This window comes from Chenopodium album, chromosome 25, assembly GCF_948465745.1.
Source record: "Chenopodium album chromosome 25, dcCheAlbu1.1, whole genome shotgun sequence".
Taxonomy (NCBI): Eukaryota; Viridiplantae; Streptophyta; class Magnoliopsida; order Caryophyllales; family Amaranthaceae; genus Chenopodium; species Chenopodium album.
Genome location: NC_137858.1, coordinates 30,525,958 through 30,598,046, shown reverse-complemented (window position 1 = coordinate 30,598,046; position 72,089 = coordinate 30,525,958). Strand labels below are relative to the sequence as shown.

Sequence of the window (72,089 nt, the reverse complement as noted above, 5' to 3'; positions counted from 1 at the left end):
TGGTGGGCTTATGGAGGTTTAGGGGGAAGGGCGACCGCGGGGGAGGGGTAGGGGAGTGGGTCTTAGCGCGGTGGGGCCGTGGGGGTGACAGGTCGCCTGGGCTGGGTTGTGGGTAAGGGCCGGGGAGGTGACTGCTAGCACTAGACGTCGGTGGTGCCGGATTTTTTAAACATTTTTTTTAATTTAATTTTTTTTAAGAAGGTAGTTAAAATATTAGTTAAGATTTAATTAGCAACTAAATTAAAATTTAAACTTATTTTGACCAATCATGTAGTGACACATGTGCATTAAATTTTATGTTAACAAAAATTACTAGTTGATCAGGTTAAAGGTCATTTGAGACCGTTAGAAGCAAATTAATATTGAAGTTCGGATTATCAAAAAACAATCAAAAGTTGGGATTATTTTGAGCGAATGAGGCATAATCTAATATATATAAATAAAGTAGACATTTTTGGAGAGCATTTGGAGCGCCACATAAGCAAAGGTAGATTTTCGACCAATTAAAAATTATATTTGTATTTTATTTTAGAATTAAAAAATTCACTCGCCACATAAGCAAAAGTGGCGAATGAGATTTAAAATTTTTGCCACGTAGGTAAAAATGATGAATAGTGGTTTATTAAGATTTAAATTATTTTGAAACTAAACATTATCTTTTTTTTAAAACGATGATATTTTGATATTAGGATTTAAAGTTTTTTTTTTTAAAAAAATATCAATTATAGACAATTTTTTTTTTAAAAAACAAACATATTAAAAGAAAAATAAAATTATTAATGATTAACCAATATTCTTCAAAAAAAAAAAAGCCGTTCAATTTTTTGTAAGACAATAGTAACGTTAAAAAAATTGAATAATAACGTTCAGTTTATATCAACCCATATCATGATTAGATAAAAATAATTTATAAGAGATTTTATTTGCTATTAAAGATTTGTATACATCCTCTCAAAAATATAATTTTTTTTTTCTATTGTAAATAGACACCAAATGTCTATATATATACTATATATACTACATACAACCAATCCACCACATTATATATTGGAGCTTTAATTCATTAAAACTATATAATACAAAAACACCATCATGTGAATAATATTTATCTACTCTTTTTTCATGGTGTGATTTTTTTTTCCAGGTCTAATTTGTTGATTAACAAAGATATTGAACAAAAATGTAAGTATATCAATACTTTCTTATGGTAGACAAAAAACATTGAATATTATTCATTATTTTATAAGAGGCATGTTTTGTTTTATGTTACCTGATCTAATTGTTTTACTTATCGTATTAAATTTTGTTAACCAACAACTTTATTATAATTTAATATTATATTTATTTTATATTTGAAGGGATTATGTCCCTGCGCCAATTGAAGGAAATTTTGTCAAGCAATTACAAATTCAAAAGAGGAATGTGTGGATTGGAAAAGTAATTCTGCAACTATAATGTTACAATAAAAGGCAAAAAAATAAAAAATAAAAGATAGTAAGAGATGTCTCTAATTATTTTGATTTGTGTATTATAGTTTCTGGAGAATATAGGTATTATTATTTTAATAATCATTGTAATAGTGTATACCTCTATTATTCAAGACTTATGATAATGAAATTTCATTATAAGGATTTACTTTTATTCAAGTAGAATAATTTCGTTAATGCAACACTATTTTTTTACCCCTATAGTTTGGATTTATTTTATTAATTTTTCATTGTGTAAAGTTGATACGGAGTAAAAAAATAATGGTGGTCTAAGTCATTGTTTGTGAAAGAAAATAGTGATTCTATAATTATATATGTATATAGGAATAAAGCGTTTTTGTTATACAAAAGAGTTATGATTTAAAATAATTAAAAAAACAAAATTATATTTTTTCACATTTAAAATTCAACACTAATATCCGATGACTGAGATACTTTAAAATATAATTTCAAGTGTCATACAAAAACTACGAATAGTTATTTAGAGTTAAAATTTTATTATAAAAATATCTTTTAACATTATATTAAATATTTTTATTCTAATATCTATCATACTTATAATTTTTTTTATAATAGGTTCAATCTTCAAGATTATCTAAATTAACAAACAAAAAGAAAATCTTAAAATAAATAAAAATAAAGAGATAAAGATTACTACTACAAACAAATACCACGTATTAAACAAATCAAAAAGTTTTATTTTTTAATCGTATATGATATTGATAATCATTTTTTTTACGGGCCGGGGGTCATATGGTTTATATTGTGATGATTGGATGTTGTTAAATCTTAACCCAAATTAAAACACTCAATATAGTTGATTAAATATGGAGGGGTTACTTTAACAAATTTTTCATATCCTTCACTCCTATTCAGTTATTCTCCCAGATGTGTATACATTAGACTTAGAATTTGTATAGTTTAATAATTACAGTTAATTGTAAACAGCTTAGTTTGAAAATTAAATTATAATAAATTTAGATTAGGTGAATTAAAACAAAACATACATCTTACAAAATAAAGAATAACAATCACTTTTTTTTTTTTTTTATTTTATTTTTTTTTTTTTTTTGGGTATACCATAAGAAAGCTCTAACATACTTAAATTTTAAATTTAATTTTTTATCCTAATATAGAGTAATCTATTGTAAATATTAAAATAGGGATGTTTTAAGGTACCGGATAAATTATGAGTTTCAAGATTATTATATGAATAACTTCTACAAATGATTCCTTATATTGATATGGTTTTAACCATATGCTTTGAATATAATGATATAAACAATAATATCTTTCAAAAAAAAAAAAATTATAACAACAATAATTTATAACATAACAAATTTTAAGTGATCTATCAGCATTAATTTATAAAGATATATTTTGAGTGATACATTAACATTATCTTATTGTAAGATAGTTATTCTTGAAAAAAAAAGGTAAAAGATCATACATAGAGTATTATGATAATTAACTATTACAAATAATAATTATAAAATATTTAATGTTAATTTGATTGTTAATAAGACCCGTGCATCGCACGGGCTTCTACCTAGTTGGAATTATTATCGTCAATTTTTCCAATTTTAAATCAGATCATATAATTCCAAGACCACGTTATAAGCAGAAAATCTTGCATGGACCTGGTTCACAATAATATTATTGTGAACCTGAGGTTTATCCACACGTAACTGGCATTATATTGAAGATAGTGACCCTTAATTTTAATATAGTAACCTTATTTTTAACATAGTGACCTTTTTTAAAACTTGTGTGACCATTAATATTATTATGAACTTAAAGTACGAAATTATGTTGAATAGTGACCTAATTTTAATATAGTGATCTTTATTATATATATTGACCATTATATTTAAAATATCATTAAAAAAATAACCTCTTATAGCTTTTAATGTCCCACTAACTTTTATTTCAACATAATAACCTTTATTTTAATATAGTGACTTTTTTTTTTATTAATAAAATAATCATATTGTCTCTAATGTTAGTGGTCCACAATAAATTATTGTGAACCAGGTTCATTTAAGAATTTGTACGTTATAAGTGAATTGGCTATACAGATAGAGAAATTGGGATAAAGTTACATCTTATAGAGGCTTACAAATGGTATAATGATGTTAAGATAATCTTACGCAAATTTTAATTTCTCATGCATTACTCTTAACAAAATTGGACAGTTTTCACCATTAAATATATTGTCACAGGCGCGGGTCTTGATTGCTGACTCAAGTCTCAAACTATACCAAGGCAAAAAGGATAGACTATTAAACTTTAACAAACTCACTACAATTTCAATTTTTCATTACACTAATAGGAATAACTAAAATGAATATATACTCAGATCATGGATCCCTCTTCTTATAATCTTTACATTAGTTTTATTAGGCTAGGGCGATGTCCGAAGTTACTGCATTAATTCCATAATTAAAATCCCTATTTATATTTAATTTTAATAGAATGACATATATATAATATATGTCAATAGCTTAGTGGCTAACACTGTTCTTTTTAAAACCTAATTTTATGATACAAATAATTAAAGACGGAGGGAGTACAAAAAAAGCAAAGAGGAGCGTGATAAAAAAAAAAATTTGTGATACAAAGACGAGGGGAGTAGAAATCTTTATAATTTTTTAACTAATATATTTAATGCCAAACTAAGGTATTGAGCCACTAACATATATGTCAAGTTTATTATACTTTTTTTGTTTTTTTTTAAGTATACTATTTTTATTATCACGCATGTATTTAACGATTAATATTTCTAATTAACAACATTGTCAAGTTATAAAAATTGGATATTAATAAAATATACATTGAGATGATTTAAACAAAATCCTACATAACTATATTTTATCGTACCTATAAATTATAAAAGCAAGTCAGAATATAGTGTATGAATAATGTACAAATCAAACGGTGTCAACTAAAAAAACCGGAGGAAATCAGACATATAAAGTACAGTGTATTATTTTAGAGCACGTGTGAACACACCCGCCACTACCCTTTGTTTTTTCTCTCCTCTTCAAAAATCAGTTGTTGTCACACTTTGCTTCTCATTTCTACTTACTCTACACACCCCTTCCTAACAAACTCTCCAATTTTTTCCCACCGTCCACACCACCCCCACCTCCAATGATGCCACCACAACCACCCTTCACCCCTCTCCTCTTCCTCCTCCTTCTCCTCCTCTGTTTTTCCAACTCCGCCTCGTCGGACGAGCTCGATTCCCTCCTCACCCTCAAATCCTCCCTCCAATCCTCCAACCCCAAACTCTTCTCCACTTGGATCCCCTCCAACCCAACTTGCACTTTCACTGGTGTTTCCTGCAACACTGCTCGCAACGTAACGGAAATCGATCTCTCCAAACAGAGATTATCCGGTACTCTCCCTTTCAATGCCATCTGCTCCCTTCCTTCCCTTCAAAAACTCGCTTTTGGGTTCAATTCGCTTTTCGGCACTATCTCGTCTGATATCAGAAACTGTACTCAGCTTCGATACTTAGACTTGGGTAACAACCAGTTTTCTGGTTCTTTCCCAAACATTTCACCTTTACACCAATTAGAGTACTTATACTTGAATTTAAGTGGGTTTTCAGGGAAATTCCCCTGGAATTCTCTCTCGAATATGACCGGCCTTATTCATCTCAGCCTCGGCGACAACCCGTTCGATGTATCTACGTTTCCTAAAGAAGTTACAGAGTTGAAGAACTTGAACTTGCTCTATCTGACAAATTCCAGTATTTCAGGATCAATTCCACCTGAAATTGGAAACTTGTCTGAGTTGAGTAATCTTGAATTATCTGATAATCTTTTAAACGGGTCAATACCAACTGAGATATCCCAGCTTAAAAAATTATGGCAGCTCGAGATGTACAACAATTGCCTGACCGGAGTTATCCCTGTCGGTTTTCGAAACCTTACGAATTTGAAGAGGTTTGATGCTTCTAACAATAGCATAGGAGGGGATTTATCTGAACTCAAGTACTTGAATCAGCTTGTTTGGATTCAATTGTACCAGAATGAATTTTCCGGCGAGGTGCCGGCGGAGTTTGGAGACTTTAAGAATTTGGTTAACTTGTCTCTGTATAGTAACAGACTCACCGGAGGACTTCCACAGAAGCTCGGGTCGTGGACGGAGTTCGATTTCATTGATGTATCGACGAATTCGCTTTCAGGTCCGATCCCCCCTGATATGTGTAAAAAGGGACTATGACAAAGCTACTGATTTTGGAAAATAAATTTTCCGGCGAAATTCCGGCGAGTTATGCCAACTGTACGACGTTGACTCGGTTCCGAGTCAGCGACAACTTGCTCACTGGAGATGTTCCCGCCGGAATTTGGGGTCTGCCTAATGTAAATATAATAGATATCGCCGATAACAAGCTCCGAGGTTCAATCACCTCGGATATTGCTAAGGCAGAAAATCTGGTGCAAATTTATGCTGCCAACAATGAATTATCAGGGGATATTCCGGCAGAAATCGCAGGCGCTTCGTCGTTGTTGTTGCTCGACTTAAGTAACAATAAGCTCAAAGGAGAGGTGCCTGAAAGTATTGGTAAGCTTAAGATGTTAAATAATCTTTACTTGCAGAAAAATCAGTTTTGTGGTAATATCCCTGCTTCTTTAGGAGAATGCCTTCATCTTACTGATGTAAATTTAGCACAAAATTCATTTTCTGGTAGAATTCCTGTGAATTTAGGTTCTTTGCCTACTTTGAATTCGTTGAATTTGTCTCAAAATGAGTTATCTGGTCTAATTCCGACTACCCTGTCATCTCTTAAGCTTAGTAGTCTTGATTTGTCTTACAATAAGTTATCTGGTCCAATACCGAAATCTCTGTCGATTGGGGCGTTTAGAGAGAGCTTTAAGGGTAATAACTACCTTTGTAGTTCGGATTTTGAGAGCTTTAGGCAATGTTCAACGAGGTCTCGAGATTATCGTACTTTTGTTATATGCCTAGTTCTTGGATTAGCCATCTTGGTTGCTTTAAGTGGTTGTTACTTGTACACAAAGTTAAGTGGTGTCGGGAAGGATAAGGAGCGTTCGTTCTCATTAAAGGACGATTACTCGTGGAACATGAAGTCGTACCACTTGCTTACCTTCACTGAAGAGGAGATACTTGATTCGATCAAGCCCGATAATTTGATAGGGAAAGGAGGGTGTGGGAGTGTTTACAAGGTTGGACTTAAAGATGGGAAGGAGTTGGCTGTTAAGCACATATGGAATTTCGATTTCTCCGAGGATGGGAAGAAGGTCCGTCCAAGCACTCCAATGCTAGACAAGAAATATGGTAGTAGTAGAAAGATCAAGGAGTTTGATATGGAAGTCAAAACATTAAGTTCAATAAGGCATATCAATGTGGTGAAGTTATATTGTAGTATTACAAGTGAAGACTCGAGCTTGTTGGTATACGAGTACATGCCTAATGGGAGCTTGTGGGATAGGCTGCATAGTAATAAGAAGCTAGCCTTAGATTGGCAAAGTCGGTATGAAATTGCTTTGGGTGCTGCGAAAGGGCTTGAATACCTTCACCATGGATATGACAAACCAGTGATTCACCGCGATGTCAAGTCTAGCAATATATTGCTGGATGAGTTTTTGAAGCCTAGGATTGCTGATTTCGGGCTTGCGAAGATTCCTCAAGTGAACACAAATTGTGATTCAACTCATGTGATTGCAGGAACTCACGGTTATATTGCACCAGGTATATTTTATACACTCATTTCAAAATTATTAAGGCATTTTATTTAGCTTTATGCATATAGACATATAGTTGACTTGGTTAGGTGTACATTAGTCATGTAAGTAACATATACTATATTATTGATAGTAAAAATTATCTTAAATCTTACTTTGAAGTAATAATAATGTCCCCTTTAATGTTGCTTATTGTTAAACCTTAAAATTGGATATGATGTCTTATATTTGATAAGTTGTAAGGAAAGTCTTAGCATGTAAATGAGTGTTAAGTCAAATTTTTTCTCAATTGTTGAAAAAAGTATTGTAAATGTTGACGTCTTAAAGTTTAATTCATGTGCAGAGTATGGATACACATACAAAGTGAACGAGAAGAGTGATGTTTACAGCTTCGGAGTGGTTCTGATGGAATTAGTAACGGGGAAAAGGCCGATTGAGCCAGAATTTGGAGACAGCAAAGACATTGTTAGTTGGGTGTCTAGCAAGTTGAAGAACAGAGATAGTGTATTGAGCATAATAGACTCAAGCATCATAGCACCCTTGAAGGAAGACGCGATTAAGATTTTGAAGATCGCGATCCTTTGTACAGCTGGGCTCCCTGAGCTCAGGCCAACAATGAGGAGTGTGGTCCAAATGCTTGAAGATGCTGAACCATGTCAATTGGTAAGCATCATTATTGGCAAAGATGGGGCTAAGAAAATAGAGGAAAGCAAAGAGCAGTTCTAAGCAGAAGAGTGTAATATACAATAATACAAAAGTAGTATATTGTATATTGAAGAATTCAGGGGTTTTAGTACTCTTGTGACATTTGTAGCCATAAAATGTAGAGTATATAATTCTTGTACTATAATAGGCTTGATGTAAAATATTAATTAGCCAACCCAAGTCAATTTTTCTCTTCTTTCTCCTTTTTTTCCTTTTTTTTTTTTTTTTTTCTTCTTCTTCCTGCCTGAGGTTGCTAAGGTGTTCAATAGAAGGCCATCTCAAGGAAATGCAATTTAGGGCCTGTTCTCATTAACTGAACTGAATTGAGCTGAACTGAACTGAAATGAATATTTTATAAGAGAAGGAAATTAGGAGTTGAGCTGAACTAAACTGAACTGAATTGAATTTCAACGTAAGAGAACAAGACCTTAGTGAGGCTTTTGTAGGCTTTACAAACTACTGGTGTTTAACGAAAGGATTTCCATGTCAACTGTTAGATGACTTACTATCCAATAATTTACACGTGTTTACCTTTGCACAAATTACAGAGATGTAATAGAGGATATTCAGGATATACGTCATACTTACATACTTGTACACAACATACATAAGATCTAAACACCCCGTTAATTAGATAGGGTAAGCCATACCATCATCCACACAAAAATTATCTCATTTCTTATATTTTCTACAAAGTGCATATCAAATAATATTATTAAGATAAATAGGAGTATATGGGAGTAATTGATGTAAAGGTGAAAAAGCACCAAAACCATTGACTGTCCACACCAAATAACTTTTTAGCTCCTAAGTAAAATATATTCCGTGTTTTTCTTTTTCCGACTTAATATTTTTATAAAGCTTTTAGTCAATAGTAAAATATATTCTGTGTTTTGCCTGATTGGAATCAACAGATTGTTTTTTAGTATGCATAGAATGCATACTAAAAAACAATCTGTTTTTAAGTACAAATTTCACCAATTGATTTTTAATTTTCGATTTAAATCCTTAATGAACTCCAAGATAAATTATTTTTAGCAAATAATTCCTGAAATGCCCCTCAAAAGGCCAAAATATTCTACAGCTAAATAGCTAATAATACAGTATATTTGAAGAATTTTCAAAACATAATAATGTATGGTATTAAACCACGTCACGTGCATAAAGGTGGCAATCGACTTAGAAGCATCAAAGAAGCAAAACTTATTTGTTTCGTGTAGAATGTTAGTTCTTTGATGTAATAAATTCACAACTAATTTAAGCAAAAACATATAAAGTACTGATGTACTATACAATTGGTTACCAGTGAATCGTGATAGAGTAACACTCAATAAAGTACCTTATTTTCTTCTAGAAACTTAAGGGCCGTTTGGTTGGGGTTAATAATTAAAGAGAATGGCTCATTTCCTATGTTGTTGTTTGTTTGTCATTTTTTTCATTCTCTTTAGGAAATTATGACAATTACCACCTTCTGTTATGTCCATTTTAGCAATTACCACCTTCTATTTTATTTTTTGAAAATTACTACCTTCTATTTTCAAAAATATCAAAAGTTACCACCTTCTTGCCTCCCAACTACCACATGACGTCATTTTGGGCTCATTCTTTTCTTTTCCTCCCTATTTTCTTCACATTTCTCATTCTTAACTCGATTCTCATCCCCCCTCTCACTTTTTTTCCCCCAAACAATCAAAAACACTTCAATTCACTCCTCCAAATCAAAATTGACGAACAATTATTGGTGGTTTGGGGGAAAACATGAAAGGGGAGATGAGAATCCAAATAGGAATGAGAAATGTGAGGGAAATAGGGAGAAAAATGAAAGAAGGGGCCCAAAATGACGTCACGTGGTAGTTGGGGGGCAAGAAGGTGGTAACTTTTAATGTTTTTAAAAATAGAAGGTGGTTATTTTCAAAAAAAAAAAAATAGAAGGTGGTAATTGCTAAAATGAACATAACAGAAGGTGGTAATTGTCAAAATTTCCTTCTCTTTATCCATTTTTATTTTTGAGTTTACCCAAAATCTTTCTACATTGATTCCCCCCCTCCCCCCCCCCCCCCTTAGATTTTTGCATTCCCTTTCCCAGCCACCACTACACCACCATATCCACACCAGCCACTACCTTACCAGTCACCCCCACCGCCCAGCCAGCTCGTCGAAACTCGCCACACCTCCCTCCTCTCCTCGCCGAAACCCGTTGCGCCTCCCCCTCCTCTCCCTGAAAAACCTTCCCCCGCCCACGCAAACCCTAGAAAATCGTCCTCCTACCCAAGCCACGACACAAGCCAATCCACAACACAAGCCAGCCCACGCAAACCTAGCCTCTTTTCTGCCCAAGATTCCGACACAAGCCATGAGGAGCAGCAAGTTCGTAATTTTTTGTGAGGTGGCGAATACGGGCGATTTCTAGATTCGCAATTTTCAGTGCAAATACGGGTGGCGAGGGTGAGGGATGTGCGAATACAAGCGACAAGGGGGTCGGAGAGGTGCGAAATCGGGCGGGGAGTTTCAGTGAGGTGGTGGCTGGGCGGTGGAGTTGCTGGAAAAGTGGGGAAGAGGGGTTGTGTGGTGGTGGTGTTGATTCCTTTGTTTTGTAAAACAAACAACAAACTGTATAGAAAGAGTTTCATTCAATTCTTTTTTATTTCCTTTGTTCATTCCATTCCGATAACCCCGTGAAAACCAGACGGCCCCTTAATGTTTTCAATATTCCAAAATTACAAATGCAAAAGTACAATGAAATTAAGAGAAAGAATGAAAATCCGTTTAAAGGATGGAAGGGTTTAACAACTGCCGATGGATTACAATAAGAAAATGGGATAACAATAGTTTTTTATTGTCGGTAAGTAAGGAGGAGGGTCTTATTGTACCGAAGAGATCAACCTGGCCTGAATTAGCAGGCATTCAAGTATTCAACCAAGACTCTTGTAGGGGTGTTCATAAATTGGTTCGGATCGAAAAAATGGACCAGACCGAACCCGAACAGGCTTGGACCGAATTAATCGGTCCGGTCTTCGGGTCTTGAAATTTATTTTTCCGGTCCAAAACCCTATAAAAACCGATTTTGGACCGAACCGATTTTTTATTAAAAATATGTGTGAAACCTTAAATAATGGTTAAAATTATCCTTAATAAGCTTGATGGTTAAAACTTTAATTTTATAAGTTTTTTTGCACTAAATATACAAAAAAGACGTAAAATGACGTTACAATATAATTTTCCCAATTTTTTTTTTTTTTTTTTTTGTGTTTTCCTTAACTTTATTAAAAATTTAGTATTCTTTTTTTTAAAAATTCTTAAATCGATCCAAAGCGGTCCGGTCCGGGCTTTGGACCGATTCTTTCGGTTCGATCCGGATTCGGTCCTAACTTAATCAGTCCGGTCTTCGGTTCTTAAAATTCTAATTTTCAGGCTTCGGTCCAATCCGGGTCGATCCGGTCCGGTATTGGACCGATGAACCGCCCTAGGCCAAGACTCTTTAAAGGGGAGGGGATAGGCAAGGGTTTTATTGCATTAGGAATATGGTAGACTATAATTAGTGATCAAAAGTTTTATCCCATATAAAAGTCATTGACAAAATACATTAAGTTTGACAAATTTAAACAACTTGTAACACAATGGTTACTTGAGCTTAGAAAGACAATCAAAATAATACTAATACAAATTATGTTATCTTGACAAAAAGAAATAAGGGAAAGATTTTGCCACTTCATTGATAAATGTAAAAATAAGTCAGTGATCATAAGAGAAAACACTCAAACCTTGAGGTGAATTATATTGAACTAAACAGAATGGAAAATGCTTCCATGAGCTAAAAGTAAACATATTAGGCATTAACTAAATATCAATTATCATCAATTAATTCATAGTTTTGTTTTCCATTCTTAAGTTTATTTGGGATTAGAAAATTCCTATATCAAAACCAATAATAAAGAGGTTAGATCAATATTTAAAAAATGGATAGAATATTATTGTGCTTCAAATAGTAATGAAAAAGACATCTAGTTTTCTAGGTGCCAGAAAACGATTTGTGTTGTGTAAACAATGCAACCTTTAGACATATTCAAAATGCTTTTGTCTTCCTTGTAGTTAATATGACACATATATAGCAATATAGTCAGCATATCTGTTCCATGTGAACTTCTCAACTTTATTTGGTAGTTGTTACAAATATAGTGGGGTTCTTTACCCCGAAAAAAAAAAAAAAAAAAAAAAAAGGGTTCTTATCCTTTATCTCTACTTGAATACTTGCATGAAGTAAGTGCCTACACTGCCTAGTGCACTCATATTAACCACCAAAGAGATTAGTGTTTTTAAGAATTTGGGGGCACCTCCACTTTTCTTTGGGCTTTAGTGAGTTTAGTCCCACTCTTTATTTCCAAAAAGGAGTGGTGCTTCAATATGGGTCCATCTAAATGAAGATGAGAAGAAAGAAAATTTTGATTTCTCTTTGAGATTATAGAGTTAATAAATAAAAATTTGATAATTATCGCCTATTATAAATTACGTTTTAATAATTAGCACTAATTATATATATACTACCTCCGTTAAATATTTTCTGCAACTTTGGGAGGGTTTACGGTTCACGATTCAAAATTTGATAATGATGATTAATGTATTTTAGGGGTATATAATTAAGGTGGAGAGAGAATATTTGGATATTTAATCAACCACTCACTACCACCCCAAGACCAGCCACCACCACCCACTGCCACCACCAAGACCAGCCAACAGTCCAACACCCCCTTCACCAACACCACCACCGTGGAACCGCCTTCACCAACACCACCGCCGCCTTCAACACCGGCTTCACTACCACTACTACCACCCCACGATACCACCACGAAACCCCCACCATTTTAGATCTGACGAATTACACCACCACCACCATCACCATTCTCACGAAACCCCATAAACCACCACCAGCCCCACGAAACCACCACAAAACCACCACCAGCCCCACGAAACCACCATGAAACCCCCACGAAACCACTACCAACCCATAGATCCGACGAAAACCACCACCACCATTCTCACGAAACCCCCTACGAAAACCCTCACGAAACCACAAAAACCCCACGAAACCCCCACAACCCCCCCCCCAAAAAAAAAACCACCATCAGCCCCACGAAACCACCACCACCACCAATCTTATGAAAGCCCCCATAGATCCGACGGAAACCCACTACGAAATCATCACCAACAATTCAACAAACCCATCACTAATTCAATTTCTTGAAAGTTGAAGAGAGGAAAAAGAAAAAGAGAGATAATGATATGGAAAGAGGAGAGAGAAAATATGGGGGAAGACGAAGATGAAGATGAAGATGAGGTGGTTTTGGGGTTCTTGAGTTGAAGATGAAGAGTTGATAAATTAGATTGGGTTAGTTGGGGTAAAAATTGGGTGAGAAATTAGTGATTAATTAAATCTGATTATAGTTAGTAAATTGTGTTTTAAGTTTTTTAAATGAGGGTAAAATTGACATTTGACTAGTATCTATACTATATATTAAAAGGCGTTCCTTTTAAAGGAATGGTGCCACGTGCCTTTCTTCAAAGTATGTGTACCTATGTCACAATGCCATGTCATCATCCAACATATATGCGCAACGTAAGCTAGCCACTTCATTTAACAAAATAAAATATGCTTACAACAAGATTCGAACCCATAACCTCCAATATACATAGGTAATACTTTTACCATCTCAACAAATTATTATTAATGTTTCAAGTTTCACATAATATTATAATATTTCTTTCATTTATTAAGTAAATTAGAGGTAATATAATTCATTTATTATTCACAAGATTAAAATATAAATACATATGAACTAAAAAAAAAAGTGACATCCAAGGAAATGCCCGAACCACTACACACACTAACTACACAAATAGTCCAACATAATTGTTAAATTAAAGTAAGAAGTACACAAATTAGCAACCCGGGGCATCGCTCGGGATACACACTAGTTTTTTTACTAAAAGAGGAAAGAAATTTTTTTGTTGCACATAATGTTTAGCGGACTAAAATAGTAAAAGTTGCAGAAAACATTAAACGGAGATAGTATATATATTTTTAAATTCTACAACCAACAATTATCAAAACCTTAAATACTACTAGCAGTTTGCCCAACACCTTAATTGTGACTAGGGGTGTCAAAAACTTACCCGACCCGAAAGGTTTACTTGAAACCGAACTGTTTTCGAACTGGTAGGACCCGGATATTTTTTATCTGAATCCGATCTAGAGTCGACTCGACGTTGTCTCGAAACCGACTCCACCTGATAATTTATGATCCAAACCCAATTTGGAATCGACTCGTATTTAAACTGAAACCAATAAGACCCGATAATATAAGGTTTGAATTCGATCTAGCCCGAAATGAAATCTACCTGAAACCATTTAGACCCGAATAAATACCACTTTTTACCCGACCTTTAATTATCCGATTTGAAACTTTCCATGACCCAATTAAAACCGACCCGAAATCACTCATAATTCAATTAAACCCAACTTGTTTTTTTTTTGAGGAAAAATTAAACCCAACTTGTTTCTAAACATAACTTTTTGTTCTATCTTGAAATCAAATTCTTTACCACTGGTACATTCGTGGTAGAGAATGTCTGATGGCTCAACCTTGGAATCATATCCTTACATTTGAGTTACGTTGTTTGATGAAGTTTTTCTATAGTCAACATTCAAGTTGTGAATTGTAGAATTTGTAGAGAGAACAAAGAAGGGAGTCATAGAAAGGAATGATAATTGATACTCCGTATGAATGAGATACCACAAAAGTAAAGCAAAGCAATAAGAATATGTTTAAATCAAGTCAAAATTATAGGAATGGTACATTGATCGATATAATAGTGAATTAATCCATGATTTTTGTACTCTAAATTCAAAAAATCCCATATTATCATTATATACCTAAATAATGTAGCTAATTAGATAAGTGGATACAACAATATCAATTATTCGAGTACCACAATTCACATGGAAGCAATCCACTTGCAAAGTTGACTCGTATATGATCCGGGGTGATTATTGTATACAATATGCTCAATCTTAACATGTCATATTATGAAGTAATTCAACAAAGAGTGTTGTACTACCTTCATTTCATATTATTTGCAACAATTTAATATAAAGTAATAAGTTAACCCATTATTTTTGTATCAAAGCAATCACATTCAAATTTTAACCGGAACTGAATTGATTTGAACCAAGATCTAATCGAATTGGAAATGACCCGATCCAAAGTCAAATAAATTAACTTTGACCCAAATAAACCCAATAAAATCTGAATCCGACTTCATCTTAACACGATATGACTCGATTTGAATTTGACTCGACCCAATTCGATTTGTATCCGACCATACTTGAACTCAACTTTAACCCGAATCTGATGAAGCTCAACCCGATTTGATTTGGTTTGTATGATTAAAATGACCCATCATTACCCGACCCAAACATCCCGACCCGTCGTGGGTCAACCCAAACTCCATCTGGGTACCCGATTTGACACCTCTAATTGTGACGTTATGGTGGGCCCCACTAACTACAACCGTCTTCAAATTATCTCATTTTCCCTCTTTTCACTATATGAATAAGAAAGTAAGGGGTGTATCCCAAGAGACTAAGAATTATTTAATTAAGTTGTCTCAAGCTAATATAAGCAAGTAACCAAATCAATATTGAGAATTCTATACTAAACAACACAATTAATATAATTAAACAAGAATAATTTGATAATTTATAACATTCAAGCTAAGATCAAGCAACGCTACATTACAATACAATTAATGCAATAGTAGCTCTATTCCCAATACATACAATTCAATCAACAACAGAAGTAATATCTAAATAATACCAAAGGTCTCTTTCGAATTATCAATAGCTTCCCAAATTTACTATCAAGCCTATCTACTTCTATGGAATCAAGCAAATAAGGTATATTAAACTTAGTACTTAGATTTATATTCATTCAAGCTTCCTTGAAAAACTTCAACCCTTAGTTGAAATAAACAAATCCCATGAATATGCGTGAGTATTTTTTTTAATCCTATTAAAATCCAAGAGAAACAAAAGGATGATAAAAACGTTTAATTATTCCTAATCTAGTAAAGGCCTTAATGTAATAAATTAAGCAAGTCAATTGAATTATTAAATTGTAGGAGAATTTAAAGATTTAAATCATGCATCAATCATATTTGGATTCTGCTAAATCCTAGATTAAGAAAACTACTCACGCATATATATTAACAAAAGAAAGAACGATAAAAATAATGAAAATGATATTGACTATTAAATAAATTAAAGAGAAAAGAAAAATATCGAAGATTAAATCAACAAGAACGCACATTGATAGAAAGCATAAATTTTCAAAGCAAATAATATAAAATACTAGAGAATAAACTAGGTTTCTAATTACATCAAATAAAATACGAAACAACCTCTCCTCATCCAAGCACGGACGTAGGGAATGATCGTGCCACTTCCAAATAGTGAATCGATAGCTTTAAAATCAAATTTTGTTGGACTTAATGGTTTTGATGATGACACAACCTCACTTACTTACAGACTAATAAGAGCTTGATTGTTTAAGTGTGTGATTAGTGCAAAGACTAGGAGAATTAAGTGTCGTACAAAGATACCATGAGGAACAGGAAAGCCAGAAACAAAGCTATCCAAAAAGAAGAGTTCCCTCACAAGAACTGGTGCTTTAGAAATGAAGACTTGAGAAGAGAAGGTTCCCTCAAGGAATAGAAGCTTCAGAGAAGAAGCCTCACCAGAGAAGAGAAGTTCCTTCTAAGGAACAGATGCCTCGGAATAGAAGCTTCATCAGAGAACATGAAGAATAAATATATTTTTATATTTTAGAATTTATGTAAGTATAAGATATTTAGTTACACTCGAAAAATCTGTGTGGAATTGGTCTTAGAAGAAAATATTGTGCATGCTAGTTTTTAGGAAAGTGGTTAAGTTGTTAAACGTTTATCTTTTTCTTAACCAAAAAGATTTTATTTCTTTTCTAATTTTCGAAAATATCTTTTGCAAAATAAAATCTCCATGTTTTCTAAAACTTGCGGCCTACTCCCCCATGTTCTTCTTCTAGACATGGTCTTGCACATTGAGGAGTTCATGCTTCCTTAATTTAAGGGACATGATTTTCTTAATGGGTTGGAGTAGTGGCGTAATGGAATTGCTGCACAAAGAGGATTTTCCAAAGCGTTTGTTGATCAATAAATAGCTATTGATTTCTGTTGGAAAATCTCACCCTTGCTCACATAAGTTTTCAAGATTTTAAATCGAGTTAAGAGTCCAATTCCACATAAGTTGATTATAGTGTTGTTAATGTTCTTATACTAGAGTTTATTCTTTCTTTCGAGTTGTAATTTGGGGAATGGGGAAGTTTGAGTGAACTTCTGTATTGTGAGAAAGAGAAGAGAGGAAGAGAAGAGAAAGAGAAGAGAGAAGTGAGAAGAGAGAAAGAGAAGAGAAGGAGTAACAAGTTGGGTGACTTGTTCCTCGGGGCTTCAAGTTCGTTGAGGAACTTGATGTAAGAGTCTTTAGTTTGTAATAGGATTTATTGCCCTATTCTAGTGAAGATTCTTTTCCTAAAATCCCAAGTGGTCGTGGTTTTTCTCCTTGATTAGGGTCAAGGAGTTTTCCACGTAAAAATCTCTCTTGCACTTTAGTTCCTTTAGTTTATCTTTCTGTTCCTTTAGCTTACTTAGTTTAAATTCCGCAAAAAGTTTGGTTAAATTCTCATACTACAATTCAACCCCCCCTTCTTGTAGTATTCATTGAAACAACAAATTCCCTTAGCGATCGAGACACAGTTATGTCTTCTAAACTATCATTCCCTAGGCAGTAGCTCAGTTTCTCTTGTTTTTCAATTAGGCACGGGCGTACCAAATTCCAGCAAGGGTGTGCTTCCTCTAGTGCGCACCTAGCTTGTCCAAGCATGGACATGCTAGCAAGCAACATTATGAGCGTGCTCGACAAGCGCAAAATTTGGTAGGAAAGCCACTCGATTTGGCATGGACCTGTTGAAACTAGGCATGTAAGTAGTTTATAAATTGAGTTCCCGCTTCACCCCAAACACAATTGCACATAATGTCATGTAATGCCAAGGTACGTAACTACAAACTACCCATTACGGCATCAAATGATCACAACTTAACCGAAGCCAAACCATATTAAGCCAAAGGTTACCGAACTAGACTCAAAAACCAACTAAAAAAACCCCCAAAACACATACAAAATATTTTTTTTCCGTTCCTAAATAATTGACACGTATGTTGACTTGTTTTTCACTATTTATATAATAGTTTTGACCAATATATTTTAGTACACAAACATTGGGTTAGGTAAGCATGACCAAATAGTTCGTGCGGCGGAAGAGATGACGATGATGATAAAGACAACGATGACAACAATGGTAGGTCTCCTTCTCCTCCTGTAGGTGACGATGACGATGACAACATCAATGGCGCAGGAGAGAAGCGGGTCATTCATGGTGGAAGAGAGAGAAAGTTTACGGATTTTTCAAAAAAAATGCCCAAAAAGTCGAATTGGGGCTTTCTAATATGATGTATAATTGTTGAAATTGATTTTCCCATATGATTGTATGTTGAATTGTGAGCATTTTTTTTAACATCTGCATGTATTTTGGTTGAGAAATGAGCAAGTTATGTTATACCCATGATCCTAGTATGAGATCTTCAATGGAGGTTCCACCATTGTTATACATATTATCTAACAAATTATTCATATCCTCAAACAAGTTATACATATCCTTTATTAGATGGATGATATCCTCTATTGGCTATATGATAACATGGTTAGATGATATCCTCTATTTGCTATATGATATCATTTATAATTGTGTCTATGATATCTTTTATTGTTTGGATGATATCCTCTATTGGTTATATGATATCATGGCTAATAGAAGATATCATCTAGCTAGTAGAAATATTATTCAGCCAATAAATGATATCATATAGTCAATAGAGGATATCATCCAGCCAATAGAGGATATCATCAGTTAATAAAGGATATCATATAGCCAATAAAGGATATCATCCAACTAATAGAGAATATCATCCAGCTAGTAGAAATAGCATCCAACCAATAAAGGATATCATATATCCAATAAAGGATATCATCCAATTAGTAGAGGATATCATCTAGCCAATAGAGGATATCATCCCGTCAATAGAGGATATCATCCCGGCAATTGAGGATATCAAAAATCCGCATTTTGTCAAACCGGACTGACAAAATGTTTCGTCAGTACGGACTGACACAATACCTTCTCTCTTTAGTAGCGCATAAAATATAATTCTATCATGAAATGTATTGTTAAATAGGTATTTATATAAAGTTTCATGATATCAATTTTTGTAATTTTTCTTAAACTAATATTTAATCATATTTATTTGCGTCAAACTAGTATGTATATTGACACATGTGTGCTAAGTTTAATTGTGTCAATTGTTTAGGAATGAAAGGAGTAACACTTATTATATATTTGCATTAATTAATAAAATTCTAATGTATAATCAAACATACCAAATTATTATATTTTTAAGTGAAACAAACAATTGATTTGGCAATTGTCATACACTCATACACAAATCATATCAATACACACATGAATGAAATACAATGTACTAGGGATTATTCTATACAAGTGGCCAATTTAAGTGGAATATGGTCAATCAATATGTCTAGTGTGTGGAAAAGTGATGCATTATTACTAAATAGAAACGAATGAAGACGAACTTTCAAATCTTTGTTCAAGATTGGTGGCTAGTGGCTACCGACGCTAGCTAGAGCCAATAAATACAGAAAGTATCAAGTCGATCTGTATATCAGTGGATGGGTTATGTTTTTCAACATTTTCAAGATAGGAACATACACTACTATAAATTAATATTAGATTTTTATTTTATATATATATATATATATATATATATATATATATATATATATATATATATATATATATATATATATATATATATATATATATATATATATATATATATATGTATAGGGGAAGACTCTTGTGAGAATTTTTCTTATGTGAGAATTTTTCATATGTGAGAACACTCTTTATGTTCTAAAATTTTACTCGTATGTTCTAAATTTTAAATCTAATATTCTAAACTTTTCCTTAGGTGTTCTAAATTAAATCAAATGTTCTAATTTAGTACTCACATGTTCTAAACCATAAATTAGTTAAGTTTGATGTCATAAATTTTAGGAAAAATTGTCAGTAATAATCCGACCTTTTGCCCGTCCGCTGAAAATAATCCCACCTTTTGATTATTTTTAAATAATCCGACGTTTGATGTCAATTTGCTGAAAATGGTTCTAGCCGGTCATGTAACTTGTTATAACAAGTTATGTGACACGTGGCGGCCTGTGATTGGTCAAAAAAATAAAAATAAAAAAAATAATTTTTTCTGAAAAAGTTAAATTTTTATAAAGAAAAATAAAAAAATATTTTATAATTTTTTTTTTAAAAAAATGCCCCTACCTTGCTTCTTTCTCTCTCTTCCTGATCCTTTCTCTCTCCTCTCCCTTTCATGGCTTCCTCCATTACGCCCACCACAAACCACAACCTCCACGAAGTACTTCCACCCACCAGAATCTATCAACACCACTGCATAAACCTCAACGCCACCCACTCACCATGAACTACCACCATCACGAACCCCAAACCACCCCCCAAAAAAACCCATAAAGCAAAACATCACCACCACTATTTCTGAGTGAGGCTGATTTCGGGGCGGTGGGTGAAACGGAGGTGCGAGCTGGTCAGGGGAGGAGCTGGAGAAACGGGAGAAGATGGAGTGGTGTTGTTGTGGTTGTTGTTGGCGGCTGTAACTGCGGTGGTGCAGGGAGCAGGGACTGTCGCCGACCCGCACGGTGGTTTTTGGGTGGCGGTGGTTTCGAGTCTGGGTGGGGTGGTGGTGGGGATGGTGGTGGTTTTTTTGTATTTGATTTTACTTTTCTTTTTTTTTTGTAAATTTTTTTTTAATTTTGGACAAATCAAATTGTGACACATGTAAATTAAATTTAATAAAAAAAATTTACCACTTCAACCGGTTATCGGTCACCCGGGACCATTCTGAGCGGATTGAGTATAAAAGTCGGATTATTTAAAAATAAACCAAAGGTGGGATTATTTTTAGCGGATGCCCCAAAGGTGGGATTATTCCGGGCAATTTTTCCTAAATTTTAAATAACTTGTTCCAAAATTTTAACTTATATGTTCTAAATTTTAAAACGTGTGTTCTAAGATTTTTAATTATATGTTCCAGATTTTAAAGCGTATGTTCTATTTTTTTACACGTATGTTCTAAATTCTTTACTCACACTTCTATATTCTATATCAGTTTGTTCTAAATTTTTATTCACATGTTCATAATCTTAAGTCAGATGTTCTAAATTTTATTCATATGTTTAAAATTTCATAAAGCAAATTTTTTAAATTTTTAATCACTTGTTCTAATTCTAAAATCAGTTCTAAACATATTACTCACATAAATGTTCAAATTTATTACTCATATGTTCAGAATTTTAATTTGAGTCACGTGTTCTAAATTTTAACTCGCATGTTCTAAATTTTTACTCACATGTTCTAAAATTTTACTCACATGTTCTAAATTTTAAATCAGTTCTCATATAAGTATGAATTCTCACATATGGACCTATTCTCACCGGATCTCTCCCCTATATGTGTATATATATATATATATATATATATATATATATATATATATATATATATATATATATATATATATATATATATATATATATATATATATATTTTGCTGGGGTAGACAACAATCATTCGGATCAAGTTTTGTTGGGTCAAGTTCCATTATGATTATGCATTTAGGTATTGACTGATGAATTATATGTTTGCTTCAGATAGATCAAATTAATTGAGATTTATATTAGCCGTATTTGGGTCACGTTCTTGATGAATTATTCGGTGTTGTCTAATAAATTTTCATCTATGGCTAAAACGAGTTTTGCAATTTTAGAGGTACACTTAGATTTGAATAAAATGATTCGGATCAAGTAATCGAATACAAATTAATTTTGATATGTTAATAAATTGCGATCTTTGTGAAAGGAAATACCCCATATTTTTTCCAATTGATATGATCAAATTCATGTCATATAGCCCAGTAGGGGCATTATACAACTTATAATATTATATTCCTCAGTCAAAGGTGTAATAATTATGAATGTCTCAAACATTATTATTATCAATCAATGCACTATATCCACTTGACTACGACATATAAAAATCATTGAGCTTATACATATATTTCAAATTCATATAAAATAATTCAAAGCATTGATACCAAAACTCTAGAAACAGCATTTAAGAGCTGTAACAGTTGCAAGAGACATTGATATCTTAAGGAACCATTAAAAGAGAGGTAAAAAAAGAAAGTGAAAGAAAAAGCAAATTGATTAGACTAAAAGAGTTTGGTATCAAATCACTGCTTGTGCTATAGAGCATTACTGTTAAAATGGATGGCTTTCCTATTAGAAGAGTCACATGGATTGTTAGAGCTATAAATATTCAAGAATTTCACATCTTTCACACATAAAGTAGTACTAGATGCTTACATATGCTTGATCTAGCTAGGAGGATATAGTGTCACATCAATATCATCAAGTACATGAAACAATGACTTTACTTATATCCATTTAAGTGAGAACAAGTACAATGATAAAATTTATTAAGCAGTCGTCTTAATTCTTGTTATCCTTGATGAATAATTTTCTTTTTTGGTTCGAATAAGTCACAAGGCTATTATTTTACTTATGGATCCAAACGAGTCATAATTTACACATGATACAAACTTACGGCCTATTCTACATAGGCTCGATCTCAATCTTTGCTACAACGCCCTATCCTAAGTACTTCTTCATTGATACAATGTATGTATTTATAGTTAAAAGAATTTATCTATGATCGTCAATTCTTAATAGCAGAACATTGTTTTCTGAATTCTTAGTATCCTATATTAGTTGGATGATATCCTCTATTGGCTAAATAATATCCTCTATTAACTAGACGATATCTTTTATTGGCAATATTATATCATTTATTGGCTGGATGATAATTCTACTGGCTGGTTGATATCCTCTATTGGATATATGATATGAATATCATCCGGCCATGATATCATATAGCCAATAGAGGATATCATCCAGCCAATAAATGATATCATAGACACAACCATAAATGATATCATATAGTCAATAGAGGATATCATTCAGCCAATAGTGGATATCATTCAGCCAACAGAGGATATGTATAGATTATTGAAGGATATGAATTATTTGATGGATGATATGTATAACTTATTTGAGGATATGTATAATTTGTTTGATGATATGTATAACAATGGCAGAACCTCCATTGAAGATCTCGTAATAAGGTCATCAGTATAACATAAATTGCTCAATTCTCAACCAAAATACATGCATCTGTTATCAAAATGCTCACAATTCAACATATAATCATATGAGACAAACAATTTCAACAATTATACATCACATAAGAAATCCCAATTCAATGTTTTTGGGCATTTTTTGAAAAACTTCCTCTCTCTTGCCATGAATGACCTCATTTCTCTCCTCGTCATTGATGTCATCATCGTCATCGTCACCTATAGGGGGAGAAGTAGATCCACCATTGTCGTCATCGTCGTCTTTATCGTCATTGTCATCTCCTCCGCCGCACAAACTATTTGGTCAGGCTTGACTGACCCAATAGTTAAAGAAATTGTGTTAATTAACGTAGTATGTTTATCTTAAGACACCTTCTTGTTGATTGCGTATGCATGGATGGATCGTTCAGCTGTAAGTATATACATAGTAGCTAGATTCTCATCATATAATAGTAGCTATCAGGCCCGTCTAAGGCCTGTGCAAACAGCCCTGCATAGGGCCCTGCAACTAAGAGGGTCTGAAATTGCAAAGTAGTAGTATGCCAGTATAAAATTCTGATATGTCAAATTGGTTTAAGCGGCAAGATTAGATCAACTATCTAATGATAACTAAGGTCAGGCCTTTGTAACTGCAGTTTTTATATATATATATATATATATATATATATATATATATATATATATATATATAAAAGGTGAACTAAACAAGCACTAAGTTGGGCCGTTGTATTGTCAATAGTTTCTTTTACAGTTCTAGAATTAGCTAGTCCTTTTTAAGTTGCCATACTTACAAATGTATGATGCCCCATACTTAGTTTGCTTTTTATAGCCCAATTGGATTATCAGGTACATTCAAAGTTTAGCACGTTTGAATTATTAGGTACATTCAAAGTTGGTCCATCTACTTTCCATCATTGCAGACACTATACAGCCAATACAGGCCTGTTTAACAAGTATATGGGCCTATAAGCCCAATTATATGAATTGTGTTCATCTTGGATGCAAGCTGCCTCTATTAGTTCTAATTAGTGCGTTTTTGGTATCAAAGAGCTTAGCAGAAAACAAACACAGCTACTAGCTAACTACTAGATCAAAATCATTCTTCTAAAACCATTATCGACATCCAACTCTTGCTAGATTAATGAATTATGATGCTTCACACATAGTTGATGCTCGAAAAATCGAAAGTTGAAACTACTTGTGCTTGTAAAGTATTGCAGATACAAACCTTTACTACCTCAATTGACTACAATGTTGTTGAATTAAAACATTCCTGTACTGTGATTCAACCCTCAATATTTAATGATTTCGATCCAATTTCTACTGTTACACATATATCACTAACAATGGTACAACGTACAAGCAATTAATCTTTTAAGACTGTATATCATTAACATGAATGCATAATTAACATTCATCTACTGAAAGCACTTGGAAGACTGTATTAATCCAATTTATCTTATACAGTTTAAGGCTTAGAGCTCCTTGAATTATACAACTCTTCTATACTTGTACATTCTTTTGTTAGCTACGAATTCTTTTGTTGACAAGCTTTCCATTGAATGCCATTATTCGCAGATTTCCTTCAACCTTAAACCATATCCCCTTTCCTCGTGCTGAAATTACAGCATTCAGTAAATCGAAGGTCCAACAAGAATCGATGAACTTGTATTGCTGCAATTTTCCCTATCATTTTTATTCATACAAAATCCAATATAACCAATTATAAGTACATAGTACTTGTTGAGAGTTATTGTTTAAAGTTTTAGCTATATGATTGAAATAATTGTATGAAGAACGAAATTGGACTAGATCAGAGTAGTATGTTGTATGTAATTAAAAACAATTTTGATCAATTATAGCTTCCTAGTCATTTGTAAATTAACTTCATTATAAGATATATTCGTACGATTTATGATATTGAAAAACAAAAACGGAAGTGTAACCTATGTAGTAGACATTAGTCCACTTAGCAACATGAGCTGGTTAGTGAATAATAAGTAATATATACGAATAAATGGAGCGAAATAGAAAGACACCATTAACAAAAAACTACAAAACTTTTACCTTGAAGGTGATCAAATTGTGCTCCGGAACTTGTTCAGTTTGAAAAGCTTCCAACATAGACTAATACGAAGTATAAAACAGAAATAGTGAACAAACACATAACATAGAATTCAAATTTTTGGGCTTGAACGCGTACCTTATCAAAATGATTAACAACTTTAAGCGCAAACTCCTTGGTAATGGAATTTCCATGAACTAGTTCTTCTAGAGCAGCCAACAAGCAACAACCAATCGTGGAGTTACGATACAGCTTCATCTTCTCCATTATGTTGCTAAAGAACTATCTTTAAGGTAACTAAACTACGCTTTCCTAATATCGTTAGCTATATGATATAAACTAATGTATGGATCATGAATGAGAGAATATTGAGTTGATTGTTGTAAAAATGGACATTAATTATTAGAATTGGAAGAAACTTCAAGATGAATGTGGGATATGGAGAAGCATGGAGAGTTATTAAGTGTTGAGTTATAAAATAAGACATGCAATGTGGCCTGTGTACTTTTGTACGAATTGATAATTTAATTTTATGTGTAACCCAACTATCCAAGTAATAACAAAATGCTGTCAATTGGAGTAGTGTGAGAATCATGCTATCAAAGGTGTTATGTAAAAGCGGAAACTAGTAGTGTCTTGATATGATTTTTTTGGAGTTTCTCAATTTCATGTTGGTGAATAGACCACTTACGAGCCATAGCCAAAATCAATACCGTCCAAATAGTGGCCGGTTCAGAATGAGCTTGTTTGTGATTTTTGGAAATCGGTGAGCAAGGTATAAATAGACCATACTTCAGGTTTGAATTAAAATCTCGTGTTATGATTGTGTTTGCATGGGTTGAGAGGGGGGTGGAGGTCAGGTTTGTGAAATAGATGTCTGTCCACGAAGAGGGGGCGATGTATATGAAGATTGGTGTTGGGGTTGTTCCCTTCTACTTGGAGGATGAAACCCATTTTAATGGGCTAATATAGTGATATAACCATATGTGTTATTTAGTATTGGACCCATATGAAGAAATAAGAGTAAGTCACTTTGGGGGTTGAAATAGTGTATGACCAGCTGGAAATGAGGTGTGGGCAGAAAGCCACACAAATCTCAGGCACAAAATAGAGGAAGTTCCAAACTTGTTTAATGTTGTAGAACCTTTGCTTTAGCATTGTTTAGGGTAGGTTAATATCATGTACCATTAATTATTAGTGGAAGGGCTTGGTATCGGATTACGGTGTCCGTAGTTTTCTCGGGTTTGCGTTTTCACGTACATCTTGAAGTGCTTTATTTTTATTGCATTTGGTCTATATTAAGTTTTGCTTGTTATTGTTAGATCGTTGTGCTTCCGCTTGTGATTGTTTATTGTATGTGCTTCTTTTCGACAACTTGGTGGGCCCTGGTCACCCACCTTGCCAGGTCGCACGCACACTCCACTCCTCATGCTCATGATATTGTCCGCTTTGGGCCTAGCCCGCACGGATTTGTTTTTGGGCACCTTTCCAAAAAATCTCATACTAATAGAGTGTGCACTTACTTGGAGCTCTTCACCTCCTTATTCTTTCCATGTGAGACTTGGGATGAACAACCCCAACAATTGGTAAGACCAACAAAAAGGAATGAAGAGAGCATTAGACTCGGCTTTAATAGCTCTTAATTACATACCATTAAACCAACAAAAGCCTTCCTCTTTCAATGACAAAAACAAAGGCAAAAAATGCTTACCCCTTTTCTTTTGCTTTCTATTGTTTTCAACTGGTCCATTGATTACACTAAAAAGCAACCTAGCTCCAAAATATAAAAACAATAATCCTCCAAAGTGGGAGATAATGTCGCATATAAAGTTTGATTAACCAATCAACAATCACTTTTTTTTTCTACAAGTTTTAGTGGGCAAAGCATAAACCTTTTTTATGCTATCTGTGGTGTAATGAGCAGCCTATGAATAGCAAGGAATATCACCTGTACTTTGTATCAGGTAGAGCATGTCTCTTCACATGCAATTACGCAAACACAGTAAAATTAAACACAGTCCTCTATAATCTCACCATGGCCTTTCAATCTAAGTTCTGCTTGTCGTCTTTCGTATTATTACTATCACTTATCAGTTGTCCCGGCGCCACAACTAATAAGCAATCAGAGTATTTCAGTCTCATGAAAAGCGCTCTCTCAGGCAGTACCTTGTCTGAATGGACTGCCAAGGGAGAGAGCTCATACTGCAATTACACTGGATTAGTCTGCAATAGTCAAGACCAAGTTGTAGAGATGAACCTTGCAAGGAAATCACTAAAAGGATCGCTTCCTCCGGATGTATGCTCTTACCTACCAGAGCTGCAAGTTCTTAATATAAGCGGAAATGACATCACTGGCAGGTTTCCACACGGAATCACCAATTGCTCCGTTCTGAAAGTTCTAGCCATGAGTGATTTATTGCTTAGTGGGAGGCTTCCGGATTTTTCCAGCATGAAATCACTCCGGGTGCTGGACTTGTCTATGAATAAATTTAGTGGAGACTTCCCACTGTCGATTACAAACCTCACTGATCTTGAGGTGGTAAACTTCAACATGAATGATAATTTCAATCCTTGGGAACTTCCAGAGAATATTACTCGGTTGACAAGGCTACAAACATTAGTCCTGTCAACAACAATACTTCAGGGAAGCATTCTCCCATCCATAGGCAACATGACGTCTCTTGTTGATCTCGAGCTCAGTGGGAACTTTCTGAAGGGTCAGATTCCTCCAGAGCTAGGAATGCTGAAGAACCTTAAGTTTCTCATGCTTTACTACAATCAGCTCAGTGGAAAAATACCCGAAGAGATAGGAAATCTAACAGAGCTTACAGGGTTGGATATGTCAGTAAATTTACTGACAGGAAGAATTCCGGAATCAATATGCCGCCTTCCCAAACTTAAAATCTTGCAGCTTTATAATAACAGCCTCACAGGAGAAATTCCAACAGCTCTTGGGAACTCAACAGCATTGACCACATTATCTGTCTACCAGAACTTTCTGACAGGCAAAGTTCCCCAAAATCTGGGGAATTCATCAGCCATGAATGCCATAGACTTGTCAGAGAATCAATTCTCCAGCAAACTGCCACCAAATGTCTGCAGAGGAGGTAAACTGCTGTTCTTCCTTGCTCTTTCCAATGTGTTCACAGGTGAGATACCTCAAAGCTATGCAGACTGCACATCACTTGTACGTTTTCGTGTTAGCAACAACCGATTGGCTGGCCAGGTGCCTGAAGGAATATTCAGTCTTCCTAATGCAAATATTATTGATATTGCTGACAATCAAGTGACTGGAACTATACCTAGAGAAATCGCAAATGCAAAGAATATGTCGGAATTCTTCATTCAAAACAACAAAATATCAGAATCTCTTCCATCTGAGATCTCTGGAGCTGTCAATTTAGTTAAGATTGATCTAAGCAACAATTCAATATCTGGCCCTATACCCTCTGAACTTAGCACCCTCAAAAAGTTGGAACTCTTGTTGTTACAACATAACAATTTCACATTCTCTATCCCTGAATCATTGTCCCAGCTGAAATCACTAAGCATTCTCGATTTATCTAATAACCAGTTGACAGGAAACATCCCTGAGAACCTATCAAAACTACTTCCCAGCACTATCAATTTATCATATAATCATCTTTCTGGTCCTATTCCTATCCCGCTAATGACAGGAAGCTTGGGAGAAAGCTTCTCAGGTAATACAAGGCTTTGTGTTGAATCACATACAGATCCATCTTATGAAAACTTTCCAATCTGTCAAACTCACGAGCAGAAGCGATCAATTTGGTTATGGATCACAGTGGCCTCAGCTATAGTTCTTTCACTAGTTGCAGTTGCATTGTTTTTAAAACGATGCTCAAGAAAAAAAGAAACAGCTAGTAAGGCATAGTTAGGTTTGAATTCATCTTGCAACTCAAGTGATGTATAAAGCTCTATATGTTTTTTTCCCCCCTTTTATTTTTTAGTGGAAACTTCCATATAATAAACAACCACTAGCAATGACAAATAACTTGCTAGAATAAAGTTTTACAATCAGCCCCAAAGGGTGTCGGTAATATTGAATTATTTTTGGAGAGCATGAGATTATTCTAGAAAGATGATCTAAGGGACACTGGGTCATATACACCCAATGTTAAGTCTTTAACAGCATCATAATTGAGAATTTTTGTATGTATGTTGAATTGAATCCTACAAACAGGAGAACCATGTGTGTGGTACTCAATCTCCACAACAAATTCGCTCCATTGCCAAAATGAATATGATAGACATATACATTTGTGATGAATAAGCTGAAATAACCATAGGAGCAATTTAATTTCTAATGCAATGCAAAATTATTAGAAGGCATGAGCATCAATGAACGGTTTATAATAACAACACCTACTTAGAGGATCCTGGCTTCCATGATTTGTTTAAATTTCAAATCAGTGAAATCCATGAGTAATATGAATTGATTGTTAAAGATGCTTAAAAAATAGGAAAATTTAATAATTACCACCAACTATTGTTGCCAAAATTGAAAATACCACCTCAAGTTTTTTTTTTTTTTTTTTTTTTTTTTTTTTTTTTTTTTTTTTTTTTTTTTTTACCACCTAGTTTTTTCCAAAAGTTTTCAAATTCCCACCTTTTTGCCACATGACGTCATCATGGGACCCACACTTTCATTTTCCCTCTTTCTTCCCTCGATTTCCCCTGTTCTTCTACTCCCTTCTTTCAATTTCATCTCTCAAATTTGATTTCAAATACAAAAATTTCGCAAATTAGGTTATAATTTCTACAATCTAACGTACAACGAACTGAATAGAGTAGTTTAATTAGGGTTTGGGTAATTAATTTGGGGGTTTTGCTAAATTCGAAAAATTAGGGTTTAGGAATTCATTAATTGGATGAATAACTTGACAATTAAACATGTAATTAGGGTAAAAACATGTAATTTAAATGGGCAATTAAACATGTTATTGTTTTCGCCCCAATTACATGTAAAATTAGGGTTTATGAATTCATTAATCACCACTACAATGTTAGTGTTTTCGCCCCAATTACAAGTTTAAATTATGTTTTTCCCCCAATTACATGTTTAACTGTCCAATTAATCAATTCATAAACCCTAATTTTTTGAATTGAGCAAAACCCCCAAATTGATTACCCAAACCCTAATTAAACTACTTAATTCAGTTCGTTGTAGGTTAGATTGTAGCAGTTATAACCTAATTTTTGAAATTTTTGTATTTGAAATCAAATTTAAAGATGAAATTGGAAGGAAATCGTGGGAACAAAGAGGGAAATCGGCATGATGACGTCATGTCGCACAAAAGGTGGGGATTTGAAAACTTTTGGAAAAAACTAGGTGGTAAAATTTTAAAAAAAAAATCTTGAGGTGGTTTTTTCAATTTTGGCAACAATAGTTGGTGGTAATTATCAAATTTTCCTAAAAAATAAGTAATAACTTTAGGTCAAATTGTTAGTGGAAAACAGCAATTTGTAAGCCAACTTAACTGCTACAGGCATTAACAACTACTACAATGATTTAGTTAGTGGGATACAAGGTTCCTTTATTTATGGCACTAATGTTAAGATCACTACAACTAAAAATGGAAAACAATTATAGGCCTCACAATTTTTTAGGATACGTGAATGAATGTGTTAAAGCTTAAGAGTTTTGATGATGATGAGTAAAAGCAAACTTCAACTAATGCGAGTTCTCTAAGTGTTATAATTAACAGGTGAACTTGACTTTGGAAGTGGAAGAGTAACCTGCCTTTGAAGACACAAGGAGAATCCTAAGAAAGTTAAAGAAAGTAGAAGAAGAGTTCCCTAACAGGCGCTTGAAGAGAAGTTCCCTAAAAGGAGCTTGACAACAAGTTGAGTAGTTTGACTTGGTCTACGTGGAAGACATCATGTTCAACTTGGCCTGCAAAGTTCCAGCAAGAAGCTGGAGAGTGAAGGACAACTTAAACTCAATCCTAGTCTGCGTGAAGCCCAAGTATCCTAAACAATAAAGCGTATGATGAGATAATCCAGCTAGCGAATATAAATCTTTTGTTAAAATTATTTGTCTAAGGATTATTGTAAATATGTTAGGTTAGTTTATGCATGGAGTTTTTCAAAAGCGTGACAAAGCTTGGCAAGCTTTATAATTGGAAAGTTTATAAAAGATAAGTTTTAATATATGAAAAGATTTTCTAAAGATTTAATTTTAAAAAAATCCGGTTTTACAAGATATTATTCTTTTCTTAAATTTTATCTTTGATAAGTTTTCTAATAAGATTTTCTTTACAATTGATTTACTTAAAAACGTGTTTTGTGAAAATGGTAGTTTTATAATTTCTATCTTTTTTAAATCCTTACTTTACATTCGAGTACTTCATGTATTTAAAGTAAAATTCATAATTAACACAACTTGTGAGTTTATGCATAAAGAACCTGCAGAGAGCTCTAAAGTGTAAGTTTTCCAAGTCTAAACTTTGTCATATTAGTTTTGGATTCCATGCGTAGCTTTCCTGTCACATATTAGAGTCAAAGAGTTTGTATTGTTTTGGTTTGGGTGATTATTAAGATAATTGCATACAGATTGTAGGCTTCAAAATTAGAGGCTGAGAGTGTGAGCATTCAGGGAGTGCTGAGTGAACTGAATCTAAGTGAGTGAACTGAGATTGGGTAGAATAGAGTTCTATTGTGTAGCAAGTTCAATCTGTAACTTGTGAGTAAAGGTATGTTATAATAGGTTGTACCTAGGAGAGTGCCCTATTATAGTGATTTGGTTTGGTTTGAAATCCCTTGGAAGGTCGAGGTTTTACTTCCGATTGCCCTAGAAGGTTTCCTCATAAAATCTTGTGTGCATTGCTAAGTTCCTTTTATATTATATTTTATTTTGCAAAAAGTAGTCACTAGGAACTCATGTACAATTCACCCCCCCCACTTGTAGTGTTCGTCTCAACTAACAGAATGCTTAGGAAAAGGGAAGAAACAAAGCTAGAGGGTATGAAAGATGAATATTGGATACTTCTTTATAGACAAGCCCTCAGAATTATTATTCAGTTAACGTTATCATGCAATGTGGCCTTTAGTATAGCAAAGACAAAACCACGACAAGTCTGATGAAAGTTCTATCTAGTATGTATGAGCAGCCATCGGCTTCTAATAAAGTTCATTCAATGAGTTGGTTTTCAATTTGTGGATGATGGAAGGTGGATCGGTAGCTTAACATCTTAATGGACTCAATTCTATCATAGCCCAATTGAAATTGATTTTGAAGATGAAGTTGGAGCATTGATACTTTTATCTTCATTACCAGATAGCTCGTTAGGAAGAAATGAGTTGAAATTTAACAACGTTCGTGATCTGGTTCTTAGTGAAGAGATTTGACGGAGTCAGATGAATCATCACCCTCTTTAGTTTTACATACAGAGTCACAAAGAAGAAATTCAACCAAAAAAAATGAACATGGAAGATCAAGCTATCGAGGTAAATTCAAAGATATGAGATTAAATCAAGTAGAACTCGGTGCAAGAGTGCATCGAAAAACCAAGAAGCATAGGCAAAGGCAAATGTTACTTCTTCCGCAAAAAGAGATTATGTGTTGATATGCTCATCAGAGAGCAAGGAAGAATCTTGGGTGTGAGATGCTAGAGCATCATTCCACGCTACTTCGAAGAAAGAATTTATTCAAGAGGTATGTCCGTGAAACCGGGAAAAGTATACCTTGGAGAAGATCAATCTTGTTATATTATTGGTAAAGGTTTAGTGAAGATTAAGTTATATGGCTGAAGGATGTTAAGCATATTCCCGACCTAAGGAAGAACTTTATATGAGTTGGGCAATTGGCGAGCAAAGGCTACACTTGCTTTCAAGATGGTGATTGGAAGATTTCAAAGGGATTAATGACAATTGCTCATTGTAAAAAGAGTAGTTTCTTTACATGATAACAGGGGCATGTTGTTCAATTTCAATTATAGTAGGAAATGAAAATTCAAAATTGTGGCACCAAAGACTTGGCCATATGAGTGAGAAAGATATGTATTAATGGATTCTAATAGGAAACTCCCGGTCTTAAAACAGTTGATATGGACATGTGTGAAAAATGCATACTTGGAAAGCAAAAGAGGTAAGCTTTCAAACTAGTGGTAGACCACCAAAGGAGGAAAAGTTAGAGGTTGTTCACTTTAATGTTAAGGGACCAACAATTACTTCATCTATTGGTGGAGAACACTACTTTGTCACTTTTATTGATGATCACTCCTAGAATGTATGGGTTTACTTCCTAAAACAAAAATACAAAGTGTTTGAATCTTTCAAGCAATGGAAAGCTATAGTAGAAAATGAAAAAGATTAAAAAGTTTAGAATCGGCAATGGTGGTGAATATGAAGACACCACATTCAAGAAGTTTTGCTATGAGCATGGAATCAAGGTGGAGAGAACCATGCCGGGTCCATCTCAACACAATGGTGTAGCTCTAGCTAAGCTTATGAACCGAACGTTGACAGAAAGAGCTAGAAGCATTTTTATACTATTAGGTTTACCAAAGCAATTCTAGAAGAAGCAGTCAGCACAAAAGCTTACTTGATTGACCGAGGTCGATGAACTCCGTTAGACTACAAAATACTCCCTCCGTTCCCGAAAGAACGACCCAGTTGGGTTGACTACGCGGGTATTAAGAAAGTTAAATAAAAGAAAGTAAAAGTATATTGAAAATATAAATTTACATGGGGTTTGTAAAAAAATAGAGAGAGAAAGTAATAAAATTACATGGAAAATCAAATTTTTATATGGAGCTAACTTTGCACAAATATTGTTGCAAATTGGTAGGTGTTTTAATGCAAATAGGTCATTCTTTTTGGGACTAAAATTAGGCCAAATGGGTCATTCTTTTAGGGACGGAGGGAGTACATGAGGAGGTATAGACTAGAAAAGAGATGAATTTGTCTCACTTAAAGGTCTTTGGATGTGTAGCATATGTGTATATTACTGATGAAGGCAGAAATAAGCTTAATCCTAGTCTAAGAAATGTACTTTCATTGGCTATGACCAGGGCCGTCGCTGGGCGGGGCAGCGCCCAGTTTTGAAAAGCCCAAATTGGTTTTAAAGAGGGCCTAAAAAAATAAAAACTTAAAATAAAAAAATTAAAAAAAAGCTAAAATTGCTTAATTGCTTTATACAAGTGCTAAAATTCGTCATTCATCAATGAATGAAGTTTGTTGGTTATTGTTCCCAAAGCAAATTAAATGTTCCAACTTTCAATTCCCTTAATTTTTGCTTCTAATATTTAGTTTTCCACGAGATGAATTCCCTTTTTGATATTTTTAAAAGGTCTCTATCAATCTTTCCAAAGTGTACTACCCATATTTAATTTATCCAAAAAATCCCTAGTAAAATCATTTGAAGATGAAAATTATTATTATTATTATTATTATTATTATTATTATTATTATTATTATTATTTATTATTATTATTATTATTTATTATTATTATTGTTATTGTTATTGTTGTTGTTATTGTTGTTATTGTTGTTGTTGTTGTTGTTGTTGTTGTTGTTGTTGTTGTTGTTGTTGTTGTTATTATTGTTATTATTGTTATTATTATTATTGTTTAGTTATTTTTATTATTATAATTAAAAAATCGATTTGATTTTTTTTTCATATATCTTTTACAACTAAATATTTTTTTCGTTATTGTTCTAAAAAATATTTTTCCATAATTAAAAGATTGAAAATCTAGGAGAATTTTTTAAGATTTATAACTAATACATTTTTTTATTATTTGATATGTGAATTTGAAAATATAGGAAGCTAATCTTTCATTTTGCATACCCTTAAAATGCAAAAAAAAAAAAAAAAAAAAAAAAAAAAAAAAAAAATGCTCGTTCGCCAGGACCCCAATTTATATGTTCGCCCTAAGCCTGGCTATGACGGGGATGAGTTTGGATAATGAGTTTGGGATGATGAAAATAAAAAGGTGATCCGTACTAGAGATATGTTCTATAATGAAAGAATCGTGTACAAGGATAGACATGAAATTGAAGCTAGCAACTCAAAGTGGTCAATGAAGCATTGATGCTAGCAAGTGGGAGCTCGCAATGAAAGATGAGATGAAATCATTAATTTTAAACCATACATGGGAATCAACTAAGTTATCCAAAACACATTATCAAAATGGTTATAAGGGGCGTTGACTTTGCATTGACTTTTCTCTCTTTTTCTCTCCTTCCATGGTTTTTCAATTTTAATGGTTTTTCTTCCATGAGATCGTTAACAATGGCGAGAAAGAAGAAACAAGCTACTCCTTTTAATGGACTGATGTTGTATTTTCTGATTTAAAGGCTAATTAAGATATAAATGCTTGAATTTAGATTAATTATGGTAGAATTTGGATACAAAATGATAGATTAATAGCTTAAGGCTATCACTCTCTTGATAACTTTAGGTTATCACTCTCCTAGTAACTTGAGGTTACTACTCTCAACATTTTTCCTCAAAATTCACATCATAGCTAATGCATATACTATCCCTTATTTATACTAAGGCTTAGGAATAAGGACTACTAACCTAAAAGTACTGAAATTCCCAAACTACCCTCGTTAATGTTAGTCTATTACATTATCGGCCCCCTAAACTTCCACCTTGTGCTCAAGGTTGATAATAATCGGCACTCGATTCTCGGTGACAGCAATGATCTCTCAAGGTTAATGAAGGATGTGAAATTTGGCTTGAATGTATAAGGTTATAAGAGTTGGGTTTCATAACTGATGTTGGATGGATAGGCCTAGAGTTAACAAGCCCAAAACATGAAGGGTAAGTGGGCCCAATAATTTGCATTGCTTCATCAAATTGAATTGGGTTAGCCTGTAGCTCTTTTCTTTCCATATATGCATGTGGCACTAGCTGCCCATTGACCATTTTGCCCTTACTAACCCCATCTTGTATAATTGGCTTCCTCCACAAGGCAATGAATGCCAAAAGCATTTCTGCCAAAAGCAGCTCTTTTTGCATACTTCAAAAACCACCAATCACCCATTCCTCTTGAATCCTTTCTCTTGCTCCACTTCCGGTCAAACCCCCACCGCCGGTAAAACCACCCGCGAAATCTCCACGTTTTTGATGCGTGAAGCCACCACGACCAACCCCGCATCTGCCATGAAAGTTCCTGCGCTATGTTTTCTCCGGCGACCCAAAAGCCCAAACCACCACCTCGCTCGCACGCACCACCCCTTCCTTTAACAAGGCCATCTCTGTCCCTGTTTAGGCCACCCTAATGGTGGTCGTTGGACCACGTTCACCTTTTTCGGCTAGGGAACCTAGGCCACCACCGGATCCACTTCCGTCAGCACCGCCTTTCTCAAACAAATAATTTATCCCACTACCGTTAAACACATCGACCTCCGCCCTCTATATGGTCCGGAATACAGCCCCCCTTTCACGAGCTCCGTCGCCTACTCCACCATGACCCCCACCAGCAAATCTACCAGAGAAATCACCAATCTTCCTTGCGACCATTGGTGGTGAAAAGACAATTTCAAACCTGCCTTGGCCATATCCGCTTCTCTCAAACAAAATGGTAGGTTTGCTTGTGAAACCTCCATCAAAGCCACCTTCGAAAACAATCACCCCACCATCAAAATCACTGGTCCACAGTCCCAACCGTCAACCCACTACCCCCCTGAGGTCCACAGTCCACCACTCGACTCGCTGGCAACTCCAGGTTATCCTCCACCGAAACCTGTGCACCACCAGACTTTAAAGTTGGTTCGTCTGTGAAACCTTCCTCACCTTTCCTCTTTGTGCCCACGGTTGCAACAATTTGCTCGACCAAGGGTTTGGATTCCAAATGGCCTTTTTTTCTCCTCAAGCCTCTTTCTTTCCGCCTGGGTAACCGCCGCCTCCTCCACCGCCCTTATGGATTCTTTTTCTTCACGCTCTTTCCTCTCTGAATTTTTTTTGAAACATCTCTTTCATTTCCTCCTTATATGGCCGCCACAACCCAGAACATTGGAGTAGCCACTTTTTCACTTCTGCCCAATTACGAAAGGGTTGTTTTCGCATTCGAACTGCTGCAATGCGTTGCCGCTAAGCCCAATGATGGCAACCTTCAATTTCACCTCCTCATTTAACCGGAAAAATTGGAAGAAACCCTCTAATTGAAGAATCTAGTCATCTAAATTTCTTCCATTAAATTTTGGAAGTTGAAGCTCACACCGGACCCTTTGCTCTTCATGGGGATCTGAAATTCCTCGCTGTCTCATGGTGGAAATGTATGTGAACTCCTCTTGGATCCACTTCTGCATCTGCTGTGTTACCCCTCTTTCAGCACACTCAAAAATCATGGTTTTTTTTTTCAAGGTGGTTTTTGGCCGCCGGCAGTCGCAGGATCACCGCTCTGATACCACTTGTAATGGGCTGATGTTGTATTTTCTGATTTATAGGCTAATTAAGATATAAATGCTTGATAATTTAGATTAATAATGGTAGAATTTGGATACAAAATGATAGATTAATAGATTAAGGCTATCATTTGTTATAGACTAAGGCTGATTTCACTCAATAATGCTCATCATTAAGAGAAGAATTGATACTTCATTAACTGAATGATTAAGGGATACAAGTAGTAGTCTGAGGCTACAAATCTCCTAGCAACTTGAGGTTGCAACTCTCCAAGTTTTCCTTACTAATTTTCTGCCTGCTTTTCCACTAACACTACCCATACTACTTATACTAAGATGGTCAAGGATGACCTTAAGGCTTAACATGTGAAACTTAGCTAATATAAAAAACATAAATAAACACCCTAGGACTAAGGTTGCTTTCTTTCCTTCTCCTCTTCTTAATTGATTTTTTCCCTTGCTCTTTGTGGTTTGTAGTGTTGATACCCGTGTTTGACTCTTCTAGCGTAGATCCGTATATGTGGCTGACCCCCCCCCCCCCTAAAGCTGGTCTATTACACTCCTCTCCCCCAAAATGCATCTAATAAGAGCAATTTAGCTCCTGGTGACAAATTTCTAGATAATCTTAAGAATTCTAGAACTTCATTTAACCCAGCTTACTCCATCCCTGGAACTTTTCATCCATCAGTTGGATAATGCTGAGGCCATTACTGCTTTTCATGGGCTTAATTTTGGCTCGATTTTGAAGGAATCTAATCAAACAGTACCTAATATCTATTGGCATGATGATGGCTATTTCTTGATTAAACTACAAAATTGTGACAATTTGAATACCATTCTGAGTGCTGGCCCTTACATGTTAAATGGTAGACCTCTAATTGTCAAACCATGATGAAGTGCTGAGAACTGTTCCTCTATGGGTTAAATTCCCAAATCTTCCTCTAAATTGCTGGGGTGTTGAGACCCTAAGCAGACTTGGCAATGTCATTGGTGTTCCTATTTGTTCAAATAAGTGCACATCTAAGCAGATGAGGGTTTCTTTTGCTAGACTCTTTATAGAAGTTGATGCTACCAAACCTCTTCCTACTAGTGTGTGGGTAGAGAGTCCGGTTAGAGATCTAGTTGAACAGAAAATAGTTTTTGAATGTGCTCCTCCATTCTGAAAGAAGTGCTGTAAAGTTGGCCATGACAGTGATAAGCCTGTAAAGTAGAATAAACACACTGGGAAACAACAGACTAAGGTTTGGGTCCCCAAGGCTCAATATGTGGCTGTTGTTGTCTCTTGCTAATGATGCTGCTAGTAATAATACTGTTCATGATACTGCAACTATTACTCCTGCTCCAACAGTTTACAGTGTTTGGATTGCAAAAATTTGCAGGAAATCTGGTGCTAAATACATGCTGATTTGTATGTGCTTTGCTAAAACAGTTTACAGTGTTTGGCTTCAGAGAAATGCCTTGACCTTTACTGGTGAGTATAAGCCTGCTGATGTGGTGTTTAGAGATGTTTTGTTTGTTGTTGCTTGCAAATGCCCTGCTGATAGAAGGCTGCTCATTTTAGAATAGGGCCTAGTTTCTTTGTTTTGGCTTTTGTTCTAGTCCTTTGTAAGCGCTTACTGTGAGGCTAGGTTTGTTATTTTGGTTTGATGCTTGTTTGTTGTTGCATCTATCTTGTTGTTTTCCCTCTCTTGCTTGCTGTTTTTTCTGGTGGGCCCTTCCTAAAAGGTAACATCAGTCAAGTTGGGAAGTTTAAGAGGGTTGGGGCTTGGAGCTTCCTGACAGGTTGGTCTCTTTCTCTTATTGGTTGTTGATTGTCCCTGTGTAGGGGCTTGTGGTGTTTGGAGGTTCTCTGTTTAGTCCTTTGGGATCTCTCGGTGTTGCGGGGTGGTTATAGCTTAGCACCTTTTTGTAAGTTGTAACCTTTTTCTCTTGATAATATTATTTTTATTTACCAAAAAAAAAAAAAAAAAAAAATATCCATGGGTAAAAAGGCACTTCACACCAAATGGGTATATTGAGTGAAAAGGAATACGATGGTTCTAAGAGATAAAATGATTGACTAGTAGTAAAGGATTCCAACAAAAAGATGGAGTTAACTACGATGAAATTTTTGCACCCATTTGAAACTTAATACCATTAGAACAATGTTAAGTATTGTTGCCATTGAAGATCTTCATCTTGAACAATTAGATGTGAAGAATGCATTTATTCATGGAAATTTGGATGAAGAAATATACATGCATCAACTAGTAGATTTCTTAGAAAATGAGAAAGAAAATAAACTGTGCAAACTTAAAAAAAGTTTGTATGCGCACGGAAGATTTCCAGAAGCGCAATGTTGACCACTATTGCTACATCAACGGATAATCCAGTCATATCATTTTACTACTTTATGTTGAAAATATGTTAGTACTGTGTTTGAATATGGATGATATAAGAAGGTTAAAGGAGCAATTGTCAAAGGAGTTTGACATGAAGGACTTGGGTGTACCCAAGAAGATTCTTGGAATGCAAATAACAAGGGATAGGCTTAATGGTGCTTGCAATTATCTCAATCAAATAACATCAAACGTGCTTCACGGAGATTTAATAGATACCAAGTCAGTAGTACACCCTTGGCAAGTCACTTTTGATTATCCAAGGAGCTAGAAGTAGAGATTATATGGCCAAGGTTCTTCTGTAGAGGAGGTTAAATATTGCCATCATATGTGAAATGAAGTGGTTCATTGTTAAAGAGTTTCTTATTGAGCTAAGGAGTTCGTCATCCAAAGGCAATTGAATTGTTTTATGACAATCAGTCACCTTTGTCTATAGCAAAAATTCTGTCTTTTATGAATGAAAAAAGTATATTGAATCATATTGCCATGTGGTTCGTGATGCAATAACAGACAGATTGACAACACTGTAGTATGTTTCTACAACAACACAACTGGAAGATTTCTTCACAAAGGCTATAAGGAATTAACAATTTAATTATCTTCTGGCAATTTTGGGCATTTTTTACTCATATTTTCCAACTTGACGGGGGTGTTGAGATATCTTTACTCTCCCTTATTGGCTTATTCTTGGTAGAATATATTTAAGAATAAAATGGTTACCTAATGCTAGAGTTCTCCATAATTAGGATTTTTCTAATGTTGGAGTATTGTCGTAATTACAATAACATTGGTTGTCAATGAGAATCAAGGACAAGCATTTTAGACTTCACATGAATTTACATTGTTATACAAAATAAGGGATAAATTTTTTGTTAGTTTCATTGGACATGTGTGACAATCCTAAAGGCATGTACAATGTTATGATTTAAGAGTAGATCATTGTAGCTCAAACCTCAAGTGCAAAACATTTCTCTAATCATAGCTTCACCAGTTCACCTGCTGGTTGGTTAGGCTTGTGAAAGCAAGACCTAATAGGAAATTGTCCCTATTCAAGAAATGTGATGATGGATTTTGTCGCCTGTGGCAATTGCCATAGAATCATCTCCCACCTTTTCATCAAATATCATTACAACTGGAGTTAAGGGTTTGTTCTAGGTTAATTGCAATGATACTGATATGAAGTTTGAAAATGAGCCAATCCGTATTATAGTAGTTTAAGATTTAACAAGCATACCTCTTTTGTTCAATTGTTGCTACTATATAATCTATTTGGAAAACGTAAGGAATATTCCTTGAATCGATAGCCTTGATTCGGGAGCTAGGAGTCGGGTACTAGAAAGATATTCGGCAAGGCATGTCTGTGCCTTAGCGAGGCTTCAATGATATTCGGCAAGGCACATCCGTGCCCAAAGGGAGCACGTCCGTGCCTCAATGGAGTTTCGAATAGGCACATCAGCAGTTTTGGTCGAATTAGGTTTCTTCGTTCGTGAACTTTATTTCCTTAAAATAAAGTCTATCTTCACTAGTCTTTGGGTTATAATAAATACCCCTAGTTTATTTCCTAACCGTATACAAGCAACAATCATTAGTTGAGTGATTATTCAGAAATCTAAGAGTCTTTTGTGTTTTTTTCATCAATGAGTTCTAAGAGAGACAACATTAGAAATCCGAGAGACAATCAATCTGTTTTCTGTTATTGGTCTCAAATATGTTCTGAATCTGTAATTTTTATTCTCCTAGATCAATAAAACTATTACTCTCACCTACTCGTGGACGTAGCCAACGCATTGTTGGTGAACCACATAAATTTGTGTCTTGTTAATTTTACATTCAATATTTGTTCTTTCTTGCATCCGTTATAACAGAAAGCCTACAGCCAAATTATGTAGGAACTAAGCATGTGTTCAACTAATTACCCGTTCAAAGATATCAAATAACTCTAGAGTTCACAAAGTGTACGGTTTAAGAAATAGCATTAGGCAGGGGCGGGCCCACTTTAAAAAAAAATTAGATTTTTCTATTAAACAAAAAAAAAAAACAAAACAAAACTTACAAAAGACGACTATACCACAATTCCACAAAAGTCTGACAAAACCAACTAACCAAGGCAAGCATACAAATAAAAAGTGTGAAAGTGACACAAGAGTTGTAGGAAATAGGAATGACATCATATCAAACTAAAAATATAAAACAATAAAAACTTACTAAAAGACAAAACAATAAAAGTTAAAAAGTATAAAGGTAATTTTTTTTTAAATTAAGCTTTCTAGTTTCAACGCAATTCCCACAACGGACTACTACGAGTGCTCGAACGGTCGAACCTGCTACCCCGACTGCCGGACCACGGTGCTGACGTCGACGCTGCCGCCACCACGCCACCATCGCACAAGCATATATTGTGAAAGACAATTTTCTTTGGATTTTTCCCCAATTCATTGTAAGTAACTTATAATTTTAAATTATCCCTCCAAACCTTAAATCTTATTTTAATTAAATTGTTTAAGTGCTAACTTTTTATTTAAGTGTGAATTTTTAATTGTTTAAATTCTGATTTTTTTTTTTTAAATGGTTGATTGTTTGTATTCCAATGTTAGGCTAGGGTTCTCAATTCTCAAATTGTTCACTTTATAAAATTATAACTTGTTATTTGTGTTAAATTGTTTGGTAATATTGATTGTATGATATGATGGTAATTAAATTATTGTTGATTCATTGTTTTTATTTTTATTGATTTAATTAGGACATTTCAAACAATTCACCTAATTCAAAAAATTCTAAGGGAAAACAACCCGATCTTCGACAATTCTTGTTTAAAAGAATGAAATCTCAAGGACATGAACCCACTTCATTTTGCTCCCCCCAAACTCAAGAAAATGTTGAAGAAATTAGTGGTACAAGTACTAGTAATTTACCAACAGAGGAGGAAGAATTGATATATGATGTTGAACTTCTTCCTCATGATCCGGGAAAAAGAATGAACATAATGGACTATCCCCAAATCAAAGAAATGCGGTGAGGAGGGCTTATATTCTCAAAAAACCTTGCCAACTAAAAACTCACAACTTTCCTCAAAGACAAGCGGGAGGTTTGCGTCGTTTTAGTGTGAATTGGTTCAACAAATGGGATTGGCTTGAATATAGCATTGAAAAAGATGCCGCATTTTGTTTTGTATGTTACTTGTTTAAAGGTGAAGTTGACAATAATATGGGAGGTGAGGCATTTGTTGATGGAGGGTTTAGGAAATGGAATAAGTCGGAAAGATTTGAGAAGCATGTTGGTGGAATTAAGAGTGCTCATAATCTTGCTTATGAGAAGTATGTGAACTTGAAAGATGGGAAAAATAAATCAATTGTGAATATTTTTGAAAAGGCAAGTGAGGTGATTAAAAGTGAATATTATATTCGTTTAAATGCATCTTTAACTTGTTTAAGGTTTCTTTTGGGGCAAGGTTTGGCATTTCGTGGGCATGATGAAAGTGATGAGTCTTATAATAAGGGTAATTTCATTGAGCTATTGAAATGGTTAGGAGAAAAAGTTAAGGACGTAGGTGATCATACTCTTGAAAATGCACCCGGAAATTGTCAAATGACTTCTCCCCTGATCCAAAAAGACATTATTAATTATTGTGCAAAAGAAACAACTAAGTGCATAATTGAAGAGCTTGGTGATGATTACTTTGCTATATTGGCCGATGAGTCAAGTGATGTGTCTTAAAAAGAGAAACTAGCTCTTGTTTTGCGCTTTGTTAATAGAGATAATGGAAAGGTAATGGAGAGATTTTTAGGCACTGTACATGTTGGTGATACTACCGCTTTATCTCTTAAAGATGCAATTATGTCATTACTTGTGGAACATTCATTAAGTCCATCTATGATAAGAGGGAAAGGTTATGATGGGGCTAGTAATATGAAGGGTGAAATAAATGGCCTCAAGACTTTGATTATGAATGATACTCCAAGAGCCTACTACATACATTGTTTTGCTCATCAACTTCAACTCACACTAGTTGCCGTTGCTAAAAGAAATGATAGTTGTGGTTGGCTTTTTGAAATACTTGCAAACTTGTTGAATGTTGTTGGAGTTTCTTGCAAGAGAAGAGAAATGATTCATAATAGTCAAGCTCAAGAACTTGCTCAAGCATTAGAAGTGGGGGAAATTTTGAGTGGATCGGGTTTGAATCAAGAGCTTGGTTTGAATAGGCCCGGAGATACTCGTTGGGGATCTCATTACAAGTGTCTTGTAAATATCATCCGTGTGTTTTCTACAATTGTGAAGGTACTTGTTCACATTGGTAAGCATGGTGCATCGGAAGATAAGTTCAAAGCTTAAATTGTTTTAGGACAATTAGAGTCATTTGATTTTATTTTTGTGGCTCACTTGATGTTACTATTTTTAGTTACACTAATGACTTGTGTATTGCTTTGCGAAGAAAGGAGCAAGATATTGTAAATGCCATGGAACTAGTTACTTTCACAAAAAGTGCAATGCAAAAAATGAGGGAACAAGGGTGGGAGACTCTTAAACAAGGTTACTTCATTTTGCACTAAACAAGACATTGATGTTCCCACTATGGATGCTCTTTATGTTCCTCAAGGAAGATCACGACGGTTTGTCGAAAAAGCAACAAATCCACATCATTTTCGAGTTGAAATATCTTTGGGGGTAATTGATTTGCATCTTCAAGAACTTGATAATCGATTCAATGAGAGAAACATGGAATTACTTACTTTAGTTACTTGTATGGCTTGCTTAAGTCCTAAAGATAACTTTTCATCTTTTGACAAAGAAAAGGTACTCAAACTTGCCTCTTTTTATCCCGAAGAATTTTCAAGTTTTGATTTGATGACACTTGAAGGTCAACTTCATATATTCATGGAAAATATGCACAATGATGAAAGATTTCAAAACTTGCGTGATCTTAACTCTCTTTCCATGATGCTTGTTAGTACCAAGAAGGATAAGACATATCCTTTTGTATATTTGCTTATCAAGTTGATGTTGATTCTTCCCGTTGCTACGGCAAGTGTTGAAAGAGTGTTTTCCGCAATGACATATGTCAAAAGTAAGTTGCGAAATAGCATGGGTGATCAATTTACGAATGATTGTTTGATCACTTTCATTGAGAAGGAAATGTTCCGACAAGTTCCCGATGAAAAAATCATTGATCGTTTTCAAAATATAAAGACTCGAAGGATGCAATTATAATTTAATATTAAACTTTATGTAATTTTTTTATTTTTTTTTTAATTGTAGGACTAATTATATATCGTGGATTTTTTAGTTGTGAAATTTTAACTATAAAACTATCTTTGCGTTTATTTTTTTATTTAAATATTTTTGTCAAATGATGCGATGTTTAGTTGTCGTCCCCCCAATTATATATTCCTGGCTCCGCCACTGGCATTAGGGTTGTGTTTCTTGGGAGCACTTCAAGGAAAGACAAAGACTGGTTTGAGACTTTGAGTATCTGTGATCTGTTTTAATGCTTAGAGCAAGTTTAGCCCCAAGTCTTAACATTTTGAGTACTTAAGACTTTTCCCATTTTTCTTCAAAAATCTCAAGCAAGTCTCAAGTTGAGTCTTGAAATTTCAAGACTCAACTTACGACTTGAGATTGGGACCCACTTCACCCACTTCATTTTTATTTTTATTATCTCTTTTTTTTTTTTACACGTTTTTACATATTATATGTCAAATATTTAAGTCTTAGGGCTAAAGTGATAAATTTGTGTAAGTCTTAGTGAGTCTTAACAAGAATTTGATGACATCATTTTCAATGGGAACCGCCAAAAATGATGTCACATCCAAGTCTTAAGACTTGGGGCTAAACTTGCTCTTACAAAGTCTAAGTGTGCAAAAGGAAGGTTTTGAAAGTGCTCTACCAAGTACGTACATCCTGACTTCGTCATCTTGGTATATATTTTGTCTTTTTGGGCAGTAAAGCTTTTAATTACTTACCTAGAAAAATATACAACATGCTCTTCTGCATCAGTTTGTACTGTAGATTCTCTACCACAGAAAATACTCCCAAGTCCCTAACACTCCACATGTGAGATAGTCCTGAAAATTGAATGTTATGGCATTAAGGGTCCAGAAGGTTAGCATAACTACATGTAATGTAATGCAACCGTGAATTTATTCGAAAGATAAGGGGGTAAAATATGATTCAAACCCAAAAACTAGAAACTATGTGCCAAATTTCTAACCAAATAAGGAATGGTGACTCTTTTGTTGGGAACTCTGCCAGTAAATTAACTATGTTTTATGGCATCCAAATAGAAGAAACTTTAGTGTCTACAAATTTAATCTAATAAGGGAGTGCAATGTCCACTTTTAAAAGGAATTCATCTTTGATTGCCTATAATGATATAATGTTCAGAAATCCTGTTCTGCAGAGCCTGCAATTCAACAATTTTTTGATACTTTAGGCACACCAAATTGATTTTTGGCACACCTCCATGTAAGAAGAGTTTTGAAAACTGCGCTCTCACAATGGGTGTGCCAAAATCATTTTTTGGTGTGCCTATATCACTTTCCCCCTTATATACTCCAGTTGTTAACCAAGCACACTATACATGTATTTATTGACCATAAAATGATGAATATTGCACTAAGTAGCAGCTACTTTATACATGCAATTTACTGATATGCTGGCACTCTTGGAAGAGCTATATATATATATATATATATATAGAAATTTTATGGTTATCAACTCTTAATGCTTTGGAGATCATCATGCAAATTTAATAACTGTGGACTGTTATGCAGTCTGGGCAGAAGAACTTGGCAAAGACTAAGCATTACTGGGAACAAAAAGGGAAATTTTTAAATCAAAATTCTAAGGACAGGATATGCTCAAAATGTTTCCTTAATCTTCACTCATGATGCCAGCAAGCAGCAAAGTCTCAAGCTTTTGCATCTGTTCTCCAAACATAACTTCATATGTCCTCTAATTTAATCTTATTTTGCTGATGTGGGATGTGGCTCACGACATTAGAAAGACTACAAACCTCAATTTACTGGAACAGTCCTTGTCTAAGAAACAAAATAAAACAAAACTCGGAAGAGTTAATATTTTCCACATGTTGGTCGCTGTAAGTGAATAGAAACATTTATCAGCCTAACAACAATTTTTTATGTGCTTTAAATTACGAAAATTGATAAATATGATTATAGCTAACAAGCTTAGGTTGTCTCTGCTTAAGTCCATTAAGTATGTAGCTCAAAATCCAAGATCACGCAGGTTATTGCACATAGTAGAAGCTATAAATGCCAGGGTAGTAGAATTTCCTAAAAACTACTTATCACCATATCATCACTTAAGAGATGAGCAGATTAACCTTGAATATGAATAAAAGAAATTTCATTCTCCTACTGCTGAAGGTATGATTAGGCTGCTTCCGCTTTCATTCGTGACTCCACATCCTTAGTGCACCATGTTAGTCCATTTTCCTACTGCACACGGCCAAATCACACATGTCAGCAAGATTGTCATGTTGAAAAAGATACAAAATAAAATGAACAGGAAAGAATAAAAGAAAAGAGAATGAAAGTAAAGGATAACGCTTAGCTTCTAGAGGAAATAAGTGGGCATGTTTTGACCTTGTACACCATAGATACCAATTGGATAAAGTTCTGCGACAGAAACAAAAGAAAAAAGAAAAGAACCAAATCGTGCACTTGTTAGTTTTGCAATCTGTGAAAGCAAGGACTCACAGAATAAACATACGTATCCAATAAAACCAACACATTTCGAAATCAGGAATAAATTCCCATAAACAGCTGCATTAATTCATTTAAGGTTTTTACCAAAAGACACATAACTGCATCATTTTCAAATAAATAACAGCCTTCTTTGAGTTTATCCAGTGCACAAGATGCTTTAACCTAACATGTTGTCCAATCAATTTTCAGCCTTATTTCTATGCATCAAAGTAGCTCTTTCTTGAAAAAACTTTCAGAAAATGAATTCTAATTGAACAAAAGAAGGATTACTGTTTCTATAGGGGCAAAAAATATTATGTAGCACTTACTAGCATAGCAATGTTATCAATATATAAATATATCACTGTAAAAATCCCCTAAAAAGCATCTTGTGTAAGGAATTTACTTTTTCAAAAATTTTACATTTATACAATAACAAGAATTCATCTTTAACTACTAACATGCACATGATGCCCCTTCCACTGAGAGATTGAATAGAAGATTTAAATTATATACAAAAAATAGGTATAAGGTAGAATCACGCTAATGAAAATGAAAGCTCCAACATCAATTATTCTACATAGTATAAAATTATGAAAAATTTAATAGGGAAAAGATGTTTATTAAAGGAGTTTTTCTATATAATATGACTATGACATGACAATTCAATATGAATCCCTATTTACTGCATTATACAATATAAGCAAAGCTAGGGATAAGTGATGGGTGTAGCCTTTCACATATCAACACATAACCTCTACTTTGCCCAACCTCTATCCTCAATGAAAAGTTTGCAATTAGCTATCAAAAGACCTATTAAAAATAGTCCTGCTTTCTAAGGTGCTGAGTTGTCCAATAAGATTGCAGAAAGGTAGGGTGCTGATATGACAAATATACACCAAGTGTGGCACTTATACTTGGAGGCTTGTTTTTTTTTTTTTCGCATTACTTAATCAGAAATGTTAAGCCGAAACAACTAACATGGCCAAAATTAAGTAATTTGAGAACATTCAAGCTTTAGTAAAAAAATTTTTAAAAAATTTTTTTTTAAAAAAAAACACCGTCATATAAGATGTATTATAACAAAAACACTTTTTAGCTCAAAAGTCTTAGGTATATGCAATCTTATTGCTAAAATCTTCATACACATTGATTGTGTGATAAGAATTATTTTAACATATCAAGAAGCCACTTAATAGTAAGAAGTATAAGCCAATTTTGTGAAAGCTAAAAAGTCTATCAACTACCAAAAACATTACATGAAACTAAGTAATTCTACCTTACAGCATATAATCACAGAATAGTTTGAATAGGTTATAAATTCAGCCCATTGTAATTCCAACCCAATACAACTCAGACTAATATTTTGTCAAATAGTATTGAACATATCTCTCATATAATCTTGCTTCTGATCAACGCAATGAAAACCATAAAAATGACTACTTATGTTCTATTTGCACCTTATCTCCATTTGAGCTTGTTTCTAACTTCATTATTATTCTCTCAAAAAAAAAAAAAAAAAAAAAAATATTCATCATTATTAAACAACATTTACAACCGAATAAAACAGCCATGTCAGATTATATAAGTTTCTAGCTGTCAAAATACACAACCATTACTTGGTATGAGTGGGCATCTCTCTATTATTCACATTCTACTATATCATTGAGAGCATCTAAATAAGGCATGAGATTCTAGTTTTTGGGCTCACAAACTTTTATGGGCTTTCCCCATCAATACCCGTTTCTATCCATTGCTTCTTACTTGCTCAGTAAACCAAGAAACAATGAGTTCCAATGCATATTAAGAACTTAATAAAGCTAACTTGGTGTAAGCACTACTCAGGAAAAAAGGGGGGGGGGGGGGGGGGGGGGGGGGGGAGATCTTGTTCCAGTTATATGATAGATTTTCATGACGACAGTTTTTAGATATCTTTGTTCAGATGGCATTCATGGATTTTTATTATATCTTGACTGCATGAATTTATATATGGACTAATGTTCCAATTCAAAACAAGAAAGAAATTATAAATTCCAGGTAGTGTGGACAATAAAGTATAAAGTAACAAGGAAAAACCTGCTTGCCACTTTTTGGTGTGAAGCTTGGGAAAATAAAGCCATACTGGCAGAAGTTTGTTGTAGTAGTAACCTCCACTGCCAAACTCTTAATTCCAGTAATTTAAACATGCTCCCTTAATTCCACAATGTCCTCTAAAACAACGAAAAAGAAAATTAAAATCAAAAAAAATCATAAACCGAAGAAACAAACAAGAAGAAAAGGTAACGTAAATGATTTCCATTAGCAAAATATCATTCTTTAGATCAAAGTCAAATCATTTCAAACAGCTCAGAAAGTTAAACTTTCTAAGCTTTCCTTTAAAGAAATAAAGAGAATGTTCCACTGCCAAATTGATCAGAATCTCACGAATTCGTACGATTCTACCACTAATAAACATCCAAATACGCTCTCTTCAGTAACACATTTTATCAACCATACAGACATATCATTAGTCTATGATTAAATTACACAGGCTAGAATTTCTTTTGCATGTTATTTGATGTACAGCTTTTCCTGCAGGCAAACTGATTCAAATCTCAGCATTAAACCATTAAACCCGGATAGTTATTAGTGAATTTCCTCTCAAAACAGAAAACACAACACAAGCTATCCGTTTCAGTTGCAAACTTTAATGATGCAGTCTAAACTCTAAGTTACATGGCTATGGCTCGCGATGATTTTTCCAGAGACAGCAAACTTTTGCTACAGATTCTTATTAAAGAATTTTCATAATAATGAACAACTTCTAAAGCTTTATCCTATGAGAATATAAAAAGATGAAAAACCTGACACATGTTTCTTATGTAGACGGTTAGAAAACCATTAAGGATTAGCATATAAATAATTAAATTCTACAGTTTCTTATTAATATAATCTCCTGCTAAATCAAATCAAATCAATCTGGTTGGTGGGACCTAAGAAGCACAACAAAAACTTTATTCTATCAACTACAAGGCTTATTCAAGTGTAGTGCTGATAGCGCAAACAATATGCTAGTTGCAGAAAAGCACTTTAAAAACAATTACTATAGCATATCATATGTTATGTATTATTGTACGTCTATAATAGACAAGATACGCCTATAATTCATGAATTGTTCGTCCAAAATATTAAGCTAGCGAATAACCTATACGATAATTGCATAGAGGTCACAACCAAGCACAGAAGAAGAAAGTAACAGAGAAACAGCTAAGAATTTAAGGAATGCAGATAAAAGAGAACAGGCAGATCAGAAAATAAAATTAACCAAAGCACTGCCAATTATTGATTTTAGGAATTTAGTCTAGCTTACTCCACATAATTTAATCATTTGAAGCAGGATCTTTAGATATAAAAAAATAAGCAAACCTGTAAATAGAAAATAATGGTTCCAGGATGATATTAAGTACAGTAAACATCAATTATCTGAAGGAAGATCAACTTTTTAATTGAGAATATATAGCTATTAAGTGGTCCTGATTCGAAACATGAAACAGTTATTAAAAGTACGCGCTGTTTATTCATACATTATATATGTACATAATCTTATTCTCTACATATGTTAGTGGGTACAGCATAAAGCTTCTTTATGCTAAATATGTATCCTCTCTCTTTCTTCAGCAGTGATTAGTACCGGAAGAACCTTCTTTTTCCATCAAGTCTCATTACTGCTGCACCCAATTATCTCCTCAATCATGCTAGCTATATACATATTCTCTTCTCTGCTCCTTCAATCGCAACAACCATATTAGACAAACACCTCTCCTTTCTCTTCCCCAGTTTCATCCACCAAGGTCAAGTCATGGCTTTTCGATCTTTCCATTTATCTTTTTTCATGTTATTTCTTTCCCTCCTTAATTCTGTCCATTCTACAAGTAATCAGCAGCCTCAATATTTTAACCTCATGAAAAACTCTCTCTCAGGTGGCGCTTTGTCTTACTGGAATATCCAAGAAGGGAAGTCATATTGTAATTACACTGGAATCACCTGTAATATGCAAGGTCAAGTCACGAAGATCAATATTTCAGGCTGGTCACTCAAAGGCTCATTTCCATCGAATGTTTGCTCCTACCTGCCTGAGCTGCGTGTGCTGGATATCAGTAACAATTTTATTCAAGGCCCTTTTCCAGATGGCATCATCAACTGCTCTCTCTTGGAAGTGCTCAATATGAGTTCCTTATATCTCAGTGGCAAACTGCCAAATTTCTCTCGCATGAAATATCTTCGTGCCCTGGACTTATCATACAATTTGTTCGATGGAGATTTCCCCATGTCCATCATGAACCTCACCAATCTTGAGATGATCAACTTCAACGAAAACAACAACCTTAACCGCTGGGAACTTCCAGAGAACATCACACGACTGACAAGGCTTAGATCACTGGTCTTGTCAACATCCAAGCTTCAGGGTCTAATCTTACCGTCCTTAGGAAACATGACTTCTCTTGTTGATCTTGAACTAAGTGGCAACTACCTTCGTGGACAGATTCCACCCGAGCTGGGGAGGCTGAAGAATTTGAAGTCACTCATGCTTTACTACAACGAGCTCACGGGCACCATTCCAGAAGAGTTGGGTAATCTGAAAAAGCTCACAGATCTGGATATGTCAGTTAACAAATTGACAGGAAGAATACCAGATTCAATATGCCGCCTTCCCAAACTCCGGGGCTTACAGATTTACAACAACAGCCTCACGGGAGAAATTCCAACTGCCTTGGGGGACTCGAAGACTTTGAGCTTCCTATCCATCTACGACAACTTTCTGACAGGGGATGTTCCCAAAAACCTTGGGAAGTTGTCTGCTTTGACTCTGTTAGACTTGTCAGAGAATCAACTGAGCGGTAAATTGCCACCAGAAATCTGCAAAGGAGGTAAACTCGTGTACTTTCTCGTACTATCTAATAAGTTTACTGGAGAAATACCTGAAACTTATGAAAAGTGCACATCACTAGTACGTTTTCGTGTTAGCAATAATCAGTTAAAGGGCTCAGTACCACAAGGACTTTTTGGTCTTCCCCATGTGGCAGTTATTGATTTAGCTTTTAATCAATTGACGGGTCCTATAAGCCCCTCGATTGGAAATGCCAAAAACCTATCAGAATTCTTTGCTCAGAGCAACCAAATATCAGGGGCTCTGCCTCCTGAGATCTCTGGAGCATTAAGTTTGGTAAAAATAGATTTAAGCAACAACCTTCTATCTGGCCCCATACCTACAGAAATTGGTAACCTTAAGAAGCTAAATCTCTTACTGCTACGAAGCAACAACCTTAATTCTTCCATTCCAGATTCACTATCTGAGCTAAAATCACTTAATCTCCTTGACCTGTCAAACAACCAATTGACAGGGAGGCTTCCTCGGAGCCTATCTAAGATAATCCCCAATTCTGTCAACTTCTCAAATAATCATCTTTATGGTCCCATTCCTCTCTCCCTTATTAAAGAGGGTTTAGAAGACAGCTTCTTAGGAAATCCAGGGCTCTGTGTGACAACATACACAGACACATCAGATAGAAGCTTCCAACTTTGTCAACAGGCTTGCACCCGGAAGAGAGTGAATCTAATCTGGGTAATAGTGGCCTCGGTAATTCTTTTCTTAGTTGGAGCCATCTTGTTCTTTAAACGATGGTTAAGAAAAGGAAAATCATTGATAGGACATGATGAGACCATGTCATCGTCTTTCTGCTCATATGATGTCAAAAGCTTCCATCGAATAAGCTTTAATCAGCGTGAGATCTTAGATGCCATGGTTGACGAGAACATAGTTGGTCATGGAGGATCAGGAACAGTGTATAGAATTGGGCTAAGCAGTGGAGAAATTGTGGCAGTGAAGAAGCTATGGAGTCGGAAAACAAAGGACAAGGTGCCAGATGACCAGCTCTTTCCAGATAAAGAGCTTGAGACAGAAGTTCAGACTCTGGGAAATATAAGGCACAAGAACATCGTGAAGCTGTACTGCTATTTGTCAAGTTTCGATTGTAGCTTGCTGGTTTATGAGTATATGCCTAATGGAAACCTCTGGGATGCCCTACACAAAGGGAAAATTCAATTGGATTGGCCAACTCGCCACCAAATTGCCTTAGGGGTTGCTCAGGGTTTAGCTTACCTGCATCATGATCTGCTGCCATCAATTGTACACAGGGACATCAAGTCATCCAATATTCTCCTTGATGTTGATTTCCAGCCTAAGGTTGCAGACTTTGGTGTGGCTAAGGTCCTGCAAGCCAAGGGTGGAAAAGATTCAAGCAACACTGTTATTGCAGGCACTTATGGGTACATGGATCCTGGTAAGTTTCAGATGCTAATAGTCTCTAACTCTCAATATGATGGAATTTCCGAAAGTCTCTTGTTTTCTCATCTAAAATACTCACACATGCATATTCTGCTATATAATATATGTGATGTTTTTTAAGATCCATTCAAAATTTAATGCTGCATACAATAGTAATCAACTTGCAACAACATTAAGATTTCCAAAGTTAAGCTATAATATTGATTTTGCCAGATTTAGAACTGGTTGGGTCAAAGTTTCATGTACATAATACGTTGTTTAAGTTTATTCTAACTCTGAATGTCGTTCAGATTATGCAAATACATCCAAGGCAACAACAAAGTGTGATGTCTACAGCTTTGGGGTAGTGTTGATGGAACTCGTCACAGGGAAGAAGCCAGTGGAGGCAGAGTTTGGTGAAAACAAGAACATCATAAATTGGGTTACAATGAAAGCAGAAACCAGGGAAGGAGCTATGGAAGTCTTGGACAAACGCGTTTCAGGTTTGTTTAGGGATGATATGCTTCAAGTAATCTGCACAGCCATTCGATGTACAGCTAGGGCCCCAGCCCCACGGCCAACTATGAATGATATAGTGCAGTTCCTAGGTGAGATAGACCCATGCAGATTCGATTCTTGTAAATCGACATATAAGACCAAAAACACATTGAATTCCACAAAAATAAATAAAACATTTCAATTATGACCATACAGTAATTAATAGACATCTAAGGTGAAGCAATAGAGCATCTGTACAAAAAGCATCGTCTCACCAAGTGCATTAGGAGACCCTTCATGAGGAACAATTTGGCCCCTTTTGTTTCTTTTATAAAAAAAGTAGTAGGTAGATTCTATCTTTTCTTTTTTCCACCTTTCATCTAAGAACCCCTTGTAAGATATGAGGAATGTAATCAATATAACTGCTTTATAACAAAGCAAGCATCTGCATTGCATAAACCATAAAGGAAAAATAATTCTTAGCTTTTATTTTTCTGTTTTTTTCCTCTTTTTATCTTTTCTCTTTATTTTATGAGAGTGATAACAAAGCAAGCTGTCTTCTAAAACTTGAATTTAAACATACAATATAACACCAAACCCCAATATGGAGGGCCCAACTCAGCAATTAGTTATCCTGATTCAGATGAAAGAAGATGGCTGATTGAAGAGCACCATTGTCGCAAACTCGCAATTCAGGCCGTAGGGCAAAGCACAAACTGCAGTAGAAAAGAATTTCATATTGTTATTTCTCCTTTACACTGGGAATTTAAAGCATGTGTTGAGAAAAAAATAAAACAAAACAGTACACCACACAAAGTGTGACCAAGAGAGCCCACTAATCAACTTGGTTCACTAAATTAGTAGAATTAATTTAGTATTTCAAGTCAATCATCAAATTCTTGCATTCTTTAAAACAAATCTTTATAGGTCCTTAAACAAATGGCTTGTGGAAATGTGGTACATTAGTTTCAGCAAGTGTTTGATCACTCTTCTCGGAACCTAAAAAACTTATTAAATCTATATTTCATATTGCCTCAAGCCCGGCGGCTATGTGCATTAGTGCATGCACACTTGTTTGATTGAGAGTTTCAGTAGTACGAGTGTACGCAGCATCAACTCCCATCCTTCACCACTACAGAACAGCAGAAAAACCAACTATTCTAGGATCATGAGAAGGTGAAAACACTGCAACAAACTGTCATCATTTTATGAAATGACTCTAAATAGCTGATAGTAAGCATATAATTTTATCACAGGTTTCAGGAAAAGGATTTCACATGTTGGCTTGTCACAAAATTGTTCAAGTGAATGTATTATGTAAGTTTTCACATTCTTCCATATATATTAGCCAAAACTTGACCTAACAGACCTGACTAGTACTTGATTTCCCTAATAAACCCGACACGATTTAGACCCGACCAGCCCTAAAATCGATAACATTGACATTGAACCGAACTGAAATTGATACAATCTGAATCAACCCAACCTAGATAACCAATATGACCAAGATTATTGGACTTTTTTTAAGACAATTGAAAAACAATTGACCCAAATATGACCCAATTTGAATCGACTCCAGCAGAACAAAATGACTTAAACAAAATTAAGCCAAACCAACCCAAATCCGAACGACCCATTTCCACCTCTTTCTAAAAGAACCAAAACTACCAATACAATAAGTGTAGCTACTAATATAAAAATATAACCAGTACATCACTAAAATGGTCTGTAATGATTACCCATATTCAACCAATGAACCAAATCAACTAAAAAAGCAAAGATAAGTGCAAAGATTACATTAATTTACGACAAAAGAATAAGCATTAAAATGGTCAAAATGAAGAAAGTAATTCAGCAATTCGATGATGGGCTTTGCACTAAAGCCAATTTATCAAACAATTGGTGTGCACAATGTAGTGAGTGTACTATACCCATTAGGTCATTACCATGCCCATTTTGTTACAAGATTAACAATAAGTTTATTAACACCTAAAAGGATTTAGCAAATAAACGATACTAATACAGTAATACGTACCGGGTTCGATGCCCGGGATTGATGAGGTTCAGATATACGCAATCTTATGGCCTATTCGGCAACTTGGTGAAGAGAATGTTTCCAATAAACCCTTTGTTTTATATGCATATTACAAGAATCTAATCTATAGAAATTAAAGAACTCAAATATTTTTGCAATTTGGGGAAAAATTTAATTGTTCAAATTTGTCCATGAACAGTCACCTAACTACATCAATGTAAAACTTCCTACTACCTCCGGTTCATTTTACTTGCAACAATTTCCATTTTGGAGTGGTTTATATTACTTGCAACAAATTTTTTTTTCCTTATTTAGTAACTTTTGGGCTGTAAAATGACACCCATGCCCTTACTTTTTCTTTTAAACACTCTTATTAAATAACAAATCTGATTTTATTAAATTAAACCCCAAGCTTAATTAATTAAACTCTCACCCCTTTAATTTTCTCTCTCCTCCTCCAACCCCCTTTTCATGGTGGCTTCTTGGTGTTAAGAGCGGTGGTAGTTTCAGATCGGCGGCTTGGGTTTGGTTTCGTGGGTTCAGAGCGTGGGTTTGGGTTTAGTTTCGTGGGTTCAGATCGTGGGTTTGGGTTTGGTTTCGTGGGTTCAGATCGTGGGTTTGGGTTTGGTTTCGTGAGTTCACATCGTGAGGGGCGGTAGTGGTGGGTTTCGTGGTTGAAGATCGGCGAGGTGCTGGGTTTCGTGGGTGGGTTTAGTGGTTGCTGGGTGCGTGAGGGGCGGTGGTGGTGGGTTTCATGGTTGAAGATCGGCGAGGTGCTGGGTTTTGTGGGTGGGTTTCGTGGTTGCTGGGTGCATGAGGGGCGGTGGTGGTGGGTTTCGTGGTTGAAGATCGGCGAGGTGCTGGGTTTCGTGGGTGGGTTTAGTGGTTGCTGGGTGCGTGAGGGGCGGTGGTGGTGGGTTTCGTGGTTGAAGATCGGCGAGGTGCTGGGTTTTGTGGGTGGGTTTCGTGGTTGCTGGGTGCATGAGGGGCGGTGGTGGTGGGTTGCTGAGTACGTGAGGTGGTGGTGGGCTGGCGGGTTGATGGGTGTGTGGGGTGGTGGTGGTGCGTCGACGGTGCTGGGTTTGGTACTGGGTGGTGGTGGGTGGTTTGGGTGATGATTGGTGGTGTTGGTGGTGGTGGGTTTCTTAATTTAATTAAGTCCAAATTTGTTTTTTCTTTTTTTTGGGTTGAATTAATAGTTAAGCATATAACCTAATTTGCCCATAATCAAGTTTTCAATCTTTTGTCTTGGTTTCCGCAAATGTGTCCTTTGTTGCTACTAAAATGAACCGGGGGTAGTATAAAAATACAGTAACAATTACGAGAATACAAGATCGTACGATTTAAATGAAATTCAAAAGATTACTGAATATTTTTTAGTATAGACTAAGGGCCTGTTCTCTTACGTTGTAATTTAGTTCAGTTCAGTTCAGTTTAGTTCAGCTCAGCTCAGTTCAGTTCAGTTCAGTTCAGTTCAGTTCAGCTCCTAATTTCCTTCTCTTATAAAATATTCATTTCAGTTCAGTTCAGTTCAGTTCAGTTCAGCTGAGTTCAGTTCAGTTCAGTTCAGTTCAGCTGAGTTCAGTCAATAAGAACAGGCCCTAAATACGGTCACTGAACTTTCGTATTACGCTCACTTTTAGTCCTGAAAGACTATTTGTGCCGTTTTAGTTACTCAACCACCTTTGTTGGTGTTTGTCAGCCTAAAGTTGAGGGACCTTAATGACTAAGCAACAGTTTAGGGACTATGAGTCAGCAAAAAAAGTTTAGGGATGTTTTTTTTTTTCTTGAAAATTTATTAAAAAAAATGAATCTTTTAATTATTTGTTTAAAAATTAATAATAAAAAACTAGTCACCCTTAAAAAAGCCTAGCCACCCTCCCTCTACTCCTGCCAGAAGCCAGCGCCGGCGACGGCGACCACACCTACTCCCTTTCCCCCACCTACCAGCCACACCCACCACACGCATCGTACCACCAGCACCATAAAAATTCAACAAACTCCACTAATCAATCGATCATACAAATCAAAACCCCTAATTTATCACAAAATCATGAATTCAACCCAAACTATTCAACAAATTGGGCAAAATCATACCATTTTTCGCCAATTCTGCAAGCCACCACAAATCATAATTAAAAAAATCATTTTTCGCCAAAATCATACCACCAGCAACACTACCCAAATAATTAAAAAAAAATCCCCACCCTAACCTAAACCCGCCTAAGCCTACACTCTATAGCCACCACAAACCCAGCCTAAGCCACGCACCACCACCAGCATCACACGCACCCACCACCAGCACCATAACACACGCACATCCATACCCACCACCAACACCATCACACACGCACAGCCATACCCACCACACGCACCACCAGCACCATCACTACCCAAAAAATTAAAAAAAAAAAAAAAATTCCTGAACGTACCTTATGAAATCTTCAACGTTTGGTTTATGTAGTTAAATTCGACCATGAAAACCCCAGATCTGAAGTTTTCGTGGTCGAATTCGACCTAAAAAACCATTAATTGATAGTGGTCGAATCCGATTAAAAGCCCTGGGGGTGGGTGGCGCTGGACTTCGAAAACCAAGGAGAGAGAATGAGAAGGGAGGAGGGAGGCTGAGATGAGAGACACCGAAGGGAGGAGGGAGGCGGAGATCAGAGAGAAAGAAACTGAGGAGATGGAGAGGAGAGAGAATGAGAAGAGGGGGCTGGGTTTTAAAAATATAATTAAAAGATTCAATTTTTAATAAATTCTTAAGAAAAAGAAAAAAAAAAGAAAAAAAATGAGTCATGGTCCCTAAACTATTACTTAGTCATCAAAGTCCCTCAACTTTTGGCTGACAAACACCAACAAAGGTGGTTGAAGGAGTAAAACGGCACAAATAGTTTTTCAGGGACTAAAACGGCACAAATACGAAAGTTCAGGGACCATATTTAGTCTTTACTCGAATATTTTTTGAAAAAAAAAGGCTGAGGATGTCTGAGGCCAGTAACTCTTCATCCAAAAAATTTAGAGTAAAGATCATGGGTACCAATTGGCTGTTGGTGTAGTGGTGATTGGGACTACACTTGGTAGAAAGGAACCGCGTTCAATCTTCCGTAACAGCAATTGGGAGGTGACTAGAACCTAACCACCCACAATTGGGTAGAGCAGTAATGAAAACCGCTAACTTGAATAGCGGTTTTGATACTATAAGTAGCGGTTTATATTATCTTTACAAAAATTAACTCAGCCCAACCGAATTTCCATGCCTACGCAGACAACAATTTCGTAATTAAGTTTAGTTCCTACACAAAATAGTAAATAAGTTTCAAATGAACCACAATTTGGTAAATCGTCCCCTATTGCACCGCATAAGCAATGTCAGGGTTTGTGAATAATGTAAGATATTCAAGAGCCCAAGCTAGATCCAATAGTGAGAAGGGTCGGCATATGGTCGACATTAGTATCTACCAGTAGGGGTGTTAGTTCGGATACGGATCGGATCTGATATGGTCGGGTCGGGTCGGGTAAATTTTTAAAGTTGAGTTATACTAAGTTATTATGTCCACACGAGTCCAAATCTGAATCGGATATTTTTCGGGTCGGTTTTGGATCGGGTCAGGTGTGCTTTTGACACCTCTATCTACCAGAGTAGAGATGAAAATAAGAAGTCATGCAAGTCCGTTCAATCATCTCCCTATAATACGAACGTGTTTAGCAAAATGTAGATGCAAAGGTAACTGTTAGATTCAATTGTAATAGTAGTTGTTAGTTGTATGTGTAGAGTTGTTAACTGTCAACTAGCTATTGGCTGTGAAAAAAAATAATTAAGTATTAGTGCTTGGTAAAATAGCTTTTGAATAGTTATAAGCTTTAAAATTCTAGTAATATAGAAGAAAAATTCTAACCAGTACCTAGCTTTTCACAAAAAACTAATAATGGGCGTGCTCGACAGTAAATTTTGAGTAGCTTTTAGTGGTTTGAAAACCACCACTTAACAAAAAATAATATGAGTGTTTGACAATGTAGTGATTGGGGTAGCCTTTAGTGGTGGAAATAGCTTTTAAGCTAGAAATATAAACTTTGAAAGTTAGAGCTAGCTGTTGAAAATTTAATCTATAATTTAAGGTTAACAAAAAAATATGAGTGTTTGACAATGTAGTGATTGGGGTAGCCTTTAGTGGTGGAAATAGCTTTTAATTTAGAAATATAAACTTTGGAAGTTAGAGCTAGCTGTTGAAAATTTAATCTATAATTTAAGGTTAACAAAAAAATATTAGTGTTTGACAATGTAGTGATTGGGGTAGCCTTTAGTGGTGGAAATAACTTTTAAGTTAGAAATATAAACTTTGGAAGTTAAAGATAGCTGTTGAAAATTTAATCTATAATTTAAAGAAAAAAATTGTATTTTATATGTAGCAACTAGTCAACAACTACTTTATTGAACACTCATATCTAAATTATCTATTTTCACAGCCGCTAACAGCTTGTTGAAAGCTAACAACTACCTACACAACTAATAGCTACTACCACAACTAACCGCTGTCTTCACAACTATATATATTTGACAAACACGCCCAATATTATCTTTGCACAAGAGCTACTTCAACCACTAAACTTTATTTACTCTCACGTCACCACTACATTGCCAAACACTCATGTTCTTACTAAGTAATGGTTTGAATAAGTCAAACAATTATAAGCTACTCAAAAGTTATTGTGGAACACGTCCTATGTCTTTTGTGAAAGAATTAAATAACTCACTTAATGGCAAGTGACAACTAAAAAAATAACATAATGGACCATGTATTTCATAGAAAATTCAACACAAATTAAATACTGAGATAGTATCTTCCACGTTCAAAAGAATATATGCCATAAAAGTACCTTGTTGAAACACAAAATTAAAAATGAATAATCTGATTGACTATGTGTGAACCCAAGTGTAAAGACATAATTAATCTACAAATTTCTGTACCAAGCTCGAGAGGCTTGTTGGAGCCCATACAAGGTTGCTGGAGTTTTAATACTTGTAATGCAAATCGGAGTGTTGCTAAGTGAGTGTTGTTACCCTTTAGCAACAATGTGTGCATGGAGCTAGCGAGAGAGCTATAGATGACATGTCAAGTAAGCTACGCAAGGTCGAGCTAGCGTTAGAGCTATAGCTCACATGGCATTGAGCTACTGCAAGTCCGAGCTATAGCTCGGATGGTAGCTCATATGGTCGCTCTGTTTGTGGCAGGAGCGAGCTATAGCTCGCGTGCTAGCTCGTTGCGCTTGTTGCTTGCGGTAGGTGCGAGCTATAGCTCGCATGCTAGCTCACTACGCTTATTGCTTGCGGCAGGGCCGAGCGATAGCTCGCTCATATGAGAGCGAGAGCTCGGTCACTCGTGGGCTTATCGTGGAGGCCTTGTTTGCTTCATTTATATCCTTTCTTTTTGTACACATATATATATACTCTCCTAAACCCTCAAATTGTGAAATACACAGTTTTGTTATCTCTGGAACCCTAAACACATAAACACAAACCTACCCCTTCAGATCTGAACAATTCTTGAGTAATTCCACGCTTCGGGTTCGGGTACACGAATTACGAAGGAGAGTTATGTTAAACTTGGGGAGCGTGCGTCATCAAAAAACCTGTATCGGTGGTGGCGTATTTCGCTTCTAAGGCAGTGGATTATGTTCCATGGCGCGACTGTGAGTTTGAGATCTTAGAAAAAGTATTTTTTCCCTTTCATCTTCTCTATTTTGTCATTGGAATCAACAGGTATTTTACCAACAATTTAGAAGCGAAATAGTATTAATTTATTTATTATATTGTTGATTCCTGGATTATTCAATCACAAATTGTATGATCGGGATGAGAATTACGATTCGGATGATCAATATATTTTTGCTGACATTATCTTTGGTTTGTACTCGGCATACTTGACGAATATCGTAATCTTGTTTACCACGTTGGGTCAGGTGAATGGTCTTTGTAAGACTAAGGGCATTATTTTTTAATAATATGATCAATCGAATAAGTTGCTTCATCAATTGAAGGCAATTCATCTTCAATCAATCTGATCGTGATTACTGGAGCGGTGGAGCCGAGATATCAGTTTCCTTTGTGGGTTTACATCTATAATCAACTAGTGAGGTTGGAGTTGGGCTCCAACACGTGCGTATTTCAGACCACTTTTGATGATATTGCAACCAAGTTGGATTATTGGAATTTATTTGATATAAATAATATTATGATGGTTCAATCAAGATTGGAAAAAGTGCTTAATTCCAAGTCCTGGTAAAGTCAACTCCAAACACTTTTAATTTGTGTTGTATTGAAATTTTTTTTTTTGGATGCTTGGTTTTTGAGGCACTTGGCTGAAGAGTTGCTATTTGAGCATTTATAGGAGAAATCAAGACTTCGAGTGACGATGAGACTTGAGCCTATTCAATGAGCAATCGAAGTACCTGTCTACAGGGAAGTTTTCTTTCATTTTTTTTAGTTACTATTCAACCTAACATAATATGGTTTATTATGTGCCCCATGTAGGAATTATGACTAATAGCAATTAATAATAGAACAAACTTATCTGATTTAATGTCGTGGCGTGACATAGCATCACTGCCCTAAAGTCGAATTTGCCCCGTACTTGTACACACGGACTCATAGCAATCGACCTCCAGGGTTACACGACTCTAACTCTCCGGTGTACTACGAAAAGCTAGATTGAGAACACAATGATCAATGCCCAAAACTAGAAGTTATTTTGTGTAACATTTTGGAGTAAAGAAGAGAAGTATAGCTTTTAATTGTCTATCTCCCTTGTGAAGTGGAGGATGCTTCAATTTATATAGAAGTTTCACCAAGCTCAAGTCAAAAGAAGGGGATTAATATTTCACGGGAATCATGCATAAGAAATCAATCAAAAACCCTTTAATTATGCATGTTTACTAATTAGTTTTCCATTTATGTATTAAACGGCTTGAGAGGAGGAAATATATGATGATCAAAGTCAACTAATTGCCATAATCATGGTATCAATCAAGCAAATTTGAATTTTGATCTTTTGAAGCAAAATCAATGAACCAAGACTTGGAGTTGTACTATGGGAACAAGTGATTAACTCCAACACCCCAAGTATGCATAATTTTATTATTATGAAGTTTTGCGGTGCAATATGGGGGTGAGTTGAGTTAGTGTTTATTTCTAACTAGTAAGTTAGAGGGACTCACTTAGGTGAGTGGTTATGAGCAGGAAAAACATCCATGCTAGTTGTTTATATGTGGCTATTTGTGTTGACTTGTTGTTTTACAAGTAATTTTATTTCTGCTCATGTATGGTTTGTCCAATGGTAACTTATTTATATTCATGGACTTTAATGTGTTTTGTCCTAGTAGAGTAGGGATGACATGTGTTCTATCGTACGATAGTGTTTTGTTGACCTTATTCCTAATCATGGACAACGTTGTGTTGAGCACGGAGTAATGTGATAAGCTTATAAGTGTCCCTTTTTAGATTAAAAAGGGATTTAGAATTATTGTTTCTTTTAATTTAATTCTTGTGATCTTCATTAGCTTTGTTCACGAACTTAAAATGTGTTTAATTTGCTAAAGGTTTAGGAATTATTTTTCTTGTTGATGGTCTAGATGAGACCACGTTGATTTTTGTGCTTATTAGCAGAATAAAAAGGCTTGACTTAGCAAAGCTAGAATGGTCTTGCAAGTTTGAAGTGTAAGGGTGCCCCACGTGAGGTAAGGACACATTCCATATATCTTTAAAATTTATTAATATTCTGTGAATGTTAATATTGTGGGGGGTTGCAGATATGTTTCAGTTGTTTATTTGTTTAGTAAGTAGTTCACCCAAGAATTTGGTTGATACTCCCTAATTTGTTACCGGATTCATGATTATTTTCATGTGGAATCTGTGATGTGGGGGTTTCCAATAATGGAGATTGATTTCTATATATATGTTTCACGTAAAGCATGAAGGCTTGTGGGACTGTGGGTGATATGTATACTGAATTTCTGCTATGTTTATCATGCATGAGCTTGATATGTTAAATCCTGTGAAACATCTCAAGTATATGTTTTCTTCTTACATGACCTGTTATTTATGCTCATTTATAGATTTTCTTAGTATATGTTTGTTGTGTGGTATGTATTGAAGTAGTGGTGGATGAAAAAAAATCCTGAACCATATGGATAAACCTTGATTAACTAGTTGTGGAAAGAAGCATGTTAATGCGAGTGTGCGCTCCTTTGAGTCTGATATGTTTGAGAAGAGTATATCTTGCCTTGCTATTAGAAATCCATCTATTGTAAGTATCTTTCAAGGTGAGTTGAAAGGTGGTTGATTGGAAATGAGCTGAAGGTACAAAATTGTGATATCAGGATTTATTCTGTAAGTTTGGTGCTGACCCACCTTTATGACTTACCTGGTTTGTTCTAAGTTTGTCTGGTTTGTAGTATGGTGGCTTAAGTTTCCTAGCATGATTGATTGTAAATCAAGGGAGTGTATTTAAAACGCATGCACAGGTGACAACTTAGAAGATGAGGTATTTTTTGCTCATGATGTTATATCCTTTGTGATATGTATGGTGAGTGGGGGTTAGATTTGAGTACCCTAACTTGATATGTTAAGTTTTTCTTGGCATGTGTGTTGAATTTCTTGATGCATGTGTGATATAACTATGGTTCGCATTGATAGAGTTCATATTGCTAGAATGACCATAAGTTGTTAACTTCACATGCATGTTGTTTATTGAGATAAAGATGTAAATGTGTCTCAAAGCCAAGAAACAATTACAAGATAATGAGATAAGCAGAATGGTTCTAGGCAGTAAGCCAATGAACTAATAAAGGTACGCATCAATCTCATTTTTGTGATGTAGAGAAAGTGTTTTGGTAAATTATATTTATCATGCTAAAGCCTTTTTCTATGATTTAGCCTTGATGTTTGATTCAATTGTGCCAATGTTTTGCAATCTAAATGGTGAATAAATTATTCTTGACGTGTAGTGGTTTTGTTGTGAACTATATTGTTCATTCTAGTTGTCAAGAGAGAATTACTCAATTATTGTTTGAGTTTCAATTAGTACAGGGATGAAGGTTAAAGTGAGAAAGTTTCTCAAGTACCTGTCCAATAAGTTCTAAAAGGACAATGATTAAATGAACAACGATGATTAGTTGAACCTCTTCAGTGTATGGTTTTTACATGATGAAGGGTGGTGCTCTTTTTCGAGCGAGCCGCCAAACAAAATGTTGTACACTATCCATTATGAAGCAAAGATTCATAAGATTGGGTCGTGACGTGTGTTAAGAAGATGATTGTTACAAAAAATAATCTCTGGAAGTTCGTCCATTGTGGGGGTAAGTTAATCCTCATGTTCTCTAAATTATTTTTCACAAGTGACAGAGTTAGACAGATCTTGTGGAGGTGATACTCATGTTAGAGTATGTGAAAGCAAAGAAGAATCAAGCAGGTCCTTATACGAGGATGAAGCACAGGTAAGTGCTTGATTGTCTAAGGGAATATAGTTAAGATCCCGTGTGGTATTTTAAATTATTCCAGAGACAAAAATTTAAAAGATGAGTCTACGTTTGAAAGTGATATGGCTTGATAACCCTCTAATTTATATGGTTATGAGATGCTTTGGTAGACTTGTTGCTTGATATTTACAGGTTGAGCTTTAAGTGCTCTTAATTTGTCCATAACCCAGGTTGGGTGGTCAATTGAGACAGCTTACATGGACACACCGAAGTGTTTAAATTTGTTGGACTTTTGTTCTGAATGAGTCTAAGCCTTGTTTAGGTTGAATCATTGTTGGATTTACACCATTTATGTTTATTGAATCTATAACTCTTTTTAGTGGTTTGTTAACCAAGTAGATTCAGTAAGGTTGAGCATGGCTCTTAATGTCATTTATCCAGTTATTCTTTCAGCAGGGATTGATAATGGTTCTTAAGTGGATTTAAGACCATTAGCACAGTGGCTCTTAGAGTAGGATTGATAATGACACCGAAGGTGGAAGGTTGAGCATTGCTTGCTCTTAATACTACTAGCCCAGTTGCTTGAGAGTAGGGAACGATAGTGATCCTTAAATGAATTAGAATCACTAGCCCAGTTACTACTCAAGTAGGGAACGATAGTGGTACCGAATGACTGAGGTTGGGAGTAACCCATAATGCATCTAGCCTAAGAGCTCGTTGAGTAGTGGATTGATAGATGCACCATTGAGTTGATAGGGTTGAACTTTTCGTTCTTAATGTTCTTATTCCATTGCATAGAAAATCTTGGGTTTGCAAGGTGCTTGAATGTGTTTTAAGCCTGCATGGAAATACCCTAGATGTGATGGGAATGTGTTTATACACAGACGGAACACCTACGTGAGTACGAGGGGTGGCCTCCTTCAAGGGAAAATGTGGTGTAGTTTTCCTGAAGTACTTATGAGAGCCCAAGGTGTTGGCCAAGATTGGCGGAATTACTCAAGTTCAAAAGGTGAAGTATGTGATACATGTTCCTTCCTCGCTCCTAGGAGTTCAAACCTTTGGATACTCACCAGAAGAGTGTTGAATACCTGTGTCACTAAGGCATTAGTTCAAACCTTATGGATACTAGTGCTTAAGTACCTAACCTTTCATTTTACTGTTCAGATTTCATGATCTCAAGTCCGTTTTGCACTAGTGGGGGATTGTTGGAGTTTTAATACTTGTAATGCAAATCGGAGTGTTGCTAAGTGAGTGTTGTTACCCTTTAGCAACAATGTGTGCATGGAGCTAGCGAGAGAGCTATAGATGACATGTCAAGTAAGCTACGCAAGGTCGAGCTAGTGTTAGAGCTATAGCTCACATGGCATATGAGCTACTGCAAGTCCGAGCTATAGCTCGGATGGTAGCTCATATGGTGGCTCTATTTGTGGAAGGTGCGAGCTATAGTTCGCGTGCTAGCTCGCTGCGCTTGTTGCTTGCGGTAGGTGCGAGCTATAGCTCGCGTGCTAGCTCAGTACGCTTATTGCTTGCGGCAGGGCCGAGCGATAGCTCGCTCATATGAGAGCGAGAGCGAGGTCGCTCGTGGGCTTATCGTGGAGGCCTTGTTTGCTTCATTTATATCCTTTCTTTTTGTACACATATATATATACTCTCCTAAACCCTCAAATTGTGAAATACACAGTTTCGTTATCTCTGGAACCCTAAACACATAAACACAAACCTACCCCTTCAGATTTGAACAATTCTTGAGTAATTCCACGCTTCGGGTTCGGGTACACGAATTACGAAGGAGAGTTATGTTAAACTTGGGGGGCGTGCGTCATCAGAAAACCTGTACCGGTGGTGGCGTATTTCGCTTCTAAGGCAGTGGATTATGTTCCACGGCGCGACTGTGAGTTTGAGATCTTCGATAAAGTATTTTTTTTCCCTTTCATCTTCTCTATTTTGTCATTGGAATCAACAGGTATTTTACCAACAAAGGTTTTCTTTAACAAGCCCATGTGATTAGGATAAATCATGTCGCAAAACCCCAAATAAAGGTTGATGCATAAACATGGTCTTCTTAAGATCACCATGAAAGAAAGTAGTTTCACATCCAATTGATGAATAGGTCATGCCTTTAATAGAGTCAAATTGAGTACAGTTCGAATAGTTGTTAATTTGACCATCGGACTAAATGTCTCACCACAATCCGCGCCAACTTTTTGTCTTTTGCCATTACCTACAAAACAAGTTTTATGCCTCTCAAATGAATTGTAAGAAGTTTCTTTGTGAGTAAAAATCCACATAGAACGAATCACATTAACATCATGTGGGCGGGGTACCAAATCCCACGTCTTATTTTCAATTAGAGCATTATATTCATCATTCATAGCCATTTTCCAATTAGGGTCATGAAGAGCCAACACGGGATTACGTGGTAAAGGGGATTTATTACCTTCACAAAGAAGATTAAATGGTTGTTTGGACTTTAAAATACCCCTTTGGTTGCATGTTACCAGATGGGTAGATGGAATAGTAGTAGACTGGACATTGGGATTGGCCGGTGTGGCATGATCATCTGGGTTGGGCTAAGGGGTTGGCGAGTGTGGGTCTAGAGAGGTGGGAGGTAAGATCAGCCTAGTCCAAGTTGGGCAGACTAGCAGATGGAGCTGGATCGATTTATATATTTTAATTAAGCCCCTCATATAAGAGTCATTTGGACTTGAAATGTGGATGCAACACGAGTCTTGTAACAACCCCAATTTATAAACTAATAATAAATAAGAAGTAAAAGGCTATAAACAACCTTTAGATAAAATTGCGAAAGCATAAGCCTAAACCAAAGGTATTATAGACATACTCTACAAACTAAGTGAGCTATTTATACAACTCTACAAACTCTTTATAGCATACTTCTTATAACAAATGCAAGAAAGAACAAATATTGGATGTAAAATTAACAAGAAAAACGAACATGCACAAATTTACGTGGTTCACCAACACTGCATTGGCTACATCACAGGCAAGCGAGCGCAATAGTTTTATTGATCTTAGGGAATACAGATGACATATTCAAAATAAACTTGAGACTGATCACAGAAAACAAATTGATTGTCTCTCGTATTTCTAATGTAATCTCATCTTTCAGAACTCGCAAATGAGAAATATAACCTCTCAGATTTCTAAATAATCACTCAACTAATGATCATAGCGGCTAGGTTATAACCTAGGAGTATTATAATAACCCCTAGGTTAGGATTGAAAACAAAAGAATTCCTTTAATAAGAAAATAAGGTCCCATGCGTAAACCTGACAAGCTCTCGCTCAAAATCGAGCGAGCTATCGCTCACCCCCTAGCGCGCCTTCTATCCTTCGCGAGCTATCAAGTGAGCTCTCACTCACCCCTTGCGCATCAACTATCCTCTGTGAGCTATAGCTCACTCACATAGAAGCTATAGCTCCAATTTCATCATAACTTCAAATCGCCTCCGAACTAGCTAGTGAGCTACCTCATGAGCTATAGCTCGCTGCTTATAAGACCCAAAATCAAATTCAAGGCATATTTCTTACAATACTAATCAAAGCACTTGATCTATTTTAGAGGTGATCACTTGATAAATGTGGTTAGACAATCTTGATTGCTCTCCATTAAGGACAAATTCTAAAATCAATCGTTGTAAGGCCACCATAAAAAAAATAATAATAAAAAAACATGACCGCAAACACAAGTAGCACAACAAAACAACGCACACATCATCAAAAAACTAATATAATTATTAGTACAAATAGCTCACTTAAATAGCGTAGTTTGAAAATACACTATACTTATATACCTCAAGGGTAAATATACTTCATACTCTAAAAGTAACCTTCTTAAAATTCAACCTCAAATATAATAATACAATATTTTACTCGATTAACGCATGTAACTAATATGTATGTGTCACGCTATTTGTTTTATACTTAGTTTTGGACATGGGTAATTCGAATAAATAACTAATAAGTATAAAAACTTGAATACTCTCAATAATCAGGAAAAAAACTATGACCAACGAATGGGCCAAATCCCAGTGTAGGACTGTAGGGGACCATTAAAAAAAGATAAATATTGTTTTCAATCTTTTGATCTCATAATTAACTAATGATTATTATCCTTTACCGAAATGCTAAGAAGTAAGGTCTACAATGTCGAGGCTCAAACCAAGAACAAAATAGTTTTCAACCTTTTGATCTCATACTTTAATGAAATAATCATTCATAGACTAATAAATAAAATCTCAATAATGGAATTTGTTAACTATTATATAAAAGGGATGAAAGTTCGGTGTTCGGTTTGGATTTTGGGCCAATCCAAATCCAAACCGAATTAATTCGGTTTTGGATTTTCAAAACCGAACTTGATATGAAACCGAACCAATCCAATCCATATTTGTAAAATCTAATTCAGTTCCAAACCGAAAATCGAATTTTTGTTTTTTTTTTTCTTTTTGAAACTACTAAATTATTGATTTTTTTTTGCCCATGATAAGAACAATAAAAAAAATTTACAATCAAATTTATAATTTGTAGATCTACAAATTAAAGTAAAAAAGAAGTAATACAACTACAATATTAGATAAAATTACATAATTTACAACATATAAATCTAAAAGATGCTAAAATTTCTGACGGAGGTTTGATTATCTGATGGAGGTGTTTGCGCACACCAGTTTACGGAGGTGGTGAAGGAGGTGATGACGGAGGTGGTGAGAAAAGGGGGAGAATTTAGGGAGGTGGTGAGGGAGCTGCAAGATTTGATGAACTCAGAAGAAAGGAAAGAGGGAATGGGAAAAGAGGGAGAGAATATTACAATAAAATAACCTTTTCGTAGCGATTATTTTAACCATTAGTATCGATTGTAATTGCAACAAAAAGCTTTCCCAACGAATGGTCATTCGATACAATATCCCCCGTTGCCTTAGCCTTTAGTAGTGGTTTTCAATATTGCTGGGTTGGCCTCAATAATCGATACGAAAAACTGCATCCAATCGTGGTGATTATTGTAGCGATTACAATCGCTATAAATGTTGAACTCATTTTCTTCAAAAACAAAAAAAACATGCATATGATCTTTAAAAGATTCGAACATGCAACCTCAAACTCTTATAGTAAATTTTTCACCAATAAGCTATGACATATTTTATTTATTCTTTGTCAAACAATATTTATATATCTAGTGTTGAAAAGGCTTTTCGTATCGATTTTTGGGATTTAGTGGCGATTGTAAATGATACGATTTCTCAAAATTATATAAATGTGTAAAAATAGTGTGGATATGTATTAAAATTCTTTCCGTATCAATTTTATATGAGAAAACCATGGCAATTGTAAAAATGATACGACTTCCTTAATTATTTTACAAACATACTTGCATATTGTAGCGAATGTACAATCGCTACGAAATAATCGCCATGAAAAGAAATTTTTCTTGTAGTGATTAGGGTTTAGGTTTATATATAAAAGGGAAATGGGCTTGGATATTTGAGCTTTGTAGAATTCGGTTCTAAATTTCGGTGTTCAGTTTTTTGAAGCCCCGAACCGAATTATTTTGATTTTGGAATTTTGGAACTAATCCAAATCGAAAAGGATAAAAAAAACTTAACCAAATTATTAATTCGGTTTGGTTTGGTTTGGTTTGGTTTGGTTTGGAATTCGGTTCGGTTTTGTTCGATTTTCGATTTTAAACCGTATTACTTTCACTCCTAACTCTTATAGGACAATAATATAAGTACCCTAAAACTATTAATTCTCAACCCAAAATAAAATTAGTAACTCTAAAATATCAATAATAATAGTCCCTAGAGGACAACATTAAAAACC

At 35.2% G+C, this 72,089-nt stretch overlaps 4 protein-coding genes and 2 pseudogenes across 6 annotated transcripts; 5 read left to right on the top strand and 1 right to left on the bottom strand.

The window, feature by feature from the left end:
* Positions 1 to 4,367: 4,367 nt before the first annotated feature.
* On the top strand, positions 4,368 to 8,104 carry LOC145614286 (receptor-like protein kinase 7; annotated as a pseudogene). Its single transcript, XR_014107083.1, has 2 exons — positions 4,368 to 7,211; positions 7,548 to 8,104. The product of XR_014107083.1 is annotated as a receptor-like protein kinase 7 (transcript).
* Positions 8,105 to 24,934: 16,830 nt separating this feature from the next.
* On the bottom strand, positions 24,935 to 25,742 carry LOC145613953 (transcription initiation factor IIA subunit 2 pseudogene; annotated as a pseudogene).
* A 1,681-nt stretch (positions 25,743 to 27,423) lies between these two features.
* Positions 27,424 to 29,513, top strand: LOC145614575 (uncharacterized). The gene has a single exon (XM_081669632.1). The coding sequence runs from the start codon at positions 27,511 to 27,513 to the stop codon at positions 29,368 to 29,370; it is 1,860 nt and encodes a 619-aa protein (XP_081525758.1). The 5' UTR covers positions 27,424 to 27,510; the 3' UTR covers positions 29,371 to 29,513.
* A 14,489-nt stretch (positions 29,514 to 44,002) lies between these two features.
* Positions 44,003 to 44,563, top strand: LOC145613952 (uncharacterized). Its single transcript, XM_081668984.1, has one exon. It carries the CDS (start codon positions 44,003 to 44,005, stop codon positions 44,561 to 44,563), a length of 561 nt encoding a protein of 186 aa, XP_081525110.1.
* A 240-nt stretch (positions 44,564 to 44,803) lies between these two features.
* LOC145613951 (uncharacterized) lies at positions 44,804 to 45,439 on the top strand. The gene has a single exon (XM_081668983.1). The coding sequence runs from the start codon at positions 44,804 to 44,806 to the stop codon at positions 45,437 to 45,439; it is 636 nt and encodes a 211-aa protein (XP_081525109.1).
* Positions 45,440 to 51,535: 6,096 nt separating this feature from the next.
* Positions 51,536 to 56,077, top strand: LOC145613456 (receptor protein-tyrosine kinase CEPR1-like). 2 transcript variants are annotated; one of them, XM_081668561.1, is made up of 3 exons: positions 51,536 to 51,767; positions 51,897 to 54,257; positions 54,553 to 56,077. In XM_081668561.1, exons 2-3 carry the CDS (start codon positions 51,968 to 51,970, stop codon positions 54,945 to 54,947), a joined length of 2,685 nt encoding a protein of 894 aa, XP_081524687.1. In that variant the 5' UTR covers positions 51,536 to 51,767; positions 51,897 to 51,967; the 3' UTR covers positions 54,948 to 56,077. The 2 variants fall into 2 exon arrangements, with proteins under 2 accessions (XP_081524687.1, XP_081524686.1); XM_081668560.1 differs by having other exon boundaries at positions 51,536 to 54,257.
* Positions 56,078 to 72,089: the final 16,012 nt, after the last annotated feature.

Coding starts and splice junctions, on each gene's coding strand:
- LOC145613951 (XM_081668983.1), top strand. CDS start 44,804: ATGGATGCTCTTTATGTTCCTCAAGGAAGATCACGACGGTTTGTCGAA.
- LOC145614575 (XM_081669632.1), top strand. CDS start 27,511: ATGGCCTTTCAATCTAAGTTCTGCTTGTCGTCTTTCGTATTATTACTA.
- LOC145613456 (XM_081668560.1), top strand. CDS start 51,776: ATGGCTTTTCGATCTTTCCATTTATCTTTTTTCATGTTATTTCTTTCC. Junction 54,258..54,552: donor TTATGGGTACATGGATCCTG/GTAAGTTTCAGA, acceptor AATGTCGTTCAG/ATTATGCAAATACATCCAAG.
- LOC145613952 (XM_081668984.1), top strand. CDS start 44,003: ATGGAGAGATTTTTAGGCACTGTACATGTTGGTGATACTACCGCTTTA.